This window comes from Ipomoea nil, unplaced genomic scaffold, assembly GCF_001879475.1.
Source record: "Ipomoea nil cultivar Tokyo-kokei standard unplaced genomic scaffold, Asagao_1.1 scaffold0418, whole genome shotgun sequence".
Taxonomy (NCBI): Eukaryota; Viridiplantae; Streptophyta; class Magnoliopsida; order Solanales; family Convolvulaceae; genus Ipomoea; species Ipomoea nil.
This window is the reverse complement of record NW_017616846.1, coordinates 913379-984171: the sequence shown is the minus strand read 5'-3', so window position 1 is coordinate 984171 and position 70793 is coordinate 913379. Positions and strand designations below refer to the sequence as shown.

Below are 70793 nucleotides of genomic sequence, written 5' to 3'. Positions count from 1 at the left end.
GTTCATGAAAATAAGGAAAAGCGTCTTTTTTTTTTCATGTTTTATATTTTTTACTCCCAATTCAAACTACCTAGCAAATTAGCAATAACTATTTTGCAAAATAAACAAGTAAAAACAAATTATATCAAGTGTAAGCCTAATTATTTGTGCCACCTCTGGAGTTTAGCATGGGGAGTAAACACTTCTGTTCTCAGTAGAATTTTCTTTTCTTCATTTCTCCTAGTAAAATCATAACACATAGCTAAACATATTTTGAAATATAATAAAGATAAAAGTCATCAAACATATTTTTTCTAAACTATATTTTGAAAAGTAAGGTATGAAAACCATCAATTAAAGTACTTGTACAACATCATAATATGTATTACATATTATATTTTCTTATTGATTGGACAAAAAGAATATCTTTCTTATTGTAATTAATTACACAATTCAGTTAAATTTAGCTAAACCGTTCTTCTAGTTGTATGTATACATGCACACAGTACATATGCATATATATATATATATATATATATATATATAGAGAGAGAGAGAGAGATGGTTATACATCATCTTCAAAGTTGGGGACCATTCTTAGGTGAGGAAATTAGATATGAATGGAAGGAGCTTTTATGAGAAAGCTGACAGGAGCAACCACCATTGACTAGCCGCATACAAACACACAACGCCAATGGCTAAAAGTCCAAAAACCTTCGCACTGCATCCATGCAGCCAGGGCTTACATAACAATACAACAAGGATACATACATACATTGATTTTGGTTGGAATTGGACCATTCAACCATGCATCTATAAAACCCTTTTTTGCTGCTTCAACTCAACATTTCAAGCACACCCTTTTTTCTTGTTTCCTTCCTCAACACAATCTTTGGTGGGTTGTGGATTGAAAACGATATTCCGCCCCCCACACCCTTTCTTCTCCAATATACGTTGAACGATGTCCCAGTCTCCCAGACAGCTAAAGACCTTGTAGTTCAGTGGTATAAGTGTGAGACTCTGTATAACTGGTATAAGAAATTTGGTGTTCAATTCCGTTTGTACGTAACAAAAGCAATGGTCCATACCTGCTAAAACTTGATCAGTTAGACAAAAGAGAAGACAAAAGTGTTGTACTACCAAGCATTTCAGTGCACAAAGCTCCTGCTTATCTGCAATGGCAATAATTGTGTGATATCTCAGGCCGGAGGCGCAATCAACACCCTAAACATCAATGTTGACAACACAAGACAAAGGATAAATTCAGCACCTAGATACAGGATAGACACAATTACTCTAAAGGGACTATAGAAAAGACTTGATTAGTCGTGGGCCAGTTAGCTACTGATATGTATATATAATAACTTCTTCCATTTGATTTCGGCCATTTAATCAAAATGACGTTGACAAGTAGGTAACACCGAGTAGCCCCCATGCATACATTTCAAGACAACTACCCGCGTTTACATTTTTCATCATTGATTTTTCATAGATGATGCTGATAAAACAGGACAGATGGCCCTACACCAATATGAATGGTAAGACTCAGGACTAGTTGTAATGTAGTGACTGTTTCTTGTGTTGAAATTCCCTATTGTGGAGCTCTGGGCTATAGACAAAATGGGACCATCATGAAAACAGGACCTTCATAGGCATGGGAATAAAGTTATAGTACAACAAAGTAACCTGTTTCTTGAGGCAACTGAGAAGTACCCATTTAACCGATCTCAGTGCAGCTCTGCTACTGCGCCATGAACTGGCGGTACAATAGCATCTTGTGACCTTGTGGGAAGTGGTATGTACGCCTTTACAACAGCATCTAATCTTTAGACTCAGCAAGATCATTCTCACCTCCTGCAACAGCTTTAGAGTTCGCCGATGTTTTATGATGATGGAAAAAAAATACTTTCCTGCATAAAATCATATACAGACTAACATCTAAGTAGATGAAAAGAAGACACGAGTGGAAGTTAACATCATGGACCAATGGAAGTAGTCGCATAGTTATCACATTGAAGGATTAGTGATAAGTGTTGACACATACCTCGTAATAAACATCCAGGGAAAGCTCTATTCATATGACAGTTGCTGCAAAGAGATCTAACACCACAAAAGCCATATAACTGAATTCCCGGCTCTTGAATGTTCCAACTTGATTTCATTTTTTACCCGACAGCCAAACACATCTGTCTTTGACTGTCATCATAGGTTTCTTTATTTATGCTTTTAAAAGTATTAGTGACAACAATCAATCTCAACTGTTAAAGAAATTAGACAGTGTAATACAACATTTTGTGGATTCATTTTTACACTCAATTTAGTACAGTCAAAGCTGAATATTATGAAAATAATAATTAGGTAGAGGGCTATGCATTCCCTAATACAAATCCCCAGTATGAAATACACTTAAAATCAGGCATAAACTATACATTGGCGGACCAGCAAAAGTTGATTTCAGAAGGGTAGATATGCATCTAGTATTAATCAATTCAGTAAAAAAATTGCACCGGGGAATAATGAATTCGAACTAAGATACTTGACAAAGCATACTAAGACCTCCAGAAGTCCATAAAAAATATAGAGCCAAGACTTCAAATGGTAATCAAAAAGAGCTCAACCAAATAACTTTAATCCAGCATTCTGATAACACATAAATCTCAGTTATGTATAATCACCTTACAAAATCATAGTGCTACTGAATGACCAGAGATACCCTTTGCTCACCAACTTCAATAGTAAGAGTTGTGGCCAAACATCAAAAGGAAGTATTCTGAACTTAACACAAGCTTCACTCTCCAGGCGTGGTGCTAGGTGCTATTTTGACCACTGGTGACTGGACTGCCGTAGGAAGGGGAACAGGGAGGTGGCAGAATTAGAACATCTTGCAATCTTTCTAAGCACATTTTTATACATTATTAAGATGCAGAAATTCATATCAGAGTTCTAAACAATTTTTAATTTTCAGTGTAGGGGTGGTGAGGGTGGAGTTTCAGTTCTTCTAAAGGGTAAATATAGCTGAAAATTGTCCCTAAAAAGCCTAGAACAGGTGGAAAGTGAAGCAAAAGGCAATCTAACAGTAAAAGCTGGAATGATAAATGTTATTCTTCTGTGAACAAGTAACCGTTGTTGGCCTGTTCCTAAATAAATCACTGTAGGAGTTCCTCTGCAAAAAAACTGTCCAACCTGTTACCTGTGCTCAATTTACAGCACTTGTCAGTCTCTCCATTGCAACTATGGGTGAAGGAGAAACACTCTTCTTTCCTTGAATTTGCAGCCAATCTTTTGTTTCAAGTCATGCAGTATTTTTTTTTTTCTAGTTTGTTGTAGAATATTAAGCATTACCATCTGTTGCCCTGTTGGGAGGTCCATTGGGCCAAGCTCAGTGAGCCGGCCCAATGGTCATCATGGTATTGCAGCAGGCAGGCCAAACAACCAGCATAGCAAGGCCAAGGGTCATGGTGACTCCTCAAACACACTTACCTAATCTGAGAGATATGTTGGGCTAAGTGGCTAACTACATTAACCCAGCACCACTATTAATATGTAATATTAATCATGAATCTAAGTGTTGTGCACTGCCATCATGAATCAACAATCAAAACATAATAAGAGCTCAACAAAGGAACAGTGAACTGAGCAATATGATGATTGCTTTGATTCAAAAATCCAGCAATAGGTTTTCCCTTCGACAGAGTTAAAGTGTTATAGTTAATTTGTTATTGCATGTTCTTGTGTAGAAGATATGATAATGCTGGTTTAGGACATTGGTTTCCATATCCACGTATATCTATGTATACAATGCTTCTTGATATTCTCTTCCCTTGAATAAAAAAAGATCAAACTGAAAATTAATACGGAGTACATATAAATGAATGTCTCAATCGTTCAAGTACACATGTAATTCCACAAGTCAGATTCTATGAAACTAAAGCTATGCTTGAATAGTCATGCAATGAGGCACCATTTGGTATAATAGTAAGTCTACTAGTTTAGGCAAGTTACTAACCGTGTTAAGATTATGCAACTTAGCATTTTAATTAATTGAGATTTCAGAAAAATTATCACATGGAACAAGATCAAAAGAGTAAGAAGGCATTACCCTTCTTTAAATCTGTTGTCCAGCATGTGAACTGAAAAGCTCCATGATCTCCTTCACTTCCAAGCCACCTAAATAATGAACCTTTCAGTATTCCACTTACTTAACATTAATTCCCCATTTTGTTTAAACTAACCCATCTATCAACCTTTCCCAAAGCATTGGATAGAACACATACGCCCCCTGACTATCTGGATTTAATTTGAAGAGCTCATTCAAAAGCTAAATTAGCCATTTTAACATCACAATGCAGTCTGCAAAACTAAGCAAAGGTGCAAAACATAGGATTTGCCTTACATCAATTGCGCAGTGAATGCCACATCTTCTTTATACACTGTTTTCTTGAATACATCCTCAGCATCCTCTATACATCCATGGTTCATGTTCATGTAACCTGTGGTCATTGAAGAAGAGCAAACCCCATTTTTTGAAATGTCAAAGTAAACACTCTTTAAAAAATAACAAGCTCAGTGTATAACATTCAACAAGTGAGCAGAAAATTGGTACAAGTACACTACAAGACAGGAATATGAACTACAATCCCCAATAGAAGGGTTTCTTTACAGGTGTAAGAATGTGAGTTCTGCAAAGCTGCTCCGGTGTATTAGTCTTCTTCAGTTGATGTCCTGGAAGGCAAACCCTTGATTACATGCCGACATTGAAACCAGATAATATCATCAGATGCAGAGTCCGTGAAACTGATTGCATTCTCAGCTTGATTATCATCATGAGAAGCAGTTTTCCCTCTGCACCTGAATTGCAGTTTGATGGGGGCAACCTTCTTGCTAAATCTAAAGTCACGCTTGGGAAGAAAATGCAGAGGCAAACTGAGTGAAGAGGGGGCCCTGACCAGCAGATAGAGCTTTGTGGGACCAGGATACGAACTGGAACCAGCACCCCTTGATACTAGTTCCCTTATGGCCTTTTTGCAGAGAGTTTCCACCACTCTCGTCCTGGTATAATCCACTGAAGAAACCCTAGCTCTGCGCGGAAAATGCAGCTCATAGATATGCAGTGGGCGAAGAGGGCTAGGTCCGAGAACTAGAAGCACACTCTCAATACACGGAATCTCGGTGATAATCAGTTGAAGAGCGGTTTTCATACTTGAAACCATGTTCATTAGCTTTTCTAGCCTTTTTATGCCCATCCTCACCTCTCTCTTTCTAGCGGCGTGCTTTCTCCTTAGCGGCCCCCTGGTTTCCTCTTGAGCAAGAGCCGTCTCCAAATCCTTAAATTCGTCCTGCAATTCATCAAATTCGAAAGTGAGATCCTGCAACACAGAAGGGATTTGCTGGTGCATGAAGAGGACGAAGCCGACAATGTCGGCGACGACATGGAAAATGAAGGAGCCGTCAAGGGAGGCTGAGGCAGCTTCAATAGTCGTGAGCTCCATATTTGAAATCCCTCCGCCTCCTAACGCCGCAATCGAACGCTCTCCTCGCATCGTTACCCTTCGAGTCTTAGCATACCAATTAACCAGCGCAAAACTAGCACATAATCACCCTCTGCACCGCAATCCAAAATCCGGGCACGATCTATGAACCTAAACTAGCACACACCCTACTGAGTACTGAGTAGTAGACCCCTGAACCTGAAGAGTGAAAATCATGGCAAATTATATTATGCACCGCGGTGCATAATCGATTATGCACCGCGCGTCTTCTTTTTTTTTTAAATGAAAATAAACAGTGTTAGTTTCCGCCTTTTCGCACCCTTTTGCAAAAAGTAACTCTGTTATTCAGTGTCATTTTGTGTACACTGCAGTTTCAGTTCAACACAACTACAGTTTCATTTCGATATAACTATAGTTTCATTTGATATTTATAGACTCAAATATGTGAAAATGTTATTTAATTTTATTTTATATACACTATAGTTTCATTAAAACACAGCTACATGATTATTTTGATATAATTACAGCTTCATTGTACAATATACACTCAAATATGTGAAATGTTATTCAGTTTCATTTTATATACACTACAGTTTCATTTCACTATAACTACAGTATCATTTTGATATAACTGCAGGTCGGTTTAGATATATTATAGTGTCAGTTGGTGTTTAATACACCAAACAAGCGGACTCCGTTAACTCTAATGACGGGCCGTTTCTTCACTTAAAGAAACGGCGCCGTTTTTTACCGCGGTGCACATGCACCACGGTCTATAATATAACGACTGGAAAATCATAAAACCATTCACCGTAGAATCTCATTTTCCTAAACAAATACAAAGACCAATGGGCATACTACCTGAAATCATAAAGGTATAGGCCCAAAAAGTTAGTTGAGACTATTCGTCGAACACCTGGTGACACATATATTGGGCTCGATTGCTTGAACCCAAGTTTCAGTTTTCTGGAGCACAGTACAATCTACAATGCTAAGCGCACCCTGGTTTAGCTCTTCTGTAACAATCGTTATGCTGTGCATCCGTATGCATCATGCATGGTGCATACGGATGCCAAAATGACGTCGTTTTATTAAAAAACGCGCGTTTCTCCTTTAAAAAAAATCAGGTTTGATTCCCAGCAACAACATTATATTGTTCATTTATTTTGGAATTTTAGTTCATAGATTATGGAATTATAGTTCATTGATTATGGAATTATAATTCATCGATTATGGAATTGTAGTTCATCGATTCTGAAATTTTAGTTTATAGATTATGGAATTTTAGTTCATTCATTCTGGAATTTTTAGTTCATAGATTAGATTATGGAATTATAGTTCATCGATTATGGAATTTTAGTTCATATGTTGTTGTTGGGAATCGAATCTGATTTTTTTTTAAGGGGAGACGCGCGTTTTATTAAAACGACGTCGTTTTTGCATCCGTATGCACCATGCATGGTGCATACGGATGCACAACATAATTTGCCCTTCTGCAATGGGCAAATTATTTTGTGGACCGAATCTAAAAATACACAATTATATGTTGAATGTTCACAATGTACATACTGAATGTTCACAATTTACATATTAAATGTTAACAATTTTATATATTAAATGTTCACAATTTACATATTAAATGTTCACAATTTGAATTGTGAACATTCAATATATAAATTGTTTATTTTGACCTGAGTCCACCTTATAAGGTAAATTCAGATCTATGGCATAACTGTGGTCTGCAATGACTCTTGGCCTAGTCATATCCGGAGCGTTATGTTGTGCATACGGATGCAAAAACGATGTCGTTTTGACATCTAACTATATATATATATATATATATATATATATATATATATATATATATATATATATATATATATATTCAGAATTATATAACTACACATCCATAATTTCATCACATCCATAATTTCATAACTATACATCCAGAATTACATAACTACATATCCAAATTTCTAACTATAAATCCAGAATTGTATAACTACACATCCATAACTTCATAACTATACACCCAGAATTGCATAACTACACATCCATAACTTCATAACTATAAATCCAGAATTGCATAACTACACATCCATAACTTTATAACTACACATCCAGAATTGCATAACTATACATTCAGAATTGCATAACTATACATCCAGAATTTTATAACTAAAAATTCAAAATGAATAAACTAAAAAATAAATAACATAATGTTGTTTCTAGGAATCAAAACTGATTTTTTTTTTTTAAATAGGACACGCATTTTAATACAAAACGATGTCGTTTTTGCATCCGTATGCACCATGCACGGTGCATACGGATGCACAGCATAATTTGCAGTCATATCCCCTATCCTCTCTCTTTCAAAGTGTAACAATAAGCCCAACAGCTTTTATCTGGCAATGTATATCATAAATCAGATCAAGTTCATATAGCATTATGGACTATGAATTGAAACAATGAGATACAAAATTTATACTTGTAAGGTACAAAATTTTATAACACAAAATACAAAAAAAAAAAAAAAAAAAAAATTACAAAGATACATAGCATAATATTATGGATCCAGCTGAACTGAAAAATATAAATATTTGAGAGAAAAATATAAATTTATAATTGATTAACTGAAATCTGTTGTAAATAAATATATATGGACATTACTATAGGTGTTATACTATGATAATACATCTTCATTATTTATAGTATTGTAGTTATACTAGAACTATGTATATCTTATATATATATATATACTAGTTTTTTTACGCACATTGCGCGATTGGGATAATGCCCAATGTTTTTCTTAAATAAGTATTTTAAAATATATCAAGGCAAGATTATATTAGAATTGTTCATACATAGATAATTGAATGTTAAATTTGCCTATTTAATTAAATTGATAATTCTAAGTTTACAAATGTAAGATAATATAGTCAAGATTGATTATAATTGTCAATAAAATAATTGTATGAGTATGGTTAAAACCAAATACGGGACATAAGGGAGAGCAAATAAAAATTAAAGAGTAAAATATTAAATATATACTAATATTGTTTGAGGAGATTCCGGCACTAAGATTTGTGGTTAGAGTTCTATTAAGACTTTAATATTAGAATTAGATTAATGTTGTAGTTATAATTCTATATTGGACTTTAATATTAGAATTAGACTAACAGTGAATTAACGGTACTTAATGGTACCAAGTGGCTTGTGGTTCATTGGTATCGAATTGCTTCTTTACGTGGGAGGTCTAGGTTTCGAGCCTCGTTGTATGGGTATCTCCCTTCATTTGTAATAAAATAAAATAAAATAAAATAAAAAAATGGTACTTAAAGGATGGATTATGAAATCCACGGTCATTTTTTATATCCAATGTTTATAATTAAATAAATATTTGAAAGTATATAAATGCAAGATTATATATGAGAAGTTCAACATAAGTAATTTAATGTCTAATTTTTTTTTTTTTAATGTAATGTCTAATTTGTTTACCCAATGTTTATAATTAAATAAATATTTGAAAGTATATAAACGCAAGATTATATATGAGAAGTTCAACATAAGTAATTTAATGTCTAATTTGTTTATTTAAATATGTAATTCATAGTATATGAATACAATGTAATATAGGAGATTCATTATAATTGTTACTAAACTTGTTTTAAATACTAACCAAGTATTTTTGTTGCAAAAGGTTCTAATATATTTAATGAATGCACATATATACAAGATCAATGAATGAATCAACGGTACCAGTCATTTAGGTGTTTTGCTAAGTGTTCATTTAGTTCAACCATTATTGTTGAATAAATTATTATGGATAAAGAAATTCATAATTTAAGGAATTTAGATGTAGTAAAAATTTCTTCCTAATTTCACATTGTGCTCAGATGACATGTAGTGACCTTTTCCATGTGGAAGGTCATGAGATTGAGCCTCAGTGGAGGTGTTGTTGACTCTGTGTGCTTCATTAGGTTGATAAATTATGTTTGAACAGATACTACAATGTAATAGAGTCAATAGCATTCAAAAAGATGTAGTAAAAATTTAAAAATTTAAATTATAATGTAACACAAAGATATTGGACGATTGGTAAATATGATGTAACCAAAAGATCAAAATGCTAAAGAAATTATTTTGGTTATTCAACAGTTTGAAGCAACAATTTGTTCTAAACCACTAAAAATAAAAACATTGCAATTTACAATATTTTCACTTAACGTCTTTGAGAGTGATTTCCTCAAAACACATCTATATATATTTTTTTAAAAAATTTATTATTAAAACAATTATTATTATTATTATTATTATTATTATTATTATTATTATTATTATTATTATTATTATTTTTATTATACCCTTAGTTAATTTTAAATGTTAATTTAAACAGCTAATTTTTTTAAATATCTTTTTACCAACCGTTGATATAATTTACTGGTCAAATTCGCTAATATAATCTGCTAACGCTAACCGCTAACTGCTAATTGTCAAACAAGGACATTGCGAGGTAGTTTCTCACTTCAATTTGTTGTGTGATTTGAATACTTTCTTTGTCAACAAATCCCTCAAGTAGTTAATATATTGCCTTTATTAATTTAAATTTTTAAAGTTTTTTCATGGTATTAATAAATTAAAATACTTGGTAAATAAATATATAGTATTATTTTGTATTATAACTTTGATATTTAATTAAAAATAGTACTCAAAAAAAGATAATAGACAATGTAGTGAATATAATCAATTGATGAATTTGAATGTAAAGAATTTTTACATTGGAGAAAAATAAAGACAATATAACTAATGAAATTATTTCTCCTAATTAATTTATTGATAATGAATAATTTTTTTTAATAAAGATATTGTCGGGATAATGTAGTTAATATAATGAATTGATGAATTTGAATTTTGAATGTAAAGAATTTTTATATTAGAGAAAAATAAAGACAATATAATTAATGAAATTATTTCTCTTATTTAATTTATTGATAATGAATAATTTTTTTTTTTTTTGAATAAAGGCATTGTAGAGACATAATTCTAAATTAAAGAAATGCATATGTATTATTTTTTGTTGTATCTACTAAATTGTCATTTAATTTAATAAGAGTAAAATAGAGTACTAATTATGACAACTTTGATTGGGTGAGGTTCGAACCTAAGACCTTTCTTATTGAAATCAATAAGTTAACGGTGAATTAACAGAAATTAACGAAAAAGTTAATATTTAACGAAAAAGTTAACGGATAATCATATTCATTAAGGATAAATTAGGAAATCATAAGGAAAAATTAAAATCTTATCAATCCAAACCATTAATTTGATTAAAAAATTTAACCGCCATTTTTTCTACCCATTATGGGCCTAACTCTCTTGGGCTCTTATTAGTATATATATATATATATATATATATATATATATATATATATATATATTATATAAAATAAAAGATTCAATGATTCTTTCTGTATTATTATCTCTCTTTACTCTATTGCATTCACGCGCGATAATTCATCCGATTTCACAACCGAATTAATAAAGTTAATAAATAATTTTCATGAGAAGTGGAATTTGATGGCATCAAAACTTAGAGCAGTAGTTTTGGAATATCCCTACATCTTAATCTTAACAATAAGTACATTGAATGCTGCGGCGGCGGAGAGTCGCAACACCGCATCATCAAATTAATTTAATTTAATCATTGAAAGATAACTTTTTTTGGAAGTCATTGAAAGATACTTTTAAAATGTATGACCATAGAATAATAGTATAAAATAATCTAGTCATAATACTAATAATAATAAAGTTCAATTTGCCAACTAGGAAGCTTCGATATTTCCTCTATTTACCAATTGAAAGGAAGGAAAATTTTAAATTTTTATACGTTAATTAGCGGCTAATAGATGAATGTTTTAAATAAATAAATAAAGCAACTGAACTTGGACTAATACTGTTTGTTAGACCCGGAATAAATTATAAATGTAGAAAGTGTTAGCTTATTCTTGAGGAGCAAGTATATGTAATCGGATATCGTTACTTGACAAGCATCTAAATTCATATTCGCTCTCCGTCTCATTAAGTAGTGGAGAACTATTTTGGGGGCTAAATTCATTTTGATGGTTCTAATTTCTAACTTGGACATATAAATGAACAATAATTTAAGAACATTGAATTATAAACAATTTATGTTTGAATTAATTGTAATCAATTGACACATGAAAAATTTTATTATTGATTTTTTTATAAGTATAGATTTTTTTTTTTTTTTTTTTTTTTGCAATATCAATAATATTAGGCACAATCATGTATGTTATATCTAATTATTATATATATATATATATATATATATATATATATATATATATATATATTAATTTATTTATTTATATTTGATATTATTTACATTGATACCAATTAATTTTATAGACTTTTCTCTTATAAAATGTTATTTTAAGAAAAGTAAGTTGCAATCAGTGGTCATTGCCTCATTGGTGGAGGGGCCGCCGCACTATGAAATAATTGAAATGGAGTTGCGTCAATGCCAGGCATTTTCTTGCCGTCTATGTTTACTCTGTTCTTCCTCCATCTTGGACTTCCTAGAAATAGGAAATCATCTTGTAAACCATAAATGCAAAAAGTTCTTAAAAAAAAAAAAAAAAAAAAAAACTAATAAAGAAATTTAATGATGAGTTTTTTTTTTTTTTTTCTTTTTTGTAAAGAACGAGAGACAGGGTCTCGAGTTAGTGGATTCTTTGAGTGACAGTTCCACCCGCGTCGTCCACACATATACGATGAGAATCGATCTAAATACCTCTTATACAATAGAGTATTTGGTAGAGATAAATTGCAAAATTCCTTTCTTACTTAATTTCAAGAAGTGAGAAATTTCAGAGATTGATTGGGAAGAATTGTAATTTATAGAATTACAATACCTCCAACTTGAGGAGTTGTAAATCTCACATCTTCATAGAAATTACAATTCCATAATACATGGGAAGAAAGTTTGGAGTGTGATGATCGAATTGTTCTCCCTAATAATATTACATATTTCTCTATGAATTACAATTATACATGCATTTAGATTTGGAATAAGGGTCAAATAGGCCATCGAACTGCACACAATAAAACAATTAGACCACTGAACTTAAAAAACAAACAATTGGGTCTCTAAACTAATCAATTTCAAACAATTCTTCCAATTTGAAGGTTTCCAACAGGTCAACAGGTCATCCTTCCAAATTAATTATTTTTTAAAATTTAAATTTTAAAAATTAATTATTTAAATTAAAAAAAAAAAAAAAAACTGGTTCCAGCCGGAGACAAGATTCCAGTTTTTTTTTTTTTTTTTTTTAATATTTATATTTAATTTATAAATAATTAATTTTTAAAATTTATTTTTTTTAAAAAAATAATTAATTTGGGAGATGACCTGTTGACCTGTTGGAAACTTTCAAATTGAAAGAATTGTTTGAAATTGATTAGTTTAGGGACCTAATTGTTGGTTTTTTAAGTTCAATGGCCTAATTGTTTTATCGTGTGCAGTTCGATGGCCTATTTGACCCTTATTCCTTTAGATTTTTATAACTTATTCCCTTACAATTCTAATATATATCAAATATTATAATTGAAATTTTTAGTATTTTATTCATGTCTACCAAACAATGAATTTGAATTCTTACTTTATTTTCACTTTATTCTTATGATCTCTCATATAATTACAATTCATTTTTCTCATAATTCTCTCTTTGTAACCAAATGGCATATAAAGTCTCAAATTAATGTTATTGGATTACAAGATTGTGAATATGAAATAAAAATAGTAAGATTTATGGGTTATTACACAACCTTGTGCGACGGTTTCTATCGAAGTACGAGAATCATACTTCATCAACTCAATGATTCATTATGATGCATGAAATCATATGTTTATCCTATACTAAACAATTATTTGATAGATAATTGAATATAAAAACGCACACACACACAATCAATACTTAAGAGTATAAAAAATGATCAAATCACAATATTCAAAATTTAAAAATATAATTACCCAATATATTAACAAATTATTTTAAAACGATAAAATAAACAGGACCCATTACCACATACACTATTACAGAAATAACATATAACGTCGCACATATAATATTGATTTTTTGTCAAATGGATGTCAAAACAATAAATAATTTTTTTTTAATAAACAACATAATATCACTACATTAAATATAATATATAGTTATGACGTTAGTTGTTAGCTAAAAACTGACGTCGTAAGTACCTATCTAAAAATTTAAAAAATATACGAATAAAATTGACGTCGGACAAAAACTGACGTCATATACCTCGAAAAATCGACGTTAAAAGTGTTATTAGTTTGTATTTTTTTTTTTTTTTTTTGGGGTAGGGAAAAGGGGCCTAGGCCCCCGGGTATTAGTGGATCCTTCTAACAGCGACATTATTAGCATCGCGGTCAAAAAAAAGGAGTGCATATTTTTCAAAAGAGTAATACTACATGTACTCCCACTTTCTACTCCATTTTGTACTCCCTGCTGAAGTGTCATTATCTGATTGATTTAAATAACAAAGTGGGCCATTATTTTTCTTTAGGGTGAATCAACGATTTGGTCCCTCACTTATTCGCGACTTGTCAATGTTGCCCCTGAATCACGTATTCATCGATTTAGTCCCCGAAGATAATTATTTTTCGTCAAATTAGTCCCTATGGCCGTATTCCGTCAAGTCTCAGGCGAGAGCTCCGATTTGCCCTGGGTATTTTGGTCTTTTCACGCCTTCTTCTTCATTAACTCTGACCAATGGAGCTCCTGGCGAGGCAGCAAACCGGCAATGGAGTTTTCCGGCGACCTTGACTTTTGGGTAAGCTGCTGTGCGACGATGGAATGAAGAAGAAGGCGTGAAAATACCAAAATGCCCAGGGCAAGTCGGAGCTCTCGCCTGAGACTTAACGGAATACGGCCATAGGGACTGATTTGACGAAAAACAATTATTTTCGGGGACTAAATCGATGAATACGTGATTCAGGGGCAACATTGACAAGTCGCGAATAAGTGAGGGACCAAATCGTTGATTCACCCTTTTTCTTTATTCACTTGAATTCATTGGTACACGTGGCGGGAGTTTATACTCCATGGAGTACATATAGCATTTTCCTTTTCGAAAATCATTTGGACTGTGCAATCAACCAAACTTGACTTGATTTAGACTTTTTTTTTTTAGGGGGGGGGGGGGGGGGGGGGGGGGTGCAATGACTTGATTTAGACTGAATATACTTTACTATATAAAAAACCTAAATAAAAAATTGGTGTGAATTGAGTTTCAGAATAAAAACAAATATTTTATTAAATTTTGGTATTTATTCTTAATTATGGTTACTATTTGCCACATACCTTACTTAGGCGTAAAACATATATTCAAAACTCAAAAGCATTATATTGGCCAAAAAAAAAAAAAGTTAAATTCTTTTTATTCTTCATGGCCTCACACCTCTACTCAGCATGATAGTGAAGTGATAAATTACAGTGACTCATCGACCTATTAGGTAAGAACATATATTTATTCAATATCAAATTCAATATGAAAAAGATCACTACATGTTATCTGAGCACAAAATGTTTGGCGAGTTTTGAAGTTTAATATTAATTTTTTAGAAAAAAAAAAAAAAGAAATTGTATATTTGTTAAACGAGACTCGGTGCAGGTCTAGTGAGCGAAAAGTTTTTGAACTATTGAAAATCAAAATGAAAAATAGAGTTTCTATTTAAGCTAAAATATTTTCAAAATCGAGAAGATAAGAACATTTGTCCCCATTTTCCTGACTTTTTAAACATAGTTCAAAAGTTTAAAAAAAAATGTGGATGAACATTACTTGCGTGTTATTTGTCTGCTTTTTCTTTTGTCTAATCTCTCTTTTTTACTCCTAATATTAATTTGTTAGAAAAAAAAAATTATATTTGTTAAACGAGACTCGGTGCAGGTCTAATCAGCATAAAAGTTTTTGAAATATTGAAAATCAAAATGAAAAATAGAAAAATAAAAACCTTTGTCCCCATTTTCCTGGCTTTTTAAAGAGGCAAAAAAATTGGTGTTTGGTAATCAGTTGTTAACTGATTGGGTTAGTGGATTTAACTAGTTGATAGTATTATTTAATTGTAGAAAAAATTTGGTAAATTAGCTGAAGTTGATCGAAAAAAACTGTTTTGAACAGCTTTTTGAATTTTAGCATTTTGGAGTAATAAGTTGTTACAATAAAGCTAATTAATCAAACACTCATATTGATTGTTTAATCAAGTCAAACAGCTAATAGTGGTCAAATAAGTTAAAATTGACTGATAAGTTAACTATGTTACCAAACAGGAGCAATAACTTGTGTTAGACCGTCTCACAGATCCTTGTCTGCAAGACATTCGGATCAAGGTGAAATGTAATATTTATACTAACAAATGTAATAAAAATCAGAAATAAAATAGTTTTCAAACAAAAAAAAAAAAAACAGAAATATAATATTTATTACTTATATGAGAAAATGTAATATATTTGCATATTAATCCGATCCGACTCAACAAGTAAGGATGGAGTATGACCATTTTAATGAAAGTTGGAAAGTAAAAAAATGTGAATGAACATTACTTGCGTGTTATTTGTCTTGTATGCTTTTTCTTTTGTCTAATCTCTCTTTTTTACTCTAATATTCCATTCTCTTCACCACTTTCTGGGAGAAGTGCTTGGCTTGCATTACACTTTCTGTTTCAAGATTTCACCCTTTTTGTTCCTATCAAAATGAGTTTCTCTTTAAGCTTAAATTTAAAATAAATAAAACCACTAGCTAAGGATATGTAGAATCTTATATTGGTACAAATCAAATCCGTTACCTTCTATTATAAAAGTCATATTTTACTTACCCGATCATTATTTTTAGGGAAAAAATTAATTTAAACCAATAAGATTGAAAGACGATTTTTATTGTGGGTTGAATTTATAACTTTGTGATTATTAAATCAATAAAGTGACTCAATTGTTGAATTATCGTGAAGAAGAATGTTGACCACTGTAATCAAAAGCCGAGTATAGTTGAATTAAGAGAACGTATTTAATTAAATGAAAACTTTTGTTTTTTTTCTGAAAACAAATGAAAACTTTTGTTATATGTTGAAGTAGAAGTGTTTCTCTTTGCCACTTTTTGGAAGAAGAACATGGTCTGCTTTACAAGCCAAACTGGACTAACTATTCCTAACTTGACTTTATAGGTCACGTGACTCTCGTGCCCAAACAAATTGATGGCCATTTAGGTATGATTTGTATTTGGTCCAAACATGAAAATTAGTAATCAAGACGAATTTTAAAAGAATTAGTAGACTGACTATTTTGTAAAAAAATAAGAGGGTTGGACTCTCATTATACATATTATTATTTTGAGTAATTAAATAGAGAATTTGTGGCAAATTATATGCAGGTGTGTACAAAAATATTATGCTTCGACATAACTAAATTTAATAATCAAGAAAGTTTTGATAATAATTAAATTTGTGGCTATTTAAATATGAGAATTAGGTTTTACATACTCATCAATCACTCTTTCTAGAACTTAATTATTTATTTTTCAAAAAAAAAAAAAAATTGAAAACCAATCGCTGTAACATCTGATTATAATTAAAAAATTTAAAAGTAGTGAATCAAACGTTTCTTTAGTAACAGTTGATGAGTCAAGTCCAACACATTGTTTCTTAAAAATTTAGTGACAGTATATAAATAAATAAAATTGTATATTCACTACTATTAGCTACCGAACCTGATGGTGTGGTGCAATTATTGATTTATTGGCCCTACAAATTGAAGAATCAAATATCCAGATGATTCCAGCAGAAGAGGCGATTTGAATTGATTTTACATGCACGCACACGTAATGATTGACAATTAAATTCAACTTTAGTATTCATTTCATTTCATACTTCTTCATTTGCATGATACAAAAACTACACCAACTGGCTGGCAAACATATCTACTTGTTGGTATGACCAAAACTATGCTCCTACGCTGTATGAGCACTGATTTGATGTGATATAGCCACACATTTTTGAATTTGCATAATTAGGCGTCGTAAAAGATCGATTAGAACATTTATTTTTAAACTGTTAAATTATTATATATGACATTTAGAAATAAAAATGCATTGCTTGTGGACTATAAAAATTGCAGATGAGTTTGGAATGAATTGTCAAAAAGACGAAATCACCCTCGGGCCGGGATAAGTCCATATATATATAAGCAACAAGTTGGACAATAACGCGCGGTGCCGAAATCGCAATCCAATTCCAGTCAGCATGGCATGGCAATTCTGAATCGGATACAGCTAGCCGGATGAGTCTGCCACTGCCGCTACGTGGCAGCTACGTGTATCGCGACTGCTCAAAACTCTCCGACACATTCATAATAATTAAAAGACTTAATTTTATATCATCAATAAATAAATTAATATATAAATACTAGTTCAAATGCGGACAGTACTTCTCGCGCAGCCGGTGCAGAACTACAGATTCAGCATCAGATATGCATAAATGCATCATACAGTGTTCGAAAATGACAAATGCACCATACCTCGCCACATCTAATGATACATTTCTGAATATTTTATAGTGTATTTATGCGTACCTAATACTGAGTGACCGCACTGAAAAACCTGACTGTACTAGAACTGATTGATTATATCACTAAAAAGTATTTTATAAATTTATTCTATCCGCTACCGCGATGTTTAGGCCACATCTTTTCAAGAAATAACAGGCCACCCAAAGTTACAAGGTCACTATTTGGCGATGCCAAAAACCACTCATTATACTAGTTGCATGGTGTCTGATATGATGAGGTGATTTTTGAAATTTTGGACACTAAATAACACCATCGTTCTTGACAAATAACTATTTGAAATACCTATTTTGATTGAAGCATTTTGAACGCTTTTTTTCTTTCTTTGCATTAATATTGATATCTTAACAAATAGGATTAATCCAATTGAATCTCAATCGGATTTATTTTAAGTTAATTTTTTATTATTATTTTCTTTATTTTGCGTATGTAATTGAATGATTTGTTTCGTCTCAACTAAAAATATAAATTGAAATGTGGAGATGAACCCCTTGTGCACAAAGTCAACGATAAGAGTTGATTGGGTTCTGGTGGCTTAGGATTAGTCTAGTGTAAATTGTAAAATCTAATGTATCCAAAAAAAAAAAAAAATTGGCATAATCGTTATTCTTGTTTTTATTATTATTACTAAAATTACTAAAATGTTAGAAAATATTTTACAATGAGTAAGTTAAGAACAATAAATAGTTAATAGAATATCTCATTACTAAAATTTAAACAAAAATTTTCAAAAAAAAAAAAAAAGTTTGTCCAGAAATGGAAAAGGAAAAAGTGAAAAATGGTAACTTTAGAATTGTCTTATTATTGTACAAGGAATACATTAAACTGAATAAGTTATTAATTCACTTTATTACACTAATATAATTTTAATTTCTGTTATAACCTTACCGACATTGATTATTATTTTATTGAGTAAATATATATGCTCAAAATGCGTAGGGTATTTGAATATGCATTGGTAAGCAAAAACTGGTTGTAGGAGGTAGAAGGATGTTTTTGTCATGTTGCAGGGGAGGTTCATATATATATATATATATATGATATATATATACCTAACCTCACCTCTTCACGTTCACCTTTCCCTCCATTCAGGACAGCACAAACGTCACTCTCCTACTCATTGCTCTGATCTGCACCCCCAATCAATAGGATGCATGTTTTTTGGATTTTTCTATATGACACCATCGCATACATAATCATATATAATATTCATTGTGGTCAACTTGTGCTACTAATGATACCGTTACTCTATCATAATAAAATGGTGTCGTTTTGCAACTATGATGCACACGGTTACGCAACATAATTTGCAATTGATGAATGATACTATTATATACTACAGTGTTAGGTGTTGTATATGGATTAATGGATGTAGATATTCAAACTAAAGATACGATACATGAATATCCCACTACTGTTTATATTTAATTTATTTATAAATTATTGACTCCACTATAATACTTCAACAATTAATACTCTTATAAAAATAGAAACCCTGTAAACACGGTGTACACATGCACATATACTCAATTAAGCATTCAACATAAAAATATGGCAATTTTTATCGTACACCACGGCGCACATAGCAATATGCGTCCAGTCACAAAATATGCACGTTTTTTGCTGACGTCACTCCGTCCTCCGAACAGACCAAACATTATTATGTGTATTCAGTTAAAAGTTTGTGTGTATTATGTTATGAGTTTATGTGTATTCAGTTAAGAGTTTATGTGTATTATGTTAACCAAACCCCATTATGTGTATTCAATTAAAAGTTTGTGTATTGTGTTATGCGTTTTTGTATATTCAATTAAGAGTTTATGTGTATTATGTTAAAAGTTTATGTGTATTCTGTTAAAAGTTTATGTCTATTATGTTATGAGTTTATGTATATTATGTTATAGTTTATGTGTATTATGTTAAGAGTTTATGTGTATTATGTATTACGTTATATTATGTGTATTCTGTTATGCGTTTATGTGCATTCAAAACAGGTGATTTTTTTTTAACAATTTAAAAAAAGACATCGTTTTGAGAGGCACGGGACACACAATACTATGTGCGCCGTAGTACACGGTATAATGATTGTAAAAATATGTGACACAACATATACAATTGTTGCGGACCAATATTAATTAGGTGACCCGATAGGTATCATATCGAGTGAAAAAATAGGTGATAATTTTTATTTTTTTAATTCTTTAAATTAAATAAGAACATATGAAGAAAATCTACTGTTTAAAGTACAACGGGCCTTTTTTTTTTTTTTTTTTTTTTTTTTTTAGATGCATATTTATGTATCCACGCTGTGGACAAATTAAAGCAATATAAAGGGAGGGGCATTGGCCAGAGGCTCAGAACTGGGAAGTACTTAAAAGCATATATAGAAAGTTGTATACAGTATTTAGCTCTCTCCCTCTCTCTTCTTCTTCTTCTTCCTCAGGTTTCGGGTTTCTGATAGGATCAACGGCGCCCATTTCATCTTCTAAAGCTGCTCAGATAGGATATATTTCATTCCTTAGCTGCATTTCAGGTTTGTTTCTCCTCGCCTTTTCTTCATCTTCTATATGTTCTTCGTTAATGTTGCCTTCCTATTCCTGATTTCTGCAATTTTTATTTTTGTTTTGTATTTTACGCTTACAATTCTTCTGCACTTTTCCTGCTATAAAACATAAAATTCTTTCGCAAATTTGTTCGTTGTTTTCTTATATTTTTTACAAAACCAGAGATAATAAACTTGAATTTTATTGGCAAACCTTGAGGGAAGGTTACAGATCGAATCCTAATAGTAGGTGTAGTTGTTTGGCTAGCTCAGATGGGTTTAGATCAATTAGTTCAATTTTTTTTTTTTAAAAAAAAAAATTTGATTTCTGTTTTCCCATTTTAATTCAAATGAATGAATGATTCGTTAGATGTGTCAATTAACTTGTTAGGGGACACCGTCTTTTAGGTATTCTGGTAACTTTCGTTCATTTGGCATATTTGTACGTATCTATCGTTAAAATTGATATATATTCTTCTTCCAAAAAAATTGATATATTTGTGCCAATAAGGCGGCAATAATCGGGGGACGAAACATAAATTTCATATTTAAATATTATAGGTGGATTATTGCTAATATTTTTTTGTTAAATTTGTTATACAAAATCTTTTTAATGTAATTTACTTCTCTGATATATGTATAAAATATAAAATTATAAATGTATAGTCTCGTTATTAATTTAAATTTGTTAAATAAGATTGAATATATCATTTAAATATTTGACTCACACAAAGTATTTGACTTGTACACATTAAGAATGTTGAATATTAATATTTGATCCGCACATGTTTATGTATATATATACATACACATTTATAATTTCTATTATTTTACTTTTTTTTTTTTTATAATTAAAGTGAAGCACGTCATCAACACTCTGTACATATCTTAAATGTGCTCGAAAGGGACCTAAACTAAACCTTAAATTGTCATTTTTTGAATGAACGACCACGTAATATCAAACTAGTAGTGATTTAAGGAATTGGAAATTTCAAAGAGTTTAGGTCTCATTTTACTTGCTATATTTATTATTCATTACACAAATCAACTTTTCATTCTTTACTTATTTTCTTTAATATTTTAAAATTTGATTTTCCATATCTAATAGTACTTTTAATGCAATTTCTTACTATATAATTTTTATATACTAATAATAAACTTAATATTATAAAAAATTGAATAAAAATAACGTTAGTCAAGTCTCGTTAACTGAACTAGACACATAACATGAGATGGAATGAACAATAAAAAAAAGATTGAAAAATTAAAATCAAATCCATGCTCCATTCAAAAAATAAAATAAAAAAATTACCGTGTGTGTAATTTAATGTGAGTTTTTAAATATCATTACAAATATAAAATAAAGAATATAATATTTATTAAAAAATTTATATACTAATACTCACAACAAAACTATTTATATATTCTTTTTACAAAATTTATGAATTTATTTTCTGTTAAATAATAAGTTTAACTGGGTTCAAAAGTTATAAATATTTACGAAAAAAATGCATTCCCTGCCTTGTGAAAGTTAAGAATATTCTTGAATGTATGATAAGAGATACAACATAAGAACATGAATTTTCCTTGAACTTTCTGGAGCATTGTCATTATAACATGAAATGTGGAAGAGTGGGCCCAACCGTCATGTTAGCTCCACATAAGATTGACAAGTATGAGGCACTTTCTGCTCCCACATTTCATGGAGTATTCTATTTTCTTCCCTTTTCTGTCAAATCATTGTTGCTTTTCTACTTCGAATTTAATTCCCCAAATATTCCAATCCATAATTCTCCCTCAAATATATCTATTTCATTGACTTAATTGTCTGCAATAATTTAATTCATAACATTTATCACAATTTTTGAAAATAATCATATGTATATGTAATTAAATATCAGCAGTCAGCCATTCCGATTACCATTCTAAACGAGTGGTCATAGGTTCGAATTCTAATGGTGGAGGCTTAAATTCTTTAAACTGAAATTGTTTAAGAAAGTATAAAACATATATTACCTTATAAAGAATCATGAATATTTCAAAAAATATCGACCGTCCTAGCTTGGGTAGCTTTAGGTCAAAGCTTTGACATTAATTAAATTATACTTTAAAGGCATGTCATGAGTCCGGCCACAAGCGGAAAACTCAATCCAATTTGGACTCTCTTTCATTACATCGTACTTTCAAAATTATACAAAAATAAAATAAAATAAAATTAGGATAAGCTATTCCTAGGTTAGGAGTACGTAAATCCCAAACCATATATAACAATTAAATTATGAGAACTTGGACAGCCAGGTTGGTGATTAGTCTTTTTATTCGTCTTATAAACTCAATTCTATTCGTCTTTCTCAGGTTGAATTGACTGATATAAAACAATCTTTCTTTTAATTTGCCACCTTTTTGCAGGCTCTTTCTATATATTTGTTGAATTGTAGAGAAAGTTTGGGCAAGAAGAAAAGCTAAGGAGAAGAGAAAAATGGGGTTTTTTACGTTGTTTGAAGTGGCATCCATGCCAATATTGCAAGTGTTGATAATAAGTGTATTGGGAGCTGTAATGGCCACTGACTATTTCAAGCTTCTTCCTGCTGATGCTCGAAAATCCCTTAACAAAGTAAGCTTTTTTTTTTTTTTTTTTTCAATTCTAGTATCTTTTGCACAATATACAATCAGGCAAGTTACATGGTATATCTAATATAATTGTATCAAGTACTATAAGATTAATACCGGTGATAATATATGTATGGCATTGCAGATAGTGTTTGTGGCCTTTACGCCATCGCTCATGTTTGCAAACCTGGCAAAAACTGTCACACTGGAAGACATAATTTCATGGTACAGGACTAAAGCATATATACATATATATGGTTCTTTAAATAAGGAAAAACAATGAAGTTTTGAATCCACAGATCAGAAATTGGGAAATAATGGATGGTTTGACTTATTATATATGTTGAGTGCAGGTGGTTTATGCCCATAAATATTGGGTTAACCTTTGTGTTTGGAGGAATTCTGGGATGGATTGCAGTAAAAGTACTGAAACCAAAACCACATCTAGAAGGCCTCATCATTGCCACATGTTCTTCTGGGAATTTGGGAAACCTTCTGCTCATCATCATTCCTGCAATCTGCAATGAGGATGGAAGCCCTTTTGGTGATAAATCTGTTTGCTCTACTATTGGAATGTCATATGCCTCCTTCTCCATGGCGGTAAGAATGCGCTACCTAGCTTGCTCTGCTCTTATATATATTCGGATTTTTAATTGCACCGAAACATACATGTCTATTTGCAAGAAGCTCTAATAATTAATGATATGATTTTGGTTGAAATGGTGCAGCTTGGAGGTTTCTACATATGGACATATACTTACCAATTAGTAAGAAACTCATCTGTGAAGCTAAAAGCACAGCTAGCCGCAGAAGCTGCAGCAGAGATAGTGAAGGAGCCAAACAAAGACTTAAATGCAAATGAGAAGTCTGGCCTCCTTGAGAATGAAGCTCAAGATCATCTTGCTGTCAGTGTCCTACCACCTGGAAATGACCTGGAAAATCCCAATGTAATTAAGATCTGTTTTACATATATATATTCTCACCTGCACAATTGAATGTTAGAGTTTACAGGATGGATAGTTTTCTGAAAATTGCATTGTGTGCTCAATTTATGAACAGATTAATGGATCAGTAGAGAAGAAAGAGGGTGGAACATTGTTGAGCCATTTTTCTGGGGTTTTGCACACAATTCTGGAGGAGTTAATGGCACCTCCAACTGTTGGAGCTGTGAGTTTCTTTCTTTTTTCTTTTCAATTATTTCTGCTGAGTTTTTGCATTATATTGATGGATACATATATACAAAGTTGACACTATTTATTTTTTATATAATGTTTGTAAATTTCAGATTTTGGGATTTCTGTTTGGGGCAGTAACATGGCTGAGGAACCTAATAATTGGTGACAGTGCTCCCCTTAGAGTCATCCAAGACTCTGTCACATTATTAGGGTATGTAATCATAATTTGTGTAGTACAGTTGTATCTTGTGCTTTGTAAGGAATATTATGAAAAATGTACAACTTGCAAATGCTTTGTATAGTTGGTACAATTTTACAAAATACATAACATTATAGTCCATGTAAAATTTTTCCAAATATATACATAGGATGCTAATGTTCTTTTTGTCTCTCATGCATACAGGAATGGAACCATCCCATGCATCACCCTTATACTAGGTGGCAACCTCACTCAAGGTAAAATTTGTCCAATTTCTTATTTCAAAACATTACAAGTTGGATTCACGTACCCGAAACCAGCAAATTATAGACCACAGATAAATATTTATTTTTAGTATGTTGAAAGTTCATTTTTCAGTACACAAAAATATAATTTTAAAAATGAGCACTGGATCAATGTATTAAAAATAAAATGTTGTGTCAATGGCCATGGTCTATGGTATAATGATTGCCCAAAACCTTAACAAAAATGTTGTGCACTTAACAGGTTTACGCAAGGCTAAGATCTCGCCATTAGTGATCCTAGCAGTTGTGTGCGTGCGGTACATCTTGAGTCCGCTGGTGGGAATCGGCATCGTTAGGGCTGCATCTAACTTGGGGTTCCTTCCGGCGGATCCGTTGTTCCATTTTGTGCTGATGGTTCAGTTCACTTTGCCGCCGGCCATGAATATTGGGACCATGACGCAGCTGTTTGATGTAGCACAAGAGGAGTGTTCGGTGCTTTTCCTGTGGACGTATTTGGTTGCAACAATTGCGCTCACTTTATGGTCAACGGTGTTCATGTGGATCTTGTCATAGCCCACAATATAATGGCTCGCTCATCACCGTCCAATTTCTTTTATTTTTAGTATATATATATATATATATATATTAGAAATGTATTCCCACCCAAAAAAAAAAAAAAAAAAAAAAAAAGAATGTTAGATCTGTAGCTCCTTTATGTATTTTTTTTTTTTATTGGGTATTTGTTATTATTCTTGCTGTTTTAGGATAAATGATTGCTCAGTCATTCAGTTAATTATAAAAGCCGTTTTGAAATATTCTAATTGCTTGTGTCTTCAGATCATCTTATGCACTTTCCCAAAAGCTTGCCAGTGGCCGATGGCTGCTAACCTGTTTCAACTAAAAAAGAAAGTCAAATTAAGTAAAACTAATTTCTGGTTTCAAAAAAAAAAAAAAAGAGTAAAACTAATTTCTCCTCCAGTGACACTCGAATAATTTTGTATATAAATTTAATATAATTTGTACCAAAAGCTCACTTTTTAGTGTTTTTCTTACAATAGAAAATAACAAACACAGCATTTTTTGAGAGAAAACTTTGTTTTAATATAAATACAATATATGGAGATGGCTACAGGCTGGTCTAGCCCATGAACCGATCTTGTTGGCTGACTAGGGAACGAGGTGCAAGTAAAACAAAAGAAAAAGGGGTTGGCATTAACTTGTAATGTTTTTTTTAATCTCTAATCAATCTTGTTGTACACAATACAACAACACAGCATGCCACAGCCTATATGCTAACTATATTGAACATCACCGACGGTAGAAAAGCAGAAGGTTGTCTGTCTTCCCAATTTTGTTTGAACCCTTAGATCAGATGAGGGTCATTTGGAGGACTGGGCGGTTAGGCTGAGGTTCTACCACTTCCAAATGAATTCTCACAGATTGAAGAATGCCGTAGGTAACACTCCCATCCAACTTCTTGACCCTCTGTTCCTGCTCATCAATCAACCATTCTCCTGACTTGTCGCGTTTAGATGTCAAGTATACAGGTCCTTCAATACCATACCTGCAAACACAGATGCCCCAAACATCACCCATATATAGAGGCAAAGCAACTGGAATTTCTTGAGAATATAGGATAGAATATATATATATATATATATATATATATATATATATATATATATATATATATATATATATATATATATATATATATATATATGAAATCAAGAAAAACGTATTAAGCTGTCTCTGTAAACAGAGATTTAAAAATGGCTAAAGGTTTGTTTAAAATGGTCTTGTGAAATAGAAGTCAAGACATTTCAAGTGCTCAATTTGTTTACATAAATTCAAAATGGCATTTTATCATTTAAGTTATAGACCGGGAAAAGTTAAGAACAAACCAAAGAGAATCAATTAAGTAAACAGTTAAAAGTAATGCAATCAAGTTGCAGTAGAGAGTGTCGTACTTGGGCACAAAAACGATGAAGCCATTGGCCCTTATTTTCAAAATTCTAGCTTCTGTATCTGTGGGGCTGCAAGAACACAAGCAAGAATTAGGAAGAGAAACAAGTGATAGAAAAGGATCAGGATAAGGACTTGATAGAATGTCCTCATACTTCTTTCTGAAGAAAATAACAGTATGGAGCTCTACTGATGCCCTGCTAGCCATCTGGGCATTCCTGTGCCGATAATTCAAATCTGTTTCAAACAGGGAAATTAGTTAGCTCAACCAAGAAAAAAAAAAAGAAAAAAAGAAATTAGCAATCTAGGGAGCTGCAGAAAAATCATATCCAAAAAGAAATTTGATACGTATGTGGTTTACCAACAAGTCTGTTACTATCAATAAAACACAGTACAGAGGAAAGTAAGTTGCAATGATAATCCACAAAGAACAATGAAAATGCAACCAAGTAGAAGAAGAGGTTAGGTTTTGCATACGGTCCAAAGAGGAAAATATAGAATGCAATTTTGTTCACTAATTAAAATAATAAAGAGAAGATATATTTGGATATAATACAGTAGAATACATACTATCAGAAATACTGGTTAGCTTGGCTTTGTCACCAAAAACATCAGGAAGTTTGTAAATCCCCATGGATGCAGCAAGCAGTCGGTGGACAATGACATCTGGAACAGAAAACATTTAACTCCATATGCTTTTACCGATAGAACTGGAGCCAAGCAGGAGTGGAGGTTTCACTTTACCTGCATATCTTCTTATTGGTGAGGTGAAATGTGTATACAGTGGGGCTGCAAGACCATAATGACAAAATTCTGGTGGACTAAGTTCTCCACTGCAAAAATAAACTGCCTGAAATTCCAAAACAGAAGAAAGTTTTAAGCACTAGGCATTCCTAGCACCACTTTAATGATTTTCACAAAAAAAAATAAATGATATAAAAAATTAATCAAGGGGAAGTACCTGTGTCATGCATCTGGTCGTTAAAATACGGATCAGCTTATTAAAGTATGGATCATCACCCTGACAAACAGAATTGCCAAGACAAATTGTTAAGGCATGATTGCATTATATGTTCTCAGGAGAAAATTTCCAAATCAAATGTAAACATATTTGAGGTTCTTTCCAACAAATTCTTAGGCTGGTGATAGGTGGTGCAGCTTTTGGCTGAGGTGAGGTACAAACAGAGAAGCACTGTTTGTCCTCACAGCCCAACAAAATAATTCCATAAAGCTTTGTTTATTGCCAATTTAGACAATCCAGATAAACCCAAATAGTCCATATGAATCTTGCTTTGATACTAAGAATTCTTATTTAAACAATCTTGATTTGAATGGGATGCACAAGTTCTAACTCAAATCAATGAAAACAACAAACCAATAGTGCTGCAAAGATAATGGGAGAAATCAATCTTGGAGTTTATCTGTTAGTTTCTGACTAAGACACTAAGTATCAACAAAAGACAACTCACCACAGCACGATCAAGAGAATCAGCTAATGCTTTTGACGATGTTGTATCCAAAAATATTCCAACAGCTGCAGCCACTCGAAGCAGAGGTTCAAGCATTTCTTTGGTTGGGCTGGGATGACGCCTGCAGTAAATATAGGCATTAATGCAAGATGTGAAGGCTATGTTTGGTAGAGCTTATAGCTTCTTTTTTTTGAACAGCTTATAGCTTTTTTTTAAGCTACAAATAAGCTATAAGCTCTGTTTGGTAAAACATAAATTTGGCCCTGTTTGGTAACATAGTTAGCTTATCAACCAATTTTAGCTTGTTTGACCACTATTAGCTACTTGACTTGGTTAAACAGCCAATATGAGTGTTTGGTTAATCAGCTTTTTGTAACAGTTTATTGCTTCAAAACGCTAAAAATAAAAAAGCTGCTCAAAGCATCTTTTTCGATAAGCTTTTTGAGAAAATAAATTATACCATTAAAGGTCATTTTGCAGGTAATCAACTATAAGCTAACATCTAATTTACCAAACATCTTTCTACAATCAGCTAATGCTATCAACAAGTCAAACCCACTAACACAATCCGCTAACAACTATTTGCCAAACACCCCCTTACGAGCTTAGTGTTTCAAAATAAGCTAGTAGCTACCAGCTTTTAGCTTTCAACTTTAAGGTACCTTATAAGCTAGGTATGCCAAACAGAGCCAAATTATCAATGGGAATTGGACAAATGCAATAAAAAAATCAACGAGGACACATCCATCCGACATTGACTATTGTTCCAGTTCAATTATTATTCTTAACTTGAATTATCATAAACTACTTGTTAATATATTATCTAAACAAAAGCAATTGCCTAACCTTATAAGAAAAGCATCCCATTTATGAAGCACAATGTACCTTATTTACTTCAAAAAGCTAAGCTGGGCCAAATAGTACAAATATGCACAGTGAAGTACCTTTCAGATTAATACTGTTATACCATAATCCAATAGCATAGAACTCCATACAACTCTACAGAACATAAAGAAGCATGCTTCTAAAGCTTTCCTCCAGCCAATAACTTAGAATAGTGTGAAATAATCTGCAAGACATGTTTTTTTCCTCCAAATTGATTATTTTTAGAAACTAGGTTGCACTTAGCAAAAAAATGTCACTGAAGCAGATCACTTGGAGAGATGTTCATAAGGACGTGTTACACATGATATGTAGCATTGGCAATCTGGTATCCATGAGACTATATTATCCTCTGTATCACATTCAATTGCAAATCTTATGTGTGAAATTAATTTTATTCCTTCTCTGCAGACACACAAGGTGTGGAATAGTTACACATGACGTGTGGCATTGGCAATCTGGTATCCATGAGACTATATTATCCTCTTTATCACATTCAATCGCAAATCTTATGTGTGAAATTAAATTTATTCCTTTTCTGCAGACACAAGGTGTGGAATAGGAAGGGGGTTTTCTCAACAATGCTTTTCATTCAGTAGTTGTTGCCTGAGCACTTTATTCCTCAGCATGTAACAACCCAAGGCTAGCCAGGGGAAAGTAACCCAATTAATTGATATTCTAGTTGAAAAACACAAAGAAAAAGATACCTTAATAGTGAGCAGATAGGATAATGGTTCAGGATCTTTTCAGCAACTGAAATATTAGCAGCAAGCATAAATTCTTCAACCATTTGGTTAGCTTCACGAATTTGATACATCCCTGCAAATAGAATTTATTTATTAGCATCTGAACTTCTGAAGAGAGTGTAGGAGACATGTCATCCATGAAATAATTCCATATGTTCTATAGGTCTCCTTTTGCACTGGGAAGATTAGCTGAATGTCTTACCCCTCATTTATCCTTATAGTTTATTAGTTTAAAGGAGACCAAATGACCTAACCACAATATATAATAGTATAATTGCATAGATAGCATCTCAATCTGAATTCAATACTGAAGACAAGCAACAAGTTTTTGTGCACAGAAGGGCATCCAAACACTCAAGCTACTCAAAATGAAGCATATTAATGCCACATATCATTAAAAGTCATGTTAGGAATAAGACATCATCAAGAATAATTTGATAATCTATATGAACTATGATACAGTTGAAGTCAATATTAATCTGTACAGGGCAGCTTGACTTTAAAATCAGAATGTAACGAGGGGGAAATAAATCATGTGATATAGGCCATTTGCCCTCTCAGTGAGAGTCTCACCCAAAAAAAAAAAACGACAACAACAGAGATCTTTGGATGTCAAGATTCAAGCATCAAATAAGTAAATATCAAAGGAATGAACAATTAAGGCACAACTTTTATGAGTTTATTATTTCAGCTTATCTATATCTGCAAGCAGTTTTTGTTACTTTTTGACCTGTCTGGATAGGCTTTTGAAAAGCTATTTTGGGTTTATTCCCATAAGCTATTTCAAAGAACTTATCAGAACAAGCTGAAAATAGTTTGTAAAAGGGCAGTAAAATGGCAAACCCTTGAAAGCTGTTTTGAACTAATTGAAAAGCATTTATCTTTTAAAAAAATGTTTATTTTTAGCTGTTTATACAAACTAAGCCTTAGCTTTACATTTAATGTAATCCAGGTCATTATAAGGTTTTGCTCTCTATAAATCTATAATAGCATCTTCCTCAACTCTAATTATAGGAAAGACCAGACATACCAATATCAAGAGGGTCATGAGTTTCAGTGTCAATTTGAAATTTAACTTCAGCAGAAGCAAGTGTCAACGCCCCCCTATCAATACGTCTTTGCCTCATCATCTGCAAGGTAAAGTTACTTCACCAATATTTTGCTGAAATTTCAAATAAATAAATTTTATAATTGAAGTTTTGTGAGTAAAATAAATGGCAAGAAACAACACCTTTGCCAATGCATTCATATTCCGCAAATCTGTTGTTAATGGATCAACCAATCGACTGCAAAAGACAGGAGAATCCAAAAATATGAGAAATAGACAAAGGTAAGAACCATGTAAAAAAACACCAAAAGTAAAATATGCATAACATCTATCTGTACATGAACAAACTGCAACTATTTTCCAGTTTACTAAGGATAATAGTTAAATATTTTAAGTGCTTAACCTGTAAATCTATGATAACAGTGCATACCCCACATAAAATTCAGAAGTTAGTTCTTTTATAGTTTGATGTTTGGACAACGACAGTTTAATTAATATTTTGTAAAGCAAGACAGAAAGTAATCAATAGATTTCTGACAATTTTGAAATAAATTAAATTTGAAAACACATAACTAGGTCAAATAATGAGCATCCATATAAAGCCAATGACTGAAATAAATGCAACAAAATAGGCAGAGAGGTAAACATTAAAATGTTGTACAGACATAAAAATAGCACAGTTCACATTTTATATGAATATCTTAAAGCAGAGACTCCTCATTGTATGTGGTCAAACAATTGAGTTGTGATAGAGTGCACAAGCAAATATAACAGGTAAATGCAAAGCAGTTAAGACCTGTCATCCATCCTTGCTTGAGCCTCAACATAAGATAATGCAGCACATGATTTGATCACACTTTTTGTGTATCTTGTTGAGATAATCTCAGCTCCAGGTGTCATTTCCTGAAATATAAATAATGTGGAATAACAGCAAAATAAAAGGGAGCTGCTTGATGCAAATTTCATAAAGGAAAAGACGAAGTATAAAGAGGCCATAAATGAGCACTGTGTGCATAATTCACATGAAACAAATCCAGAAAGCATAATGATGACAATATATATGGCCATATGGGTGCTTGGTGAAAACATGATTAAGCAATCCAGAATTTTTAATGACAGGGGATAAGAGAACATATTTATGCTATAACATTAAAAACAAACAAAAGGGGATTTTGGGTGGATGTGGGGAGACAAGAGGTACAGTAGTTGGGTTATTTAGTATAATAGGTATGTCCCTCCCTTCCTCTATTTGACTTTTCACATCAGTCTTCAACCTTTCATGTGAGTGTATTTTTCAGGTTTTTCTATGATTGTTATATCCTTTAAAATAAGCCAAAGGTACTCGAAAGTGGAAGACAATCTTGTAGAATTTGCAGGGAACATTTGTGTATACATAATTATAATATATACTAGGAATTTTTAGTTAGTGGGAACAAGGGCACCACTAAAGACTCGCATTCAATTGAATATTTGAATCAATTAATGAATGAGTAAAAAATCCACCAAAATGGAAAGTTTGAAACAAGCAGGAATTGAAAACAATGGAAGTTATCAGTTGAGAACTATGTCAGCATTCACCCCTTCATAATCTCATTCTAAAGAGAAGCAATCAGTATTAGGGAAAGGGTTCCATAATGATATCAGGTTAAAAGTTAGGTTTAAATGTTTAATTCTAAAAGTATGATAAAGCAAATAACAAGGGATTTTAGCAAACTAAATTAATAAATAGAGAATACTAAACAATTAAACGACATACCCAAATAACTGAGAAGGCTAGTCTTTCAACATCAGCACGGAGTGAACAAATATCTGAAAGGAAATATTTATGTATCAGATAAGTAAAAAATTCAAACTAAAGCTATATGCCTAGTAAAATACTAAAATATAGGGTAGACAAAATCATAGCCAAGAAATTTATCCATCAATAAAGGTGAATAATGATATTTACATATCATGCCAGTAGTCCAGTACAGAAGAAAGTTACCTTCTGTTAAAGGTTTTGGAAGCATGTCAATGCGACGCTCAACAAGGTAGACAGAAGTGCCCCTTTGTGAGGCCTCATCATCTAGGGGAGTCCCAGGATGAACAAAATTTGTGACATCAGCAATATCTAATATCCATTAAAGACCAACATAAAATGAATTTGGTGCTGCTAATGTGACCAAGGAATAAAACTCAAAATTTTACAAGGATACGAACTCCAACTTCAAAATTCCCACTAGGAAGAGCAGTACAGTGCAATGCATCATCAATGTCCCTGCATCCTGAATCAAACAGAAAAAACACATGTTCATAAAGGGGAAAGCAATATAATAGTTGTAGAACAAGAATACTAACATATCAGGGCCTAATACCTGGAGGATCCACACTAAAAACACGAATATGACGCAAATCCTGCCTAGCAGGACTTGCTAAATCTTCAGGGGACACAGACCAAGGTAATGGTGGCAAGCAGGATAAAACTTGAGCCGAAAAGGGTCTGGCGTCTATATCATTCTCAATTAAAACCACCTAAAGTAATCAAGAGTGGTTGAGCCAAATTTAGCAACTTTCTGATAAATTCAGGTCATCTATACACAGCAATATATTATACGAAGGTGAACTGTGAGATCTTGCATGGGAAACAGAAAGAAAAGGAACATGATTGGTCTAAAAAAACATGCAACTAAAAATCAATCTTCTGATGTCTAAAAAGTGACAAAAGACCGTTACTACATACCTCACTTTCTGTGTCTCTGTCACCTATTCCTCCAATTGTCCTAACATAATGACCAGAGGGGTATCTTGATATAACATCCCATGAATCAACAGCAACAATGATCCGCTTGTCCATCAGATTTCCCAGCTGTCGAGTTTGTATCCGTATCTTTGGTATTCTGCGGTCTTTAGAGACAAATAATGCGTGGGCAACACCAGCAGAACCTGCTGGCAAAGGCATTGGCTCCAAAGACCCACAGTAACTGTGTGCACAATGTTTTAAAGGTAAGATGAATCAATCACTAAATAGCTCAAGACAGTTTTGTTTCTAACCCCATCACAGAATTCAAGAAATGGAGTGTGCATATGTTTAAAAAAAATTAAAAATAAAAATAAAATAAAACCCTTATTCTTGAAGTTGTTCATAAGCAAATATCACTCATAATGAATTAATGAAGTTCATGCTAGGGTCATGCAATTATGCAAAGAACATAAAAGGAGCTTTCAGAAACAGTCCAAATATGAAGGTAAATTTTCACCTTTTTCAATACTTAATTAGTTAACTTCTTTAACTGTAAACAGATAACACATGTATTGTACTTCCCATAAGATTTTGATCGTATAAAACCAATTAAAACAACATTCAACAATGAGCTAAATCATAGCATAACATGACTTACGAGTGCCAATTTCGCTTTATAATGCCAACAACACGTCCAGATGGACGTGAAGGCAGATTACCCGCTTCACTAGCTGAATTCTGCCCTAGATTTGTGACCCTCGGGGCATCATCGGCACTGTTCGGAACTAGATGTATATCTTCTTCTTCATCATCTTCTATAAAACAATAAATAGATTATGAGAATATTTAATTTGAAATAGGATACATAAAATCGAGTGAACAGGAGAACCAACACGCAGACATTCGAGATAACAAGGATCATAACATTGACTTAGCAAAAAAGAACAATATAGGCACGTAAAGAATTCAAGACAGAAAAAATTGTGGTTCAATTCTATTTGGTTATTGCTTCATCAGAGAGGCAAAACCAGCTTTCCCACCAATTACTAAGATTCTTTTAAAGTATACCAAAATCATGTTTTCATGAAATAAATAAATTCAACAAACTAACCATTATCAGCTATTGCAAGAGACTTCTCCTCATGCCATTGTTCTCGAGGCAAAATTTCAACTGCCACTACATCACCATCAAAAGCCCTATTCATATTTGCACGCCCATAGATTATTATCTCATCACCAATACTTTCACTCCCAACATATGCTTCAAATGGATTATAGCGGTTAACACGGAGCTTTCCTTGGTGGTATATTCCACGATGCAAGCCAGAAGTAATCTCTGACATTGGTTTATGCTACACAAAACACAAATAGCAAAGGAATTTATACAAGCACAGCAATTATTATGGCACATAAACGTTACATTAAGCCAAGCATGAGAAATGTTGCAAAATACCTCACTGTAGATGACCTTCCTCTTTGAAGGCCTCATGTCCTCAACATCATCCATATTAACATCTTCAGGAGGCTGAACAATCAAGTCAAGCAATTCCGGCTGACCAAGTGATCTAACATATGATTCAACTGAGATGAACGAAATTTTAAAATAACAAATAAAAATTAATCAGCTAGCTTAGATAGTTTAAATATTTCATTTAAAAATGACAAAGGAGCAACAAAAAAATGGAAAATAAGGGAAAAAACATAGGCCAACTAACCAAAATAAATGCCAATTTTTTTAGACCAGTTGCTATTTAGCTTAAGTTTTTAATTTTTGCAATTTATACCAGCCTTTTCTGTAGCAATTATTCCCAATTTTGTTTCAAACTGATCAAACTCATCTTCCTAATCATCTTTTTTTCTACCTTTACAATTCTAAAAATATCCTTTGTCCACCCTTAAGAATTTCTTCAACCCAATTACCAACATTGTCAAATAGCTAACCTAATTGCAACTCAAACCACCACAACTATTACCAAATAACTTTCTTATTCACAGATTTTTTATCTGTGGACAGCATCCTAGACTTATTTCAACCACATTTGCTGTAGAAACATCACAATAAGCACCCCAATCACAGGCCCAAAAACAAATTTCATCATCCCAACTTAGGATTTTGTTGCTGCTGGTAATTGGAAAAGATATTTATTGGGAGAAAGAGATTTTAGAATATAAGGGTAGAAAATAGCATTATATTTAGCAGGGTTAGGTCAATTTTGACTCAAATGGGGAATGCAAAGTTTGTGACAAAAAATACAACTGCAGCAAAGCTTTGGCTGAAATTGCAACTTGTCTAAAGATTTAGCTTTCTTTAGTTAATTAATAGGCCAAAAAATAAGTGAGAACAGCTGCAGCAAAGCAATCACATCAAACCTCATAAAAACATTCACAAAATTCATTACAGAAAAAGAGATGAGAATGAGCACCAGTTTCTGCCGGAATGCCTTCTTCAGAAGCCTTTCTCTTGTTTTCTCGATCATTGGTGATTAGCAACACTTGTGCTGTACCTCCAAGGTGATTCTGATACCATTGAGTTGCAACCCTGATGGCTATGTCATCAAAGTTTAGAAATCAGTACTTGCTCAATTAATACAGTTACCCTAAGGAATAGAAAATAAGACCTATATATACTCAACATTAATCAATAATATATAATTCTCTTTTGCCACCATCATAGTGAAAGTACACCCTTAGGACAACCACAAAACCACCTATTAACATCATTTGCATGGCACAAGTAGTACATATCCAATATCACATTCTTAGTGTCAACTAAGAGAACTCAGAAAACTGTATTATTGTGTTGTGTTTGAACTAAGCCTGTACAGTCTATATATATACAACATGGAGCAAGCTCATCCACAGAAATTCAAAAAACAAAAGAAAGGTAAGGAGAAATCATCTAACCAATCCCTCCTAATTATTCTAACACTTAGACACAGTAACAGCTAGTGGATTTTGTGCAGTGGGGTCAAATAAGAATTTGGGTACTTTTTGTCAAGGGCTCTGGAAGGTTATCCAGTGTGCATTGTCAGATTGCAAAAAGCTGAGGCTGTGCCTTCACTACATACTACATTTAGATCAACTTGTCTAATGCTCTAAGCTTCAAAATGTTCTGAGAAATATACAGCACCAACTGAGGTATAGCACAATAATAACTCTTCTTACTTGGAGTGGAATCAGTAATGAAATTGGCATGTCCATGTAAATTACTTGTCACAACCAAATAATTGATCCTTTTCAATATCAGTGAACATCATCATTAAACATATGCAAGTAACTGTGATTCCATGAGAACTACTAGTACTATCAACTTAAGCCAGAAGAAACTATTGAATGCAGCAAGAATGAAAAGTCATGTAGCAATAATGTGCATAAAGGAGCAGTATTTTTAAATGCAATATTAGCCATTCACAGAAAGAACAAACCTCTGTCATTACGATCATTTGGACTTTCACCAGGCATGGCCTTCACATATGTATCCCTTCAGGAGCATAGGGGAAAAAATATCATAATCTCAACCTCAGCATTACTAATTTTAGAAGTATAAAACATGGACAGACTTCATTTCACACTGTCAGTGTTTTATAACATGTGATTCTGAGTCCTTTTGAAAACCAGTAGTAATATTATGGACTGTGTAGAAAAGATCAAACAAAGAAGTTGAAAAGCATAAGGCTGTAATTGTTAAATAGCCAGTAGCACATTGCATGAACTCAACTTAATAAATGCAATTGGTAGTACAATAAAACATACGGAGTACATTTTAGCTACCATCCAACTTTAAATAATATCGAGGCATTCATGGATGGAAGTAGATAGAGAAAGAGGAAAAAGAGGACATACTTATGGTACTCATTGGAAAAGACAAAGAACTTCCTGAGAGAATTGCTACATAGAGCTCTAAGTCTATTATAAACAGAAATGTTCTTGTTCTTCACCTCCTCCAACACCACCGATAGCACCACCACATTATCAATCGCAGGATTCTCCAGCAAATCAATCTAAATTCAAAAAATAATAATAATAACCAAAATATCACACACAGAAACACATTCCGTACAAATATACCGCAGCAACTTGAGCAGACGAAATAAGACCTGGTGAAGAACAACATTAGTGTCGACAACGAGGATACGGGAGGAGCTCAAGCGAGCGGTAGAAACATCGCAGGTTTTACAAAACGTGGCTCCGCAGTAGATATCGTCACGGAGATAGTGTTCCCTAACGACCTGCGATTAACAGAATTTTCACGATATATAATCCTCATGATAAACCCTAAGCATTCTCTTCACTGAATAGTGCGATTATCAAGTGAAAGTTGCGAACTCACCTTGATTACTTTCCCCTGCTTAGTTTTCCGTACGAATGATTTGCTCTGCAGCATTTTCACAGAGCTGCAGTAATGGCCGACTTCCAGAGACAGAGAGTGTTGTGATGGTGGTTCGCGGCCGTTGGGTTTATAAATATTCGGCTCTTTCCGGTTGGGCCTGATTCAAAGGGACCCTAGTTATCTTTCCCCCCTTCTTTCTAATATTACTAAACCAAGTGTGAAGAAATACCAGGAAGTCTTTCATTTCAATTCTCATGACCTGATTTGTTATACATTTTTCATTTTTCAAGATCCTTTACTTCTTTTACCCCCAAAAAAAAAAAATGATCCTTTACTTCTCTCTTTTACAAATTGTAATATTGAAGGCTAATGTTGGGAATAATTCTCAAAAATCTTTTAGCATTATATATTTTTAAACACTTATGTGTGATTATGATTACATCTTTTAGAGAATTATGTGTTATTTTAATATGATTTTGATTACCTCTTTTAGAGAATTATATGGCAACATAATTAATAAAAACTAAGTTAATAAATATAAATATATAAATTATTATAAATATTAAAACGTAAAGTAAATTATTATAAATTTATATATTATCATATTGTTAAGCTAAAATATTATTATTCTTAGATCAAAATATCTAAAAGATAATTATTTATCATTATTTCAAAAGTACAATTATTTCATAGTTATAGTATCAAACAAATTTATAAGTAATATAATTTTATGGTATATGTTGATAAATTACAATAAATAAATAAATACTTATTTTGAAATTTTAAAAATATAATTTATTGTTGACCTTGAAGTTTAATATACAAGCTTTAAAAACCTTTTCACAAATAATAAATTATTAACACTACAATTTCATATGAATTTTACCTTATAGTATTTATCTCATTGTGTAGTAATATTCTATTACACATTTTAGTATATGTTCAAACATACTTTCTCAACCTAATTCAACACATCCTGAGACTCAATCTCATGAACTCCTACATGGAGAAGTCACTACATGCCATCTGAGCACAATGGCACAATGTGATTGGCTTGTGTAATAATATTTGATTGGATGTTATTTGTATTTGATTATTGAGTAGATTCTCTTTGTAACTTGTGGTAGGATCGACAAATTAATAAACAACCATTGTATATACACAATTTTATTACCACTTAAGAGATGAACACTATACGGTGATATAATTCAATAGGAAAAAAAACATATATAAATAAAAGTTAATAATAATAGGTGTCAAATTGGAATGTTTTTTTAATGAATACTTAATTGCACTTTTTTGAATAGTAATTCAATAACTTATTTGACAATTATCTCAAAATTTATATATTCATATACTTGAAATGATTAGTGAGTGTGATAAATTAATTTTTAAATTGTATTATGAAGTGAAAAAATAACTTGTTGTTTGATGGCATCATTGTTACAATACTTTCTATAAGGAATGTATCAAGTTCGAGTCATAATTGTGTGAATTTAAGCCACATATAAATGCCAAGAGTTACTTGAATTTACTGAGTTTTTTTTCCCCCAATTTTTGTACCACGACTATTAGATCATTCTCATAGTTGGTTCCTGACTATTAAGTTTTTCACATTTGGTCATACAACTTTTAAAACATTGTCACATTTGATTTTTTGATCTAATTTACGGTCACGAGTAACCATTTTTTTTTAGCTGAAAAGTGTCATAGAAAATTACAACTTTATTATACACGATAATTCAATTGACTATTATGTACTCATGTTCAATAACATAAAGATATAAATTTGATAACCAGTGATCAAACTTTTGACTGGAGGACCAAGTGTGGCAAAATTTTGAAAATAGTAAGATCGAAGGTGACAATATTTTAAAAAACACGGGACAAAATGTGAAAAAAGTAATAATCAGTGACTAAATGTGAAAATTGTCCAACAATTGCGAAACCAAAAATCGAAAAAAACAAAAAACTTTAAAATGTACTCTCAATTCTTCTTTCTTTGTACTCTAGATTCTTCTTTTCAATACTAAATACCTAAAAATTTAATGGCGTGTACCTATAATTTTATATGGTCATTCTTTTTATCAATACAATTGTATAATGACAAATACATACATGCATTGCAGGAGCACCTGATTTCATAATGGGGTATTCCTAGTAGTTCTATTTCATATGTTTAATGATTCAAAGTAGAGTTTTTCACTCTTAAATATAAATGATATCTAATGTCAAGTCTGCATATGAATCGTGCTAAATGTATATAAATTTAACAGTGCCTTAAATTAATTAATTCTTAAATAAAATCGAAAAATTTACAAATGACAAATAAAAGTGGGAGTATTAGATTTCTCATACCAAAAAATCATTAATTCGATTTTTGTCAACATTCTCTCAGTCAAATTTGTGTCGCTAGGGACGGGTTCGGGTAGCGGGGGCAGGGAGTATACTTTTCGCCCCTGCCCGGTTCCTATCTCTGGGAGCAAGACAATTCACTAAATTTGTGTTGTGATCAAAACCCAAGAATAGTATTTGAGTTAATTTTCAATGCTGAACTGCTTCAAAAGTACCATACTATGAAAACTGCTTCAGAACTTGATTGAATTCCACTTTATAGTGTTACATACTTACATTTACCTAAGCCTTCATTATAAAAGTGTACCAACAAAATTACATACGAAGTAGCACACAACTAAACTGAAGATAGCAGATAAAATAATTGAAATTGAAATGTGTGATCCATCTTAACTAAAAATTAAAGCATGTGCTCCATCTAAACTAAAAGTCTAAGCTGATAGTTGGATATGCTCAACAGAAATGACTATGGGATTTGGTTGGATACTATTTCAGAATTGACTGTGTACCTGGAACCAGACATTGATACACCTTCATCCACAACACTTCTAACCGAGCCCCCCTGCCGTTGTCTCCTTCTGGACCGACTCTTGGCCAACTCTTCCTTCTCATCGACGAAGGAAAGGAACCTCTGCAGTCGTTTTGATCGCGATGATCTTCGGGCAGAAGATGAAGACGGGTCTGGCTCAGTGTGGTGTTGCCTAAACTGGCGCGTAACGAATATGAAGTATACTGCTAGAGCTAAAAAGCATGCTAATCCACATAAGATGTAGAGACCGGAGAAGCTCTTCAGCTGAAGCCGGTTCACTTCAAGCTTTGTGGTTTGCGAGGTGCAAGCCCTTCTCAGCAGCCATTTGTCATGGATTCTTTGAAGCTCTCCATTTTCCGACAATTTAAGGATTGCAGTTGACATATCAACTGCCAAAGGGGAATCTTTTGGGAACGCCTTGCAATTAAAATAAAGTGGTTAAAGCAACTAAAGAATTTGGTAAAAATGGTCAAATACATAAAGATACTTACAAATCCCCATCCGTTTCTGGTGAACTCGTCGCCCAAAATGCTGAAATCGCAGTGTGTCGAGAGGAAAACTTCCATATATGCGCGTTCATCGACCACAGCCACAACACCGCCTTTACGGGGGCCATTTATTAAAGCTTCAGCGAAATCTTCTGGGAGGTTAAGAGGAACAAGTCTGGATTCACGAATGCCAAGTTCTTCAATCAGATAGTTCCTCGCAAATGAACCGAGCTGATAACCAATGGGGTCATTCGTTGTTAACAAACTTTCAACTCCTTTAATGGAGGAAGAAAGCTGCTGCACCGTAAGGATTGAGGTTAAGCTAGCTGTGTAACTCGAATTGACAATTAAGACCACAAAGAGCCACATGATGAGGACAATGCGGCCTAGGGTGCTAACCGTATTCTCTCCTGCACATACATAATAATAATACCATAAATGTCATTCATCTCGTTATAGTCCATAAGATGCTAAACCAATGCAAATTCATCACTTACTATGGGCAAAAAAGAGAGTTGAAAAGCTAAACCTGAAATAGGGAAATTGAAAGTGAACGCCAATGAGAAGAATTAAAATTATATGGATACTGTATATAGACATATTGCTAATGGGAGTAATGGCCAGATCACAAAAGGAGAAAAAAGACTTTGGAATGAAGTGAAATAAAGAATTGGCTCAATGCCAAGGACTAGAGCTGTCAATACGGGCTGGCAGGGCGGGGCGGGGCAAAACCCGCCAGCCCATGGGCCTAGGCAGGTGGACCAAAAAACCTGGTCTTTGATTGGTGGCTATTTTCGAAACCCACCTCAACTCTACCTAAATAGGAGACGGGGCGGGATGGGCTGGCGGGCAAAGTCCGTTTTGACGGCTCTACAAAGGACCTTGTGGTCTAGTGGCACCAAGTTGCTCCCCATGTGGGAGGTTGTGAGTTCGAGCCTCAGTGGAGGCGGTATTGACTCTTTGTGCTTCAAATGAACACATACTGCATTGTAACAGAGTCAGTAGTACTCAAAAAAAAAAGAATTGGCTCGGCTCACTCCTAGGATACCGACCAAAGAATGGTGATGAACTGTTTTCTAGGAGGTCCTCGAAATTCATCATTACTTCTGTGTTCCAAAATCCAAACAACGGTCCCCACCACAAGGAAAAAAAGTCCAGTGATGCACCACATTGCAGGAGTAAATGGCCTGAGAAAAGCCCAAGCATTAGAGCTCCACTCTTTAACCGGTGCCACCACAACTAAACCCGATTCGATAAACGGTTGAGTGAAATCAACCATCTTTGTTCGGTTGGTTGTGATAACAATGTCACCTATAGCAGCATCATACACCTGAAACTCGAGAAACTCCAGAGTTAAAGACTTGAAGAGGCAGATTGCTGATAGTAATTTCGACATTTGCAGAGAATCTGTGAATCATAAACTCACCCCCGCTGTGATTCGTTGCACTAGTTCTGTATTATCGGGATTGGTATGACCATCGCCAAATGGGGAAAATTTGTACGGGACAGCATATGGCAATAAGTTTAGTGCAGTTGTGAAGACTTCAATACAATACCCTCGAAACATATCAGCACCCGATTCCTGTCCAACGAATTCATGAAAGCTGGCTCGGTTAGGAACTCCAATTCTCAGTCGCCTCCCATTGTTCGGAAAAACCCACCCCCGAGGTTTGTCAGTTATGTGGCCAGGCCAGATTACATCATGCAGTTGTTGCTCGGAAGAAGAATGATTTGGTAGCTTAGAGTCGAGAGATTCGGGAGGGGCAACTGATAATCCAGAGTAATTGGACCAGTACCCAACTTTCCTTGATCCCGTACCAATCACATTGATGACTTCAAATGCAGGGCCATATAGGTTCCTATCGGGGGTAAATTTTAAAAGACCCGTTACTCCTGTTACATTTGTCATCAAAATAATGTCACGCAATAACTTCCCGCCATCAAAGATGCTCATAGAATCGAGATGCAAACTCCCACCCTCTCCTGCAGTTAACCTTGGATCTTTAGAAAACGAAATATCCCCGCCCTGCTTAAAATATGCATCAAGAGCACGAGCGAGTAGCCACACTGTGTCATAAGCATAGAGACCCAGAGTGGACAACCCAAAAGTGCCATTATTTGCCAACCGTTTGGTCAAATTACTCCACCTAGAGAAAAATTTCCTCTTCAATCTGGACTCGGGAGTGTAAATACGCAATGTTAGAGCTCCTTGAATATGTTCCACAACATCTGTAGAAACCCGAGCATTAGTGTCAAGGATGGTTGAGAGCCAATGTGTAGCAATCCACACATATCCACCCTGTATCATCCCCAAATACTTCGCCACATTAAATATAGCTAGACCCTCGGAAGGATAGGTATGAACAACTAGGATTCGTGATTCGGTTAGAGCCACCTGAATCAAAACGTCTCTCATATCATCCATTGTTGCTTCGGGTTTCAAAGGGGCTTTATAAGAGATCCGGCATCTCTTCATGGCCAGTTGATCAGCTAACGCAGCAATACCATTCCTTCCATAATGATCATCGACGTAAATAGCTATCACTTCTCTCCATTCGTAATAGTCAATCATAGATGCTATGGCAGCCATCTGAAACAGATCATTGGGGAGGTCCTAACAAAGAATGGATACTGAAGTGAAGAAAGGGCAGGATCAGTTGCTGCAAACGACAAAAGAGGGACTTGGAGCTCATTTGCAATGTTAGAGATCACATGAGCAATGCCTGAAGATTGTGGGCCTATTATGGCCACAGTCTCGGTCTCCATGAAGCGCATAGCTGTCAACAATCAAAGATTACACAGCTCTAATCAAACCCTCTAAAAAAAAGATCATTCCAAACTACAAATCAAAACACAGTTCAGCTGGGCTCACATGTGCACCTTTGGCATGGCTCTGATACCAAATTGAAGCATGTGCTCATCTCAACTAAAAGCCTAAGCTGATAGTTGGATTGCAGATTAATGGTTATATGCTCAACAACCACGAGGTTACAAGTTCAACTCCCAGTTGGAGGGGTCTATTGACCTTCTTAGTTTAAGCCAGTAACCTAGGCTGGTTTACCTCCTTCTGATCAAACAAACATATAGATGTTGGAAATATTTTACCTTCAAGTATCCCAAGAAACCCACTAGAATTACTGTCAAGCATTGTGAGATTCAACTTGGTTCCTCCAAGAACACCAGGAATGGAGTTCACATCTTCTACTGCAGCTTCTACGGCAACTTTTGTCACTTTCCCAACCAAGGAATTAAAAGAGAGTATACACCCAATATTCACAACCTCAGGCCTAGATGAAAGACTTGAATTAACCCCTTCTGATATATTAATATACCAACTGCAGAAAACCATAAAAGTAATACTCCAGAACAGCTTCATGGCCAATTGAGCGGTCAAAACTCAAATTTCGCCCTGTAATGCACAGAAAAATGAAACTGCTCAAAAACTTACCTCAAATCACTTCTTTTGTTCAGCTCAGAACACATATTTTAGCAGGTATTAACATAAGAAGATACTAAAGTCTAAATTAAAGCATCAAAAGACTAGCATATTAGTTACCCAGTACTAGTAGTACGAAGTGAGAAGCTCTCCGTCATGTAACCAGGAATTGAGCGTGAAAAAAGGCGAAATCTTGAAAGCACCAACCAAGAACTCTTGGAGGCATTTCCAGTAGGGAGTGTTGGCCACTTGGACAGGAATTAGTTGCTGAAAATGGAGGCAATAGCCAATAAGGCATGCATCCAACTAGCCTCTACGTGAGAAAGGGACGGGCCCGCACGGGTATGCAGTATTTGAGAAAAGAGATTAAGGTTCAAATTTTGGTGGTTACAGTGTGAAAATTATGTTTAAAATGGACAAATTATTATAGCATTGATCATTGAATCACCATAATTTATATTTTTTCAAATATTCTGTTAAATTTAAGTGTGATGAGCCTTAGATTGGAGATTCAACCATTTAAGAGAATAAGAGAAGTGAACTGATTTATTTATTAAAAGGTTTCTATTGTTAAAAAAAAAAAAAATTCTATTAATGCAAAACTTAATGATGATCCGTTTGAAAGTGGAAGAATTTCCATGAGATTTCCTTTTTTTGCTTTGAATAATTTATTAAGGAATGTTCTCTACATCTATTGATCTATATATCTATATCTATATACAATTATATACTATATATAATATAATAACAATGGAGTGGTTAGTGTTACAATAATTCTTGCATACTTACACGTTTTACACCCTTAGATTTTTGTTTGTTTTTTTTTTTTTTAATTCAGGTCTCGACTTCAGTGAACTATATATCATAAATCTCATAAATTCATTCTCAGGTTCATGAAAAGTTAAATCAAGTCAATCAATTTATTTTCACTTTTAATAGACAAACCAGCTTGGGATTCATAACTGACTGACTTAAATTAAAAAAGTCTATAGATCGCTTTCACTGGAAAGTTGAATTTATAACATTGTAATTATTCAACCAACATTCAATTCTCTAATTTTTACATCTGATTTCATTTTTTCAAATTAATTCGGCAAATGGTCAATAAATATAAAACATTGTAACAGGTGATATGTATTAAAGTACATAGGTAAGTGAAGTGTATACGTAGTTTCCATTTTAATGAGAACAAATTCCAAGTGTGGTAGGTTAGGTAGATTGTGGCATGTGAATGGAAATGATGATGATGATAAATATGGTGAAAGACCAATGTAAGCACACCTTTAAAATGTGAAGTTAGAAAAAAAGGGCATGTTATAAAGTCAATATGCACTTGGAAAATGTATACTGCGAGTAAATTAAGAATTGAACTAATAAAATGTGGTTTTCGTGTTGTACATTTCCGCCCATCAATAATTTCAATATCATTCATTCATTCCCATGTATCCTCTTCGTACTAATTATCATGCAATTAGGTAGAATAGTAATGCTATATCCCACATAAATTTAACTCAATAATTCAGTATTGAAAGAATAGATCAATGTTCGAACATCGGTGATAGCAATGTGAGTATTATGTCTAAAATGGGTAGATCCCTTTTGCACACAGACATTTGACCATGTCTGTTGAGCAATTGAGTCACCGTAATTTATATCATCTCAAATGCTCTGTCTGGTCAGAGTGTGGAGGGCCTTTGCGGTTGGAGATTCAACCTTACTACATGATATTCAATTATTGTTTGTCACATCATAGAGTAAAAGTGAATGAGTTATACAACATGTACTCAAAAATCTTACTCCCTAAATTTTACTCCATGATGTAGTGGGCACTGATCAACTATTTTTTTTTTATGTGGATCTCAATACAAATGTTTATCTCACGATTTTGTGTGGGGAGTAAAAGTTGAAAGTATAAAATAGAGTACGGATAATATTTTACTTTTGGAATACATATAATATATAACTCATCCTCTCCTATTTAAGAGAGTCATAGTTATGCCGTTTGACCATGAGGTATTTGTCATACTTTATTTAATTATATGCATTGGTGTATTTATTGTAACAAATGGATATATTTTAGGTATTTTCTTTTATATTTTATTGTGATTTATTTTGGCTTAAACTATTTATAATATATGATCTTATATTTTTTAAAATTTTAATTTTGAATCATTATGATTAAACGTGTGTTTGGTTTGCACATGGGAATCAGAATCGGAATGGGTATCAAATACTTGGTAATGGTAATGGGTTTTGGTGAAAGTATTTAACATGTTTGGTGGTAGGGTGGAATGTGAATGGTTACTAATAGTAGTGCTTGAGAATGAATAAGGGAATGAAACCTTATTTTATTTGGGTATGAGTTTTTCAATTGATGGGGTATTCGAAACCCATAATAGTGTTCTAAAAACCTATCAACCAAACAACAACAATCACTTTCATACCCATTCCTATGGGCAAAACCCACCAACCAAACACACCCTAAGATTATTGAATTTACGAGTAATTAATGAATATAAAAAGATGATAATTATTATGAAATGCAAAATTTGATAAGAATAGCATTTTTTATTATTTAGTTACCAAAGGATTATGATGATACTACGTATTAAATTATGAATGAATAAAATAATTCGGAGCAGAAATGAAGCAGTATGATTCTTTATGAACTATGAAGTCATGATGACTTCACAACCACGACTCACGAGTGGTCCAGTGCAGTTGTCCACAGCCCACACCAATATACAATATATTTTTTTTAAAAAAATATTCAATAATAGTTTGTATTATTCGTTTGGTGTCATTTATAAGATGGATGAGGAGGAAGTCATGCATCTTTGTCTTGCCATTCTTTTCAAAAGGTTGAATTCCCAACCTTAACGTGACGTTTGGTTGGAGGGGGAGAATTATGTGGGAAAAAAATTGTAATTCAATGGAAGTTGAATTACTGGGAATAAAGTGGGAATTTAAATTCCAGTGTTTGGTTGATAGGAATAGAATTACTGAGAATTTCAATTACAATGTTTGGTATACATGGAAATTGAAAGGGAATAAGTAGTATAAAGTCAAAAATATCCATTATTGTTGTTTGACAATAATTTTAGGTTTAAAAAAAGAATGGGTAATTTTGACTCATCACTACTATCTTTTTTTCCCAGGAATTAAAATATCAGGGGGGACATGAGATTTTAATTTCATGAAAATTGGGGAATTTAATGGCCTTTGAAATTAGGTGAGAATTAAGTGGGAAGGGAATTTAAAATCCCTCCAACCAAACGCCCTGTAAGGGCTCCCCACACTTCAATTTAACAGAACATTTGAAAAGATGTAAATCATGGTAACTCAACTGAATCACAGAGATTAGATCTTTGTCTTGCCATGTCCACTAAGATGGATGAGGTGGGAACTGGGAAGTCATACTCGTCCTAGATTGCTATGGCACTAGACACCCTATTTGGGTTAAAGTATCTATGAAGTTCATGTATTATAGTGTTTTGTTCAATTTAGTTATTGTACTTTTATTATGTTCAATTTAGTTCATCTACTTTAAAAACTGGTGAAATTAAGAACAATTGTCTAAATCTCATGTTGTAATTATTTATTTTGGACATACTAATTCAATATATTGATGATAAAATAATTAATTTAAATATTTATAAAGTAATATATGAGTAGGAATATAAATATCATCAGCCCCACGTAACTTAAGTTAACAATAGGGAAAATGACATTTTTCCCCCTGAGTTATATACTTATAGCATTTCCCCCCCTGAATTATTGAAGTGGCTGTTTTTTCCCCTGAAATGTTAAATAGACATATTTACCCTTAAATAAATATTTCATTTATTTTTTTTCTCCAACAAATTATGACCATAATTTGGTTCAAACCAAACAAACACTATAACAACCAAATCGAAATATTCCAATTACAATTTAGAGTCGAAATTCGATATTTAGAGTTTATTAAAATCGTGAACCGGAACGGACGATTTATATTCCGAACTGAAAAAAATAAAATACATTTATTGTTGAATTTAGACTATTTAAAAATAAAAAATAAAATTTTAAAATAAAGACGGTTCAAAATCGCGAATCGGATCCGGAACCGCGGCTTCACGGTTCAAGATTCAATTTTCTTGATACATAATTTTAATAAATTGACATTTAAATATTGGGTTCTAGATCTGAATCATAACCGAAAACTATTAATTCGATTGCTTTAGTATCCGGTTCAATTCAAACCGAACCGTGGTCATCCCTACGTATACGCAATAATTTGTTGAAGTAAAATAAATAAATTGTTTACTTTAAGGGTATAAATGTCAATTTAATATATCGGGGGGAGGGGGGGGGGGGGGGAGGGGGGGGGGAAAGCACCACTTTTAAAATAATTGAGGGGGCTAATGTGCTTACCTAAATAATTGAGGGGGAAAAAGAGCTATAAGTATATAACGCAGGGGTAAAAAGTGCCATTTTCCCTTAACAATAATATTAACATCATTAACTATTGTCTTTAATTGTATCATTTTTGAAAGTACAAAGACTAAATTGAACAAAATAAAGATATAAAGATTAAATTGAATAAAACAGTATAATAGATAGATCTTGTAGGTACTTTGACAAAAAATGATTGCAACTTAGACTTTGAAATAATCAAAGGTCACTATACTTTATGCACACACAATTGCCCAATTGGCAATGCACCATTGGCCTGGCTTGCCACTCACCATGAGTCCCTATCATATGGTTTTCGTGTTCACCATTTTCCTTAAAATGTTCACGCTCTACTTCATGCGATGCTGATATTATTGGTGTTATTTGGGCAATGCTTTTGTAACTTTTTGCTACCTTTTACTTCCTTTCTCTTGAAAAAAGTTCACTATACTTTATAAGATTCACGATTTTAAAATATAAATTAAAATTACACATACAATTCATTTATCTCTTACTTATTATTCAAGTTATATTATATCCTCATATTAAAAGTATTCAATAATTTTTAGTATTACATGTATTTTTTTTTAATTAATTTCATATTCCATCGTATCAATTAATTAATAAATAAACAAAAAAATATGTATTTATAAATAATGTCAAGTATATACTTTAATTTATGAGTCTTAAATCACCACCATTAGATTCGAATTTATGACTTTCATCCATTTAGAATGATAACGCATATGTCATAATAGTATATGATAGTTAATATTTAAATTAATTTATCTCATTGTAATATTTTAAAATTTATCTAATACATATTCTTAAATGCGGAGTAATAATTACGATTTCTATTGTGACACGAAAAATAAAAATGATTTTTCAAACAAGTACACAAATAGAGTCTGGGTGGGCGTGGCTCGGTGCTTCCCACAAGGCCACAAGACTTTTGTGATTTTTCCGAGAGGGAAAGAGTATATACCGTCCAGTAGGCATTCCACGTGTCAACAACTGAGTTCCCCATGAAAGCTCATACCGACAATGGCGGCCTTGATAGCTCAAACCAGGAATCGCCATTCACCTCGCTCCCACCTCCAATTCCACTCATACCAACTGCCCTTTCCTTTCTCTTCCAAAGCTTTAGTTTCGCTCTTCATCAAATTCATTTTCACCTTCTGCGTTGGTTCTTGCTTCACCTTCAATTCTTGTACATTTTCCTCTCTGTGCTTCCGAATTACGCGTATTTTCTCGCGTACCTTCCGTATTACTTAAACTCTTTATTTGAAATCGAGAAAAAGATTAAATCTTGGGATGCGTTTGGTTCTTTGCAAAAGCAGGAAGAATGGAGGGGGATCATAATAGATTGGTGGTAGTTTCCTGCCCATAAGTGTCGGTTCTTGTGCTGTCTTTGAGTTAGGATCGATGGAACACTTGTATAGCTGTCCACGTGCTTGAGTAAATGCCCCAGAAGCAAATTTAATTTTTTTTTTATATTTTTTTAAAAAATGCAATTTAAGATTGCTTGCCAAGTGAATGTGGATTGTTGAGAGGGCTATTTGTAGCTTAAGGTTTACAAGACGTTTCATCAATTCTGAGATTTGATGGATTAATTGGTTTGGAAAGAAGAATGACTTCAGCGTGTAGTTCGCCGCCACGGTGTGTCGGGGGATCAGAGAATGAGGCTTGCAAGGATGAGATGGAATCCAATGTAGATGGAAATCAGGGGCAGATTGATATTTCAGGCCAGGGAAATGCAGGGAAACCTCCTAGGAATCTCATGATCCGACATAGTATCAGTCAGGCAACCTTGGCAGGTATCTTTGAATTGGTGAGTGGATCCCTATTTCATTGACCCCTTTGTAGCTTTATTCATGATTTGGAACACACATGAAGATCATTGTTCTTGACTAAATTCCTTGTCTTTAAACCATTTCTCAAGCTGATTGTTGGCAATAGAGCATGTTTAAATTAGTGATTGTTAGGCATTAGGAGGTATAAATGTATAATAGCTATGAAATGGATCTTTTTAAAATGGGATTCTCCAAGTTGAAGCCTAGTTTCCTTTTAGGAACATTTAATGGAATAGATCAGAGTTTTCATCCATTAGACCTTGACAGGATGATTCTAGAATCCATCTTGAGCTTAGATAGCATTGATGAAAAAAGGTTATTGATTGGACAATCACAAAAGTTCCCGTATAACAAAGAGGTTTTCTAGCATGGTAAAATACTGGATAACTTTGAGATCTTTACGTAAAAGCTTCCATCTGTTTCATGATTGAAATGCTTGCTTTACACGGGTAATTCTTACATAAATTCAATCTGGTTAAAAACGCATTATGTCTCTTTTGATCCTAACTATATCCCAAAAGAGCAGTGAAGTATGGATTAATTTTTGAACAATTTGTGAACTCTTGTTACATAGTGTCTAGTTAGTATCTTATCCGTTTTATTATGCAAATTTCTATACTTTTGTTAGTATGGACTCAATGCAATAAGTGTTCATTTATTTGGTATATTAAATTACTGATTATAACTTCTTCTTGGTCAATCCAATTTCTAGGAATCGACAAGCCAAATTACTGGTCTTAAATCTCCACCAATTGAGAGTCCTGGCATTGTCCCTGTATTTCGCTCGGGAAGCTGCTCTGAAATCGGACCAAAAACATATATGGAAGATACGCACATCTGTGTGGATGATCTTCACAAACATTTTAATACTGGCCAAAAGTTTCCTTCTCCTAGTGCTTTTTTTGGGGTATGTACCTACATTTTCATTTATTAAAATCCCATATAACATGACTGAATAGAAATCTGTTGCTGTTCCCCCTAACCATTTGCTAATGGTTCTATTGCCACATCATGTTTTGAAATTTGATACAAAATTAGTTTCACTCACTCCTATAGTTTTGAAATTTGTTCGAGACTTATAGTTTCTTGATGAGGTTTTGTCTTGATTTCAGGTGTTTGATGGGCACGGTGGTGTTGATGCTGCAACATTTGCTCAAAAAAATCTCCTTAACTTCATTGTTGAGGATTCCCATTTTCCTTCTTCCGTGAAAAGAGCTATTAGGAATGCTTTTGTGAAAGCTGATCATGCACTAGCCGATGCTAAATCACTTGATAGTTCCTCTGGTACAACTGCTCTGGCTGCACTTATGTTAGGACGGTAAGATATTGATGTGTTTACCTATCTGAGACCCACACATCTTCCAAAATAAGCTGCATAACTTTCCACTTCCACTAAGCTGATAGTTGGATTGCACATTAATGGCTATATGCTCAACAATCTTTTTATCGCCTTCTGCTCCGAGTAGGTTATGGAATATGTTTCTTTGTTTTTAGCTTTAGTAAGCTATCAAGGGGAATTGAGAAACACAATGTGTATTATGGAGGTCTCTATGTCTATTTTTACTTGTATCAATTTTTCCTTGCCGGGTGGTTCTATGCTTTCTTAACACAACCTCTCCAAATACATTCAGCTCAATTGAGTGGATTTTGTATTTCTTTTTTTCCTATTATCCTTCTCGATTGTGGTTATTTGGGCTGGTTTTAATTTGTTATGCTGGCAATTCACAGGACAACGCTAATTGCTAATGCTGGGGACTCTCGAGCTGTGCTAGGAAAAAGAGGCAGAGCAATTGAGTTATCAAAGGACCACAAGCCCAATTGCGCATCTGAAAGATTGCGAATTGAAAAACTAGGAGGTGTGATTTATGATGGTTATCTCAACGGCCAACTATCAGTTGCACGAGCTCTCGGTGACTGGCATCTGAAGGGCCCGAAAGGCTCAAAGTACCCTCTAAGCGCGGAGCCAGAGTTGGAAGAGGTAGTCTTGACAGAGGAGGACGAGTTCTTGATTATGGGGTGTGACGGGTTGTGGGATGTGATGAGCAGCCAGTGCGCGGTAACAATTGTGAGGAAGGAGCTTATGCTGCACAATGATCCCGAGAAGTGCGCGAAAGAGCTGGTCAGGGAGGCACTCAAACGCAACACGTGCGACAATCTGACAGTAGTGATCGTGTGCTTCTCTCCCGACCCGCCTCCTCGGATAGAAATCCCGAGATTCTCGAGGAGGAGGAGCATATCGGCTGAAGGACTGGATCTCTTAAAGGGTGTATTGAGTAGCATATAAAAAGGGATGGGTTTGTACCAATATATTGTATAGATGAACATGGAGCCATTACCACTGTTTGGGATTTTTCTGAGCTTCTGCTGTCCCTGGGTTGTGGCCACACCATTATTCATCATTCTTGACTTCAATAGAGCCTATGTATCATTTGGACAGTTGAGAGAATTCATTGTTTTTCTTCACTTAATTGTTAACACTTCTTGGGTGTAGTTTATCATATCAATAAATGCTGAAAGTGCATCTTTGCTCTTCATGATTATATTGTGTATTGGATGGTTTTCCTCCTCACTACTAAACTTGTCTGTTTGCTACTATGCCAAAAGTTATAGCGTTTAAATGGTAGGATACTAATTGTGTTAAGATCAGTAACGAAAACACAACTTTATTTTCTAATATTTCCTTATACTAAGTAGTAGTTAGTGCCACGTTTCGATGACAAGACGCTGGACTCAACTCTTCAAGCCGCTGCCTAACATTATGTCTGGAATAGTTACATTATAGACATTGAATTGTGGTCTTATACTTTATCAGATGGAAGTTCTAAACTCATTAAGCACACCTTGATTGTTTCTTATGTTTCAATTCACATAAAAAAGAAAAAAGAAAAAAGAAGGAAGCTCTGTATTGTGTAATGGAAATGAAGAATTACAGCAAATGATCAAAGGGCATATACAATATAATCACCAACAAAAAAGAAAGAGATCCACACAAGCTAGGAACCAGAAAACAAAAGCCATAAAGCAATGTTGAAAAAATCACTAGGGGCCCTCTAAGCCTGGGGACCACCTAGCGCCTAGGCGCGATTTTTGCAACACTGCCATAAAGTATATATAAGCTAGCTTTAAGAATAACAGTATATATATATAGTCATGTCTTTGCAGGTGCATATTAGTTTGATGGAGGCGGCGAGAGGGTAGGAATGGCCGGAATGGAAGGGATAGCAGCGGCGGGCAAAGTGGGGAGAGGAATATTAGCCGGCAAGGGAGGCATCGTTAGCTTTGGAACAGATGGCAAGGTTGGGAGGTTCAAAGATGGGATTGTTGGGAGTGGTGGCAATGTGGCTGTTGGCAAGTTGGGAATTGTTGGCAATGAAGGCTGAGGCAGAGAGGGAAGCGGCAGTGTGCCACCGGGCACTTGCAAAAGGCGGCGAGACGCAAGGCATGTGTTGGTGGTCGAGAGAGAGAGAGTGATGATGAGAGAAAGAAGGAAGGCATTATTGAGAGCAGCCATTGTGTTTTTTTGTGTGATTGGTTTGAGTGAATAGATGAGAGAATGATTGAGGTGAGTTGAGATGATGTGAATGATGCCAATTCTTGATGACTATATATATATTTTGGGTATGTAAAGGGTTGATGAAATGTAGTTGGGACTTGATAGATGGGCATGGAATGAAAGGTATATTTTGGTGGAATTTGGTATGCTAACATTTGAATAATTGAATCATTTCAAACATGCTAAGCTAGCTTCTATTTCACTAGGTAAACTACCCAATTCAATTCTTTATACCCTCCTAGTAATAGTCAAATTGGTTGGGTGTCGCTTAATAAGTAATAACACTAAAATATTAATAATTATTATTAAATTATAAATTATAAATTATAATATATTTAATTTGATATATTAATTATTTGTATTCAAATAAAGTTAATAGATTACATAAAATAAAAATAAGATTGAAATTATTGCGAAATATTATTTTATTATATGCATAATAATTATGTGTTTAACATTTTAATTTTAATATAACATTTACATGTTAAAAAAACATTGTAATTACATTTTTTTTTGTTTCACTACAATATTAATTTTTCATATGTCAAGAAAATAGTCATTATTAGATGGTATTATAATATTTAAATATTTTTTATTTTTAATATAAATAATAAATTATTTATTGTGAGTATAGATGATTTTTAAAAGAACCAGAAAAGGAAATAATGAATTTGATGAAAAGAAACCACAAGAGCTATTCATTTTTTTATTTTTATTTGTTGTTGAAAACAGCTATTCATTTTAATTAATTAATTAAATTTTTGATAATTAACTTGCATAAACAGAAATATCTTTTAAAAAAATCACTTTCTCAGATGTAACTGTTTTGGGTCCCAATGATTAAATTTGCAATCTTTCCTATCTCTGCAACTCCTCTTCTGACAGATTTGGATGAGAAGAAATTGTGAAATTCAGTTGTTTTGCTCATATTCCTTTGATCTCTATTAACTCCATTAAATTATTAGTAATTTTGGATCCGTAGTCTCTGGGTTTTGTCGATACTATCCTTGTCCTGGATCGAGAAATTGAGTGAAAAAATGGTGGTTGAGAAAGATGAAGCGAGCTCCTCGTCTCATGTCCTTAACCAACCCAGAGAAGAAACCCCACTCCTCTCCAGGAATCAAAAGCATCTCTCTTCCCAAACCAAGACATTTGCCAATATTTTCATTGCCGTAGTTGGGGCAGGTGTTCTGGGCCTCCCTTACGCCTTCAAGCGAACAGGATGGGTCATGGGGGCTCTCACGCTCTCCGTTGTGGCATTTTGTACCTATTACTGTATGATGCTTCTAGTCTACACAAGGAGGAAGCTTGAAACCCATCCCAAATCTCCCAAAATCTCGTCTTTTGGTGATTTAGGGTTTGCTGTGTGTGGGCCTGTGGGGAGGTTTGCTGTTGATGCTATGATTGTTCTCTCACAAGCTGGGTTTTGTGTAGGATACACCATTTTCATATCTAATACTTTATCATACCTGTTCAATCCTGTATCTCTCACAAACCCTGACCCTAAAGTCTTGGGTGTTTCACCAAAGACTCTGTATCTGTGGGGGTGTTTCCCATTCCAATTGGGGTTGAATTCAATCCCTACATTGACCCATTTGGCCCCTCTTAGCATCTTTGCAGATGTGGTGGATTTGGGGGCCATGGGGGTGGTGATGGTTGAAGATGTTTTGGTGTATTTGCAGAACAGGCCTGTTCTGCATACCTTTCGTGGGTTGAGTGCCTTCTTCTATGGTTTTGGTGTGGCAGTGTATGCCTTTGAAGGGATAGGAATGGTTTTGCCCCTGGAATCAGAGATGAGGGAAAAATCCAAGTTTGGGACTACCCTTGCCCTCACAATGGCCTTCATATCATTGATGTTTGGTGGGTTTGGGGCGTTGGGGTACTTTGCATTCGGGGAAGAAACGCAGGAGATCATCACAACCAATTTCGGGCAGGGGGTGCTCAACTGCATAGTCCAAATCGGGCTGTGCATCAACCTGTTCTTCACATTCCCGGCAATGATGAACCCGGTTTATGAAGTGATGGAGAGGAGGTTGTGTGAAGGGAAGTATAGCTTGTTGGTGAGATGGGGAATGGTGTTGGGTGTGAGCTTGGTGGCATTGTTGGTGCCTAACTTTGCCGATTTCCTGTCACTCGTGGGGAGCAGTGTGTGTGTGGTTTTAGGATTTGTGTTGCCTGCAATGTTTCACCTGATTGTGCACAAGGAAGAATTGGGGGTTCTTGGTTTTGCTTGTGATGGGGTAATCATTGTTTTTGGCATAGTTTTTGCTGTCTATGGAACCTGGTCTTCCCTGGTGGTTATCTTTGGACCTAGTGCTTAAATGCTTAATAGCACACATACACACACACACACTCTCTCTCTCTCTCTCTCTCTCTCTCTCTCTCTCTCTCTCTCTCTCTATCGGAGAGAGTAATACAGTAATAGACAACTCCTTTTGCTCCAGTTTTCTTGCCTTCAATTTTATGTTTAATATAATTTGGAAATGTATAAAAGCAGGTGTCTCCTTTTCTTGGCATAAAATACTGTAAACTCTGTGTATGGAGTTACAATTGTGTTGTAGGACAGGATATGTAATTTTACGCTGTTTGGTTCATGGGTTTACAACTTTATACATTATGAATGAAAATCAAAATCATAATTAGCGTTTGATTGATAATTATGAGATTTAATTATCCATTCAATTAAAAACATCATTCTCTAATTAAAAACAAGTATGGTAGTAATTTGATTTTTAAGTTAGGATTAGTATTTTTAAATTTCTGTTTTGATTTTTTTTTTGTGTGTGTGTGTTTATATTTGGTGTTTTTTTATTTTTGATTTTTGTATTTCTAGAACCTTTATTCTCATTATTGCATTATACATAACTAACCATCAATATTGAAAATCATTCTAATTCCACCTTGCTATAAAACATGCAAAATATTTTCATCAAAATCCATTAACATTACAAGTATTTGATACTATAAAAAAGCTTAGTAGGTGCGTTACTCCGTACAAATTAACCAATGGATGAAAAGAGAACTGGATGAGATTAAAACGTTTACCAAAAAGAAAAATTTTACTCGCCAATAGCAACTTACACAAAATTGCACAATATTTTTACACATTTTTATACACGTAGGTGGTGAAGAAATGAATACGTGAACACAAGTCTGTTCACTTCAAAAAAATACTAATCAGTAAAGGAAAAAAAGAACCCCCCCCCCCCCACCCCCCCACTCCACCCTACCCCCCCTCAGCCCCGCCCCCCAAATAAAAAAAAAAAAAAAAAAAAAAAAAAAAAAAAGGAAAACAAACCAGGATGGTAAATTACACAAAGGGCACTGCCCACCATGACTTCAACTAGTTTTGCACACCTTCTCTATCTACCTCACAAAGCCAATTTGCTATTATCAAAGAGGAAACCTAAGCAGCAATAGCTGAAAAACAAGTGTGGAGGACACGAGAATAAGACATCATAGTCTGTTTGACGATTAAAAGGCTTTCCAGCTATCAGAGTCTCTCCGTGGTGTCTCGCTCTCAAATGATGACTTAAATGGCCCACTAGATCCAAATGGATCAGCATCATCAAAAGATGCAAAACCATGACTGTATTCTGAGTCCTTAGTGCTTCGGAAGGAATCAAACCTTGCAAATGAGTCTCGGGGAGGAGGGTTCCCAAAGGTATATTCAGAGTCTGCAGAGCTGCGGAAGGAATCAAATCTTGCTAGAGAGTCACGTGGTGGAAACAAACCGTGATCATATTCAGAGTCCTTGGTGCTGCGCATGGAGTCAAATCTCGAGAAGGATGCATCAGGTGCAAAGGGGCCACTGCCATCATGCGAGCTGAAGGAATCAAATCTAGAGAAGTCTCTTGAGAACTCTTCAGGCCCTTCACTAAACCTTCTTGGGGAGTTGGTAGAGCCATACATTGGAGTACTTGGAACAGAATCAGCAAAGGAGCTCTTCCTCTGAAAAATGTCATCTGCGTGTAGGTTGGAACTATATGCAGGGGTGCTTGGCACAGAATCAAAGAAAGGACTTTGCTTTGAGTATGCATTTTCTGTGTAGGAGAACCCCGTGTTATAACTAGGAGTACTAGGAACAGAATCGAAGAATGAGCCTTGCTTTGAGAATGTGTCACCAGCTTGTGTGAATCCAGCATTGTAACTTGGAGTACTGGGAACAGAATCAAAGAATGAGCTTTGCTTTGAGAATGTGTCACCAGCTTGTGTGAATCCAGCATTGTAACTTGGAGTACTAGGAACAGAATCAAAGAATGGCATTTGTTTTGAAAACTTGTCTCCAGCTTGTGTGGGGGCATTGTAACTTGGAGTACTAGGAACCGAATCAAAGAATAGGCTTTGTTTTGGTAATACATCACCTGCCGGTGCAGCACCTGTATTGTAACTTGGGGTACTAGGAACAGAGTCAAAAGATGGACCCTGCTTGGGAACTGTGTCGACTGCAAATTTGGATCCAGTTTTTATAGGAGCAAGACCCCAATCATCGAAACCAAATAAAGGATCCTCCTTCTGTCTCTCATTATCAGCGTTCTACAAAGAAAAAAAAATGAAGTGAATATACAAGTATACTGTCCCCCCTGCAGACCTAGAATGCAGTCTTCCAATCTCCCAAACAAGAACAAGAGAACTAAAGGATTTAAAATAATATATTGCTACTTCAGACCAAACCTATACAGTATAAACATGTATATACCAGGACCACACAAGATCTTTGAACATACAGGATATTTTTGCCTCACAATCTTCAGCTACACGGAACACATTTACACGTACCTTACTAGCAACAGGATTGAAGTCCCATGCAGCATCTGAATCATAGTTTGTGTCAAATGTACCCCAACCTGATCCATCAAAACCTTTGTCACTGGAGAACATGGATTCAGCACCCCCATGGTCACTGCACTAGTGAATCAAAAACAAAGTTCAGGTTTCTGAGAAGAATGCCTATGAGTTTGACTACAACTCAAGAAATGAATCGATGATATTGAAACTTCTGTTACCCTTTTGCTTAATGAAGACAAATATAAAAGACATCAACAGAGAGAACAACAAAACAGCCACATTACCCTTGCATTGCATGGGGTGAACCATCAAAATTGAATTCCTTCCTAGGTTGAAATTCACGCAGTTCCTTAGAGGGGCTATCAAATGCATTGCGCTTTGACGGACTTTCAGGAGGACTTCTTGCTCTTTGGTCATCACTATGGACAGATGTCACTTCATCCACCACTGTACTTTTTACCGGGCTTGACAAATTCTCAGCCCCAACATCATCCAAGCGTGATTTTCCTGTCTCTCTGGCATCTCCAGAAGATACTTTCTCCCGAATTAGGGAAGATTTTGTCTTAGATGGAGCTATGACATTTTGCACATCAAGGGTGAGTTCTTTCACAGATGTGAAACCTGTGAAGCCCACAAAGGTTGGAACACAGCTATAAATTAACCACCAACAAGAATAAGGGGAACAAAGAAGGAAGGTTGGTGATATTAATAAAAGGAATTGAATGTCCCTTTCATGGACCTAGAAGTGAATTTTCATTGTACCTTCATCTTCAAACTTATCCCAGTCGCCATCCCAATCTGCAGCTCCTTCTTGGATGCCAGGTTGCCAACCTTTTAACAAATTATCAGTATTAGAGAACCATCATTATAGCAGAGGTATCAACCAGAGAAAGAGATACACCAAATGGAAATTTTTTATAAATATGACATTATGAAATTTATCCGTAGTAGACTGTGAACTATCAAAGCATTGACTGATACACAGATCATGTGTGAGACCAATTATAGGAAACATGGTATGCAAAAGAAAGTAAATAATTAGCTCATGATAAACGATTGATGAAAACTAAGGAGGGGGGAGAAAGAAAATACTAAGTAACCTTTTCATAACAAGTTCAAAATAAATAACTTGACGTCTGCTGTCCACACAGAAAAAGTTGTAGTAAAATTTATAAATTAGCCCTGAAGATGTATGTTGGCCTTTGTTGGGCCTAGCCATTTTCTACAATGGCTTACTTTATATAGTTCAAGGATTAATAGTGGTTAAGTTTGTCTTCTACTAGTAGTCTCCCTGAACTAAGCAATGTTGGTCACTACTAGTCCCTTTGTGAAACACTTAATTATATCATTAACAAAAGAACTCTCAGTGGTTAATGTCTTGCAGAATTGACAGATCATGTAGCCACTTTTGAAGCTATGTGGTTGAAGTGTCGAAGTGTCAAAACTCAAAACAAATAGGGACCACCTAAGGAAAAAAATCCAAATAAGAAAGCCCCAAAGTTTAAGCAATACAAACACATACCAAATGGCAGCTCCAGCAGTGAAGTTGGTTTGGCACGCAGACCATAAGTTTTGCAACGTTCATTCAATGATTTTATAAGCTCCTCAAGATCCTTTTGAATGTGATTTGCACAATCCTATGAAAAAAAAAAAAAAAAAAAAAAAGACATCAAGCTTAGAGAGGTTTCACATATGCCATGGATGAAGTAGCTGGTAAAACCTACCTTAGTACTATCAGCATTTCCATCTTGATCCATTTTGACAATTGCTTGATAAAGATCCATCTTTTTCTCCTTCAAGAGCAACAGAACATTATGAGATGGACTTTACCATGTAATCAGACAAACTTTGTCAAAATCAAAACACTACCCAATAGAAGGCCAAGAAATTGAGCTTCCATTTTAAATTAGCAGTGGAAGCTGTGAAATTACCTGAATATCACGAAAAGTGGCCTCCTGAATTGTCAACTTAGATGCTACATCTCCAGTCTGTTTGTACTTCTCTTCATATTTCTTTGCAAATAATTCAACCTGTAATACAACTTTCTTCAATGAGATCATTTATTTACAAGGAAGTGCATATGAGAATCAGTGAGGTTGAAAGTTACCTCTTTTTTGTCAGCAGAAGTCCTTTCAGTGATCTCATTTAGTCTATTGTCACATCGGCTTTTATATAAAATCTGATAGAAACATATCATGTACAAAAAGCAGGCTGTGTCAATAATGCAACCCACTTTTAGACATTAATTCCTCAAACCAAAAGAAACATCACCCAAAAACATTTCTATAGATAACATGTTTCATTTATTAATTATTACAAGAACTCTGATTGTGAAATAATGATACTGTGGGGCTATCTTGATTTTAAAGAATCAGATATCACAATCTTTGCCTTAATTAAGTCCATCTGGGAAAATATATTCAGAGTCTAATATGTCAAGAAGAAAGTGATCAGCATGTGAGTGGATTTGTTCCAGAGAGAGAGAGAGAGAAAGAGGGGCATTTCAAAAAACAAATGTTGTTCAAAATTACTAAAAATATATCAGGACAGAAGTAGAGTAAAGCATGGTCATTACAGGATCTATAACCGCTTGGCAAAAATTTACATCAAGCATAAGTGTCTATCTTCCCTGGACAATCTGACACTCCAGCTAGAACAGGGAAAATCCAAATCTAGAGCACTCAATTTCAGCAACAAATTTACATTGCAAATAAATGCTATGAATTTAAACAACTTATTGAAAGACAAGACCAGGAGCCCTTAAGGGTACAATAATCTGCTATAGGATAAGAGGCCACGTAACAACCAAATACTCTCATGATAAATTGGTTTCAAACTCAAATCCAACCTAAACCAGGGAATCATTATCAAATTGAAAACTAGCCTATTCAGGTAGAGATTATTGAAAAATAATCTATTGATGGACAAAAGTCACAAAACTGAAAATAATATGTTGTCCTTCTAACAATTTATTGATTTCCTAGTACATCAGTACATGGTTAATGGAAAACTACATATCTTAGCATTGAAAACAGAACATAAAACCATGCAGTAAACTATTTGACATTGACAAAAACAATGGTCTTGAAAAGGTTAGGTTATCAGACAAATCAAATGAACATCACACACCATATGAGTGGAGTGGTTAAAGAGCTAGCAATAATAATACACTCCTTCATCCAACCCCGCACAAGTATGGGTAATGGGTGAACTTTTGCAAGTAAATTTAAGTGGAAAGGGATGAAGGGAGTGAAGCTCAGAGGTACTCACAAGCTCTTGCATCTTTGCATGAAAGAACTGAATTTTTTCCTTTGCATCCATTATTTCCTTCTCCAGTTCTGCAACCTGTGTAATTCACATTAAAAGTATATTATGTATGCTCTTTGCATCACTTCAGCAATGAAAGCAACAACCAGAACAAGTTCACATATACAGAAATAACCACTCCGTCCTTCTTGCATTACATTAACATTCTATTTTACATATTACCCTTGCCATAAATATGACATAAAAAGCACATAATGAAGCATATTTTTCTATGATTGCCCAGGAAAAAAAAAATTAAAATAATTCTAGATTTGGATAACTTTCAAACAAAAGGGAAAAGGGTAATGATACCTACAATAGAAAAACAAATTTTTTTAGCTATTGATGTTTACATGATTTACAGTCTGAAGAAATTACCGGTTTGAAGATGGAAAAATAACATAACATACCAATAATCGTATCAATTATTTTATTTTTTGCAGACAAACTATAGCATTTGACAATTATGGTTAGGTTTAACATCATACACAAATAATAGTCATAAACATTACACAATCAAAGGCAATTAGTGCAATCTGCATGTGTATGTGTTGCCCACAGTTCCCCCCAAGTCAACATTGTCTTTCACATGATATTAAGATACATTCACACCTCCACAAAGCCAAATAGTCTCCACTAATCCAAGAACTCAAGTATGTAGTAGTTTTAGAACCCAAAAAAAAAAAAAAAAAAAAAAAAAAAAGAGAGAGAGATTGCAAAACTCTACAGAGAACAAAAGAAGTTGCATGCATTACCTTCTTTTCTGCTTCACTTGCTTCCTGGAACTTTGAATTCAGAGAATCTTGTTCTTCTGAACTAAGTTGATCAACAAGATGCTTCTCAAGCACCGGAACTTTAGGTTTAGGCTTTTGTTGAGTAGGTTGCCTAGCTTCATCAGGCTGAGAAATTGGAACTGGACGAGGTGGCCTCCCAAATGAACCAGGAGCTGCTTGATGTGTACCTTTTGTTCCCTGTGGTTGTGGTATACCTGGTAAAGAAGAAATAGGTCATGAAGTACATTGCAGTATTGGAGATGCAAAGAGTTTGTGCATGCAATAAAAGGGAGAAACAAAAAGTACATACCTGGAGTATGTCTCCAAGCTGCTCCAGAATGTACTGCAGTAGGTTGACCAGAAGCAGCCATTGCTTCATCAAGCATAATACTAGTTGGTAGGACTGGAGGAGGAGGGCGACCTTCCCTGTATCGTTCCATCAAGTAGAGAGCAATACAAAATTCCCTCAGAGAAAGCATGCTGTCATTATCTTGATCAGATAAGTCCCATACCTGCCGCAAAATCTCTGAAAAATCCAGAAGGCACTGCATTAGATCCAGACTCTAGGATGAACCATGTAAACTCAGAAGGCAAAAAAGTACATCTAAGAATGCTTACACAAGATTCACAAGAGCGTACACTAGTGTTACTACCGGCAGTGAGTGTGAAATCATTTTCTAAAATTATGCAGACTGACAGTCAGGATTAGAGGTGGAAATTCAGTATACTTAAAACTTATCATTTGCTCTGCTATTTCAGAACCATTAGATATAAGGGAAAATGCATTATTGCCTGGGAGGAAATGAACCTGCCTGAGTTTACACATTTCTTATTTGCTGGTTCTATTATAAGAAGGAAAGAAATCAAGATAATGATGTTAATCATAGAATTAATGCCAGTTGAAAGAGGTGAAAAATGTGTGGCAAGCATTCTCTTTGGCCATAAAATTCAGGAAAAGTTCTACTGAACAGCCATCAGGTCAACTATGCATTATGGTAGCATGTGCAGGGCAAGATGGTTGTGATTTGGATGTATGCATGAATACAAGTAATAAAATTAGGAATAACTTTGTCTAAGGTAAGACAGAATTTACGCTTACTGTGGAAAATTGAGAGAACTAATTAAATTGATTTAGACATGTTCAACTATGCCAGCACATATTAGAAAGAGTGTAAAAGATAGAGAGAATAGTGAAAAAGAGACAGACCCAAACATACATGGACTCAAGTAATTAAGAAATAATATAAGCCAGCTTAATAGATAACAACAGATTCAGTATATTACAGTTGAATGGAGAAATAAGCCAATTGACCGACCTCAACTTGATTAGCATTAAGGATGGTTTGAGTTGAGTTGAAATGGGATAGGGCAAGGATAGGTGAGGAAGACATTGAATTGACTTAATTGATCAAAACAATACAACTTCTTGCCAAAGAAAACAAGGTATGTAGGACAACAATTTTCATATTCACCAAATTAACTGAAAGTGCCAATAGAATGTAAAATGTATGAAATAGTCAAACTCCTTTAAAAGTAAAAAAAATTCTTGCGTCTGTATGCTTAAGTTAGAGAACAGCATCAATCTAGCCTACATATGATGTTATATTTATGCTTCCATTGTCCTCATTCCAACCACATAACTACCCTCTAATCATTCAGAGCATTAGAGGTTCAGTATGACCAGTTACTTTTTTCTTTTAATAATTTTCATTTTTAATTTAGTGAATGAAAAATTAAAACAGCAGCTAGTAGGTCAAATAGGACTATATCAGCCACATTTATACCTTCTCAACAGAGGCTTGTCACCATCACAAACCAATTATAGACCTTCCAAGCAATAAATTAAAAAACAAAAAACAAAAACAAAAACAAAAACAAAAAACAGGAATTCACTTGAAAATTAGAGAAGTGAAGTACAATGCACCTCGAGGCAGTCTCCAGCTCAAAAACAAGTTGCGTGCTTGTTCACCCGTGATTTTTCCATCCCTGTCTGTGTCTACTGCTACAAAGACTTTACTATACTTCTGAACATCAGCCTGGGTCATTCTTGGCCAAGGAAGCTGTGACTGGCTAGAAGCGGTATTTCCAGCTCCACCAGGAATTGCATTGGAAGTTTGCACCGGGACATGTTGGTATTGTTTCACACTTGATTGAGTTTGCTGATAACCTGCTGGTTGCTTAGAGTGCATGTTTTGCAAAGAATCAACTGAGTTAGACTTAACCTTTTGTTGAGAACCAGAAGATACAGGGTTTGGAGATGATGAGATTGATACACTACTAGCAGAAGATTTAGGTGGCTTAGAAGCTTGGTTTGGCTGGATAGATGTCGCAGAGAAAACATCTCCAAAAAGAGAGTCCGAAGCCAATCCATTTCCTGTAGCTTGATGAGTTATAGAGTCCTTAGCTGGAGGATGGTGACCCAGTAAAGCAGCATCTTGTGATTTTGATTGTGGAGGGGTTGATCCAGAGGCAACAAGACCAAATCCATCATGACTCTTAGGACTGATACCTCTGTAAGACAATTGGGGTGTTACCACTGGTTGGGAGCCACTAGTCCTACCACCATTCATATCAGGGGAAATAGGAGAATTTGAAGAAGTCATAGTGGATCCCACTGGCACACCTGGACCTGAAACAGCCGGATGAGACTGGAAAGTAGTGCTAGGAGCAGGTGGTCGAGGAGACCTTGCAACCTGACTTTGTTGAGGTTGAAAGACCTGAGGACCTCTGGTTCCACTACTTGGACCTGCTGCTGGAACACCAGCACCAACTGAAGGAACTGGAGAATTTGACATATTATTTGGTTGAGGGCCTGGTATGGCTGCAAGGTTTATCTGGGGCGGTGGAATTTTCGCTGAAGCTGGACCAAACAAAGCAGCCTTAACGATATCTGGAGTCAATTCTCGTTTACTTTGAGCCACAGTAACTAGTTTTAAAGCATTATAAAATTCTTGACGACTTAGGAATCCTGTTTGACTTTGATCAGCATACATCCATATCTGCACAAAAGCCATATTGGTATTTTAGTTTTAAAAATCCAATATAATTGATTACATAAAGAGGAAAAAGAAAAGGGCATGTCAAGAACACAACACCAGAATTTAGTTACTCTTGACATTAACCTAGCTTGCTAGCTCTTTAGTGTGGAAACTGAATATCCATATAACTCTCCCACTCCCAGTGCAAACAGCCCAAACCACAAGATTTCGGTTTTTTCCCCTCCTCTTCCCAAATCACTTGACATATTAACTTACGAGTACAAAAAGAGTTTATCTAAACCCTCCAATGCTATGATATTAGATATTCTCTAGATTATAATAATATATTTATCATCTCATGTTAGTTGATAATGCTTTACTATTCTTCTAGTTCTAGCCATGTTAGTATTGTGAGCCTATATAAAACTCCCTAGGTTGTAGCAAGTGTGTAATCATATTACATATTCTATGGATTATAATTACAATTATATATTTATCATCTCATGTAGCTGATAATGATTTAGTATCCTTAAAGTTTTAGCCATTGCCCATTAGTATTGTCTATAATTAAAAGTGGGCTTCTGAGTGAAAATAATTCTGTCTTCTAAAGCTCAAAATTCTCTCTGATTTCCGAGCTCCAATGTCTATGCTTTGGAATCGTCCACATAGGTAGCATAATATCAATTTACCATTTTCCACCTTCATCAATCTCTCCGAACATTTTAGCCAGACTTAGGAATTAAAATTCAACAAGTAGGCATAGAAAAGAAGCACGCAGTATACTGATACATTATCAAACTTCATGCGCATCATTTAGCTTATCATAATTCTAGAACTTCAACTAAATAGCCACAACTTCAACTAAATATTCTAACAAAATTTCATGTGCGTGCGAGTCGAAATAAGGGATCTATAGTAGGAACCTGAGCAAGCACTTGTTTCGGTAAATTGGAGCCTTGGAAGAAGGAAACAGCCTCGGCACCACTGATCCGGCCGTCCTGATCCAAATCAGCTCTCCGAAAATACGCCTCGAATTGATCCATATTCGGAGCAGCCATTTCCGAAGCGGAATCCAATTAAAAATTCTAAGAGCTTAGATCCACGCTATCGAATCATGAAGGGCTCCGGATTTCCGAGGGTTTAGAAATCCGGCCCGTCCACCGACGGCGATGGGCGGTGGGTGGATCGGCGGGTTTGAGGGTGTAGGGGAAAGTGAACGATGCGAGGAGGAGGAGCAGGAGGATGACGTCAGAGTTTTAATGGAGTTTGTGCTGATACATATAGTGAGTTTTTCTTGGGAATTGGGAAGAGAGCACAAAGCACAGTGCATCCGCCGGTGAGAATTCTGCGCCTTTGATCTTCACAGGCTTTCACAGGGATTACTGTTTATGTTGAATATAATTTGAATGATGGGATCGAGAAAATGAAAGCTAAAAAAAGAATGTCAGTCATGTTACAAATTTACCCTTGAATGATAATACTTTAAAATTTGAGAAGAAATGACACAATAAATTCACTTACTATAAATTTATAGTGTAATTTTTTAAAAGAGTAATTATATCATCGACTATTGTAATATTGTCGTGTTTAATCTTATTATTTTAATTTTATCTTTTTTTTTTTTTTTACATTTTCTTTCCCATTTGTTTATTTTTATAAGAAGTTAATTCAAACTTTCAAATCGATCACTCGTGATCCTCTGAATTTTGAATTTCGACCTGACGTGGTCCTTTCATTAAAAAGAATAATCCACTATCATTTTGTATGTGTGTATTATACTTTATAGTATAGACTAAAGCCTAGTACCAATGTTGAGTGCCCTACGATCAGTGTAACTGAAATCTAAAGTTATAATTATTTTTTATTTTTTCTACATTTAGTATAGGTTTTAGGTTTCTCTTTTTTCGTTTTCTACTTTCTACCTTATTCACTCTTCAAGTCATATGTGTTATTTTTCATTGCGTCACATTCACAAAATCAATATCACACTACAGTGGAGATAAATGAAGAATTGTAATTCAAATTTGTTTGAAGCTTTAATTAATTATTTGTATTTAATAAAATTGGATTTTTTTATTTTTTTTTCCTTTTGAATGGAATGCTTGAAAAACTGTTATTTTGATGTTTGAATGCTTGAAATATTGACAAGAAACGCCTTTGGGTACAAATAGGCCGTCAAAAAAACCATCATGAGGGATCCACCATTAGAAAGTCTAAGCACACTTGTAAATTTGTGAGTAGCATCCAGACTTGTTTCTTTGGATAGAGAATAACTTCTTCTTCTTTTGGCATCATTTTAGTTTCCCTTAATCTTTGTCATCAATGGCAATGATATGTGATTCTTTGCACACAATGGCCTTGTTTGGTAAATGGTAGATCCGCACCGAAATATTTGTTTGGTAACTTAGCGATTTGGAGTAGTGAATTTGCTCTAAACATTTGAAATCTCAAACGCTGCTTTGTTAGCATTCTGGAAAAGGATTTATCTTCCCCCAAAATGTCCTCCATTAAAAATAAAATAAAATAAAAATTTACTATGTGTATTAAAGGAGGAGCCCCAAGTTCCACTTCTCTTGCTCATCCGATGTAGGACGTGCAAGAGGTGAAAGTGAAGGTGCGTTGAGCTCCGATTCCTTTTATAGATGGGGCTCAACACCCCTTCATTATTCCACTTCCGATGTGGGATCAAAAATGATCTCACGTCATTTTGTTTATTATTATTATTATTATTAATGTCCTTTTATACCTTTTACTTGTTATCAACTAATAGTAAACATATTACTTTACCAAGCATTTCTTTACAAACCACTAACATAATCCACTAAATGCTATCAGCTAATTGTTAAATAAGGCCAATGTCTAAGGTATTTTGAGTTTGGGTTGTTCTATTGTGTATACTTATATTAATATTGGGATGAGTTTAATTTGTTCTTTGTATCTGAATTGATTTAATAGGTCAATTTATCAAAATCTTATATTCTTGAATTCGCATATATATTATGTGTAAAAATGAATAAATTGAATGTATAACTTCAACATATTATATATATAGTAAGAGATTTCTTTACAAGACTAAAATCGATTTCAATATATCATTATTATTATTATTATTATTATTATTATTATTATTATTATTATTATTAGGATAATAGCTAAATTGATCCCTCCCTCAACTAAAGAGGAAGGATGAAAGGATGATATGATTTTCCCTTAAAGAAGCTAAGATAAAACCCAGCCATCATCCATTCATCCACACCTAATTTGGATTATAACTTGTTTTCTAAACAATCATAAAACGAAAATGTTAATTGAATAGACCACTGAATTTATTACTTTTGTACAGTTGAGATATTGAATTAAAAAAAAAAAAAAGTGTATAATCAAACCATCAAACAAATAAAATATGTGCAATTGAGATATTAAAAAAAAAAATAGTAGATCGAATATGATGATATATATTACTTTTATGGTATATCTTAATTGCATAATTTTTTATTGTTTGATGGTTTAATTGCACACTTTTTAAGTTCAATGAACTAATTGCACAAAAATGATAAATTCAGTAGTCTATTTGATACATTTTCTTAAAAATAAAATAAAATACTTCGTAATTGAATAAATAAAGTTAGCATTCAAAAAAAAAAAAAAAAGAATAAATAAAGTTAAATAAAACATATATGTATGGTAATTAAAAGTTACAAGTTCGACTCTCAATAGAAGCGACTTATTAACCTTCTTAGTTTGAGCCGGTTAATTATGACTTATGAGTAACCTAAGTTGGTTTATTTCATTGTGATTTTTTGTCTGATAAAACCATAAATAAATATACTCAAATAGGGAAATAAAAAGATTGGGTTCTCTCATCTCACAACGAGTTGTTATAGGGAAATAAAAAGGTTTGGTTCTCTCATCTCACAACGAGTTGTTTTGGCCTCTACTATTCTAGAAAATGAAGTTCATTTAGGCAAGATTAAGGAGCGAAGGAAATTAGTTAATTAGTTACTCTCTTTGATGGTAAAAATTAGGGCTGGGCATTTCGATTTTTAGTTTATTCGAACCGGTTCGGTTCAGCTTCAAACCGAAAAATTGATCAGTACTTGGTTTGAGAAAATCGATCGGTTCGGATTAAATCTGAACCGGAAAACCGATCGATTTTCTACTCTTTTTTTATTATTATTATTAATAATGCATATATATTATATTAAATGTTTAAGGTGAAGTTTGAACCCTTACTCATTTGGTT

The 70793-nt window shown here is 34.0% G+C and overlaps 7 protein-coding genes and 1 pseudogene across 13 annotated transcripts; 3 read left to right on the top strand and 5 right to left on the bottom strand.

Annotated features, from left to right (window-relative positions):
• Positions 1 to 333: 333 nt before the first annotated feature.
• On the bottom strand, positions 334 to 4464 carry LOC109172612. 2 transcript variants are annotated; one of them, XM_019321805.1, is made up of 6 exons: positions 4373 to 4464; positions 4079 to 4146; positions 2024 to 2817; positions 1666 to 1889; positions 1068 to 1203; positions 334 to 969 (listed from the first exon to the last, which is right to left on the bottom strand). In XM_019321805.1, exons 3-6 carry the CDS (start codon positions 2139 to 2141, stop codon positions 962 to 964), a joined length of 486 nt encoding a protein of 161 aa, XP_019177350.1. In that variant the 5' UTR covers positions 2142 to 2817; positions 4079 to 4146; positions 4373 to 4464; the 3' UTR covers positions 334 to 961. The 2 variants fall into 2 exon arrangements, with proteins under 2 accessions (XP_019177350.1, XP_019177349.1); XM_019321804.1 differs by lacking the exons at positions 4079 to 4146; positions 4373 to 4464 and adding an exon at positions 3170 to 3370 and having other exon boundaries at positions 334 to 1203.
• Positions 4465 to 4528: 64 nt separating this feature from the next.
• LOC109172611 lies at positions 4529 to 6434 on the bottom strand. Its single transcript, XM_019321803.1, has 2 exons — positions 6330 to 6434; positions 4529 to 5666 (listed from the first exon to the last, which is right to left on the bottom strand). Exon 2 carries the CDS (start codon positions 5517 to 5519, stop codon positions 4680 to 4682), a length of 840 nt encoding a protein of 279 aa, XP_019177348.1. The 5' UTR covers positions 5520 to 5666; positions 6330 to 6434; the 3' UTR covers positions 4529 to 4679.
• A 14051-nt stretch (positions 6435 to 20485) lies between these two features.
• LOC109172609 (protein PIN-LIKES 7-like) lies at positions 20486 to 26213 on the top strand. The gene is made up of 10 exons (XM_019321801.1): positions 20486 to 20660; positions 23105 to 23283; positions 23425 to 23504; positions 23633 to 23879; positions 24008 to 24225; positions 24341 to 24446; positions 24565 to 24665; positions 24858 to 24910; positions 25161 to 25489; positions 26173 to 26213. The coding sequence occupies exons 2-9, from the start codon at positions 23149 to 23151 to the stop codon at positions 25469 to 25471; spliced, it is 1251 nt and encodes a 416-aa protein (XP_019177346.1). The 5' UTR covers positions 20486 to 20660; positions 23105 to 23148; the 3' UTR covers positions 25472 to 25489; positions 26173 to 26213.
• LOC109172608 (exosome complex exonuclease RRP44 homolog A) lies at positions 25912 to 38250 on the bottom strand. Of its 3 annotated transcripts, none has more exons than XM_019321798.1 (24): positions 38058 to 38250; positions 37825 to 37956; positions 37571 to 37728; positions 37153 to 37208; positions 36151 to 36273; positions 35181 to 35308; positions 34839 to 35079; positions 34386 to 34542; positions 33728 to 33968; positions 33363 to 33519; positions 33204 to 33272; positions 32993 to 33118; positions 32765 to 32817; positions 31805 to 31911; positions 31192 to 31246; positions 30991 to 31090; positions 29922 to 30033; positions 28333 to 28453; positions 27825 to 27884; positions 27608 to 27713; positions 27434 to 27529; positions 27019 to 27100; positions 26869 to 26934; positions 25912 to 26462 (listed from the first exon to the last, which is right to left on the bottom strand). In XM_019321798.1, the coding sequence occupies exons 1-24, from the start codon at positions 38109 to 38111 to the stop codon at positions 26267 to 26269; spliced, it is 2796 nt and encodes a 931-aa protein (XP_019177343.1). In that variant the 5' UTR covers positions 38112 to 38250; the 3' UTR covers positions 25912 to 26266. The 3 variants fall into 3 exon arrangements, 2 of the variants coding, with proteins under 2 accessions (XP_019177343.1, XP_019177344.1); XM_019321799.1 differs by having other exon boundaries at positions 34386 to 34539; XR_002052768.1 differs by having other exon boundaries at positions 26085 to 26462; positions 27019 to 27081.
• Positions 38251 to 40632: 2382 nt separating this feature from the next.
• LOC109172428 lies at positions 40633 to 45181 on the bottom strand (annotated as a pseudogene).
• Positions 45182 to 50226: 5045 nt separating this feature from the next.
• On the top strand, positions 50227 to 53686 carry LOC109172607 (probable protein phosphatase 2C 47). The gene is made up of 4 exons (XM_019321797.1): positions 50227 to 51130; positions 51865 to 52059; positions 52265 to 52470; positions 52881 to 53686. Exons 1-4 carry the CDS (start codon positions 50930 to 50932, stop codon positions 53434 to 53436), a joined length of 1158 nt encoding a protein of 385 aa, XP_019177342.1. The 5' UTR covers positions 50227 to 50929; the 3' UTR covers positions 53437 to 53686.
• Positions 53687 to 55534: 1848 nt separating this feature from the next.
• Positions 55535 to 57252, top strand: LOC109172605 (amino acid transporter ANTL1-like). 4 transcript variants are annotated; one of them, XM_019321795.1, is made up of 2 exons: positions 55535 to 57043; positions 57092 to 57252. In XM_019321795.1, the coding sequence occupies exon 1, from the start codon at positions 55743 to 55745 to the stop codon at positions 57024 to 57026; it is 1284 nt and encodes a 427-aa protein (XP_019177340.1). In that variant the 5' UTR covers positions 55535 to 55742; the 3' UTR covers positions 57027 to 57043; positions 57092 to 57252. The 4 variants fall into 4 exon arrangements, with proteins under 4 accessions (XP_019177340.1, XP_019177341.1, XP_019177339.1 ...); XM_019321796.1 differs by having other exon boundaries at positions 55535 to 57046; positions 57095 to 57252; XM_019321794.1 differs by having other exon boundaries at positions 55535 to 57057; positions 57088 to 57252.
• Positions 57253 to 57745: 493 nt separating this feature from the next.
• LOC109172604 (epidermal growth factor receptor substrate 15-like 1) lies at positions 57746 to 67953 on the bottom strand. Its single transcript, XM_019321792.1, has 14 exons — positions 67474 to 67953; positions 65497 to 66571; positions 63883 to 64098; positions 63555 to 63787; positions 62764 to 62838; positions 61601 to 61672; positions 61425 to 61523; positions 61218 to 61286; positions 61016 to 61130; positions 60256 to 60324; positions 59778 to 60114; positions 59485 to 59608; positions 57982 to 59241; positions 57746 to 57907 (listed from the first exon to the last, which is right to left on the bottom strand). The coding sequence occupies exons 1-13, from the start codon at positions 67606 to 67608 to the stop codon at positions 58180 to 58182; spliced, it is 3681 nt and encodes a 1226-aa protein (XP_019177337.1). The 5' UTR covers positions 67609 to 67953; the 3' UTR covers positions 57746 to 57907; positions 57982 to 58179.
• Between the last annotated feature and the right edge of the window lie 2840 nt (positions 67954 to 70793).

Coding starts and splice junctions, on each gene's coding strand:
- LOC109172612 (XM_019321804.1), bottom strand. CDS start 2,141: ATGAAATCAAGTTGGAACATTCAAGAGCCGGGAATTCAGTTATATGGC. Junction 1,890..2,023: donor CCCTGGATGTTTATTACGAG/GTATGTGTCAAC, acceptor GATTTTATGCAG/GAAAGTATTTTTTTTCCATC. Junction 1,204..1,665: donor TCAGTTGCCTCAAGAAACAG/GTTACTTTGTTG, acceptor ATTGATGTTTAG/GGTGTTGATTGCGCCTCCGG.
- LOC109172611 (XM_019321803.1), bottom strand. CDS start 5,519: ATGCGAGGAGAGCGTTCGATTGCGGCGTTAGGAGGCGGAGGGATTTCA.
- LOC109172609 (XM_019321801.1), top strand. CDS start 23,149: ATGGGGTTTTTTACGTTGTTTGAAGTGGCATCCATGCCAATATTGCAA. Junction 23,880..24,007: donor ATGCCTCCTTCTCCATGGCG/GTAAGAATGCGC, acceptor GAAATGGTGCAG/CTTGGAGGTTTCTACATATG. Junction 24,447..24,564: donor CACCTCCAACTGTTGGAGCT/GTGAGTTTCTTT, acceptor TGTAAATTTCAG/ATTTTGGGATTTCTGTTTGG.
- LOC109172608 (XM_019321798.1), bottom strand. CDS start 38,111: ATGCTGCAGAGCAAATCATTCGTACGGAAAACTAAGCAGGGGAAAGTA. Junction 35,080..35,180: donor GGAAGGTCATCTACAGTGAG/GTATTTTGCAAC, acceptor TGTTTTGTGTAG/CATAAACCAATGTCAGAGAT. Junction 27,101..27,433: donor GCTAACCAGTATTTCTGATA/GTATGTATTCTA, acceptor TGTTTGAAACAG/ATTTGAATTATCGGCACAGG.
- LOC109172607 (XM_019321797.1), top strand. CDS start 50,930: ATGACTTCAGCGTGTAGTTCGCCGCCACGGTGTGTCGGGGGATCAGAG. Junction 51,131..51,864: donor TGGCAGGTATCTTTGAATTG/GTGAGTGGATCC, acceptor TCCAATTTCTAG/GAATCGACAAGCCAAATTAC. Junction 52,471..52,880: donor GCTGCACTTATGTTAGGACG/GTAAGATATTGA, acceptor GGCAATTCACAG/GACAACGCTAATTGCTAATG.
- LOC109172605 (XM_019321795.1), top strand. CDS start 55,743: ATGGTGGTTGAGAAAGATGAAGCGAGCTCCTCGTCTCATGTCCTTAAC.
- LOC109172604 (XM_019321792.1), bottom strand. CDS start 67,608: ATGGCTGCTCCGAATATGGATCAATTCGAGGCGTATTTTCGGAGAGCT. Junction 66,572..67,473: donor CGAAACAAGTGCTTGCTCAG/GTTCCTACTATA, acceptor GCTTTTGTGCAG/ATATGGATGTATGCTGATCA. Junction 60,115..60,255: donor GGATAAGTTTGAAGATGAAG/GTACAATGAAAA, acceptor TGGGCTTCACAG/GTTTCACATCTGTGAAAGAA.